A 72,089-nucleotide genomic window follows, 5' to 3' on the forward strand; every position below is an offset into this window, starting at 1 on the left:
TTTCCTCTGAGGTAATTGGGTCTTAGTAAGTAAAGCCGCACAGTTCCAGATGGCTGCTTTCCCCTTTGAGGGGGACAGCTGTTTGATGGTGATTGAACCTGAGAATCACCACTCCTTAGGCGAAGGGCAAGGTTGAGAATAATCTCAGGCGGTTCGGGAATTGAACCCGCGCTGCTCTGCAACATATACCAGCTGTCTAGCCTGGAACAGATCTAGCCTTTTATTTGTTGATTTATTTCGTCACCTCTACGTGAGTTTTCACAACCTCGTCTTTCAATTTTTGATCTGCTCTCCCATGATTTCACTTATTTAGACCATACTGCAGGTAGAATTGCAAGTTTCTCATTTCACTTAGATCTAGGACAAACAGAGTTATTAACTCTGGGTAGTTACCCGTGCCATGTGATAGCGAGATGAGGAATAGGGAGAGAGAGGAGTTGAACACATGGCTACAGGGATGGTGCAGGAGGGAGGGTTTCAGATTTCTGGATAATTGGGGCTCATTCTGGGGTTGGTGGGACTTCTACAAACGGGATGGTCTACACCTGGACCAGAGGGGTACCAATATCCTGGGGGGAAATTTGCTAATGCTCTTCGGGAGGATTTGAACTAGTTCAGCAGGGGCTTGCCTGAATTGTAGCTCCAGTATACAGGAGGTTGAGAGTAGTGAGGTCATGAGTAAGGTTTCAAAATTGCAGGAGTGTACCGGCAGGCAGGAAGGTGGTTTAAAATGTCTTCTTCAATACCAGGAGCATCCGGAATAAGTTGGGTGAACTTGCGGCATGGGTTGGTACCTGGGACTTCGATGTGGCCATTTCGGAGACATGGATAGAGCAGGGACAGGAATGGTTGTTGCAGGTGCCGGGGTTTAGTTATTTCAGAAAGCTCAGGGAATGTGGTAAAAGAGGGGGAGGGGTGGCATTGTTAGTCAAGGACAGTATTACGGTGGCAGAAAGTACGTTTGATGAGGACTCGTCTACTGAGGTAGTATGCGCTGAGGTTAGAAATAGGAAAGGAGAGGTCACCCTGCTCGGGATTTTCTATAGGCCTCCGAAAAGTTCCAGAGATGTAGAGGAAAGGATTGCAAAGATGATTCTGGAGCGGAGCGAAAGCAACAGGGTAGTTTTTATGGGGGACTTTAACTTTCCAAATATTGACTGGAAACACTATAGTTCGAGTACTTTAGATGGGTCTGTTTTTGTCCAATGTGTGCAGGAGGGTTTCCTGACACAATATGTAGATAGGCCAACGAGAGGTGAGGCCATAGTGGATTTGGTACTGGGTAATGAACCAGGACAGGTGTTAGATTTGGAGGTAGGTGAGCACTTTGGTGATAGTGACCACAATTCGATTAAGTTTACTTTCGTGATGGAAAGGGATAAGTATATACCGAAGGGCAAGAGTTATATCTGGGGGAAAGGCAATTATGATGCGATGAGGCAAGACTTAGAATGCATCGGATGGAGAGGAAAACTGCAGGGGATGGGCACAATGGAAATGTGGAGTTTGTTCAAGGAACAGCTACTGCGTGTCCTTGATAAGTATGTACCTGTTAGGCAGGGAGGAATTGGTCGAGCAAGGGAACCGTGGTTTACTAAAGCAGTCGAAACACTTGTCAAGAGGAAGAAGGAGGCTTATGTAAAGATGAGACATGAAGGTTCAGTTAGGGGGTTCAAGAGTTACAAGTTAGCAAGGAAGGACCTAAAGAGAGAGCTAAGAAGAGCCAGGAGGGGACATGAGAAGTCTTTGGCAGGTAGGATCAAGGATAAACCTAAAGCTTTCTTTAGATATGTCAGGAATAAACAAATGACTAGGGTAAGAGTAGGGCCAGTCAAGGACAGTAGTGGGAAGTTGTGCTTGGAGTCCGAGGAGATAGGAGAGGTGCTAAATGCATATTTTTCGTCAGTATTCACACAGGAAAAAGACAATGTTGTCGAGGAGAATACTAAGATTCAGGCTACTAGACTAGAAGGGCTTGAGGTTCATAAGGAGGAGGTGTTAGCAATTCTGGAAAGTATGAAAGTATGAAAAGTCCCCTGGGCCGGATGGGATTTATCCTAGGATTCTCTGGGAAGCTAGGGAGGAGATTGCTGAGCCTTTGGCTTTGATCTTTAAATCATCTTTGTCTACAGGAATAGTGCCAGAAGACTGAAGGATAGCAAATGTTGTCCCCTTGTTCAAGAAGGGGAGTAGAGGCAACCCCGGTAACTATAGACCAGTGAGCCTTACTTCTGTTGTGGGAAAAATCTTGGAAAGGTTCATAAGAGATAGGATGTATAATCATCTGGAAAGGAATAATTTGATTAGAGATAGTCAACACAGTTTTGTGAAGGGTAGGTCGTGCCTCACAAACCTGATTGAGTTCTTTGAGAAGGTGACCAAACAGGTGGATGAGGGTAAAGCAGTTGATGTGGTGTATATCGATTTCAGTAAAGCGTTTGATACGGTTCCCTATGGTAGACTACTGCAGAAAATACGGAGGCATGGGATTCAGGGTGATTTAGCAGTTTGGATCAGAAATTGGCTAGCTGGTAGAAGACAAAGGGTGGTGGTTGATGGGAAATGTTCAGACTGGAGTCCAGTTACTAGTGGTGTTCCACAAGGATCTGTTTTGGGGCCACTGCTGTTTGTCATTTTTATAAATGACCTGGAGGAGGACGTAGAAGGATGGGTGAGTAAATTTGCAGATGACACTAAAGTCGGTGGAGTTGTGGACAGTGCGGAAGGATGTTACAAGTTACAGAGGGACATAGATAAGCTGCAGCGCTGGGCTGAGAGGTGGCAAATGGAGTTTAATGCAGAAAAGTATGAGGTGATTCATTTTGGAAGGAATAACAGGAAGGCAGAGTACTGGGCTAATGGTAAGATTCTTGGCAGTGTGGATGAGCAGAGAGATCTCGGTGTCCATGTATATAGATCCCGGAAAGTTGCCACCCAGGTTGAGAGAGTTGTTAAGAAGGCGTAAGGTGTGTTAGCTTTTATTGGTAGAGGGATTGAGTCTCGGAGCCATGAGGTCATGTTGCAGCTGTACAAAACTCTGGTGCGGCTGCATTTGGAGTATTGCGTGCAATTCTTGTCACCGCATTATAGGAAGGATGTGGAAGCATTGGAAAGGGTGCAGAGGAGATTTACCAGAATGTTGCCTGGTATGGAGGGAAGATCTTGAGGAAAGGCTGAGGGACTTGAGGCTGTTTTCATTGGAGAGAAGAATGTTAAGAGGTGACTTAATTGAGGCAGACAAGATGATCAGAGGATTAGATAGGGTGGACAGTGAGAGCCTTTTTCCTCGGATGGTGATGTCTAGCATGAGGGGACATAGCTTTAAATTGAGGGGAGATAGATATAGGACAGATGTCAGAGCTAGGGTCTTTACTCAGAGAGTAGTAAGGGCGTGGAATGCCCTGCCTGCAACACAAGTGGACTCGCCAACACTAAGGGCATTCAAATGGTCATTGGATAGACATAGGGAATAGTGTAGATGGGCTTTAGAGTGGTTTCACAGGTCGGCGCAACATCGAGGGCTGAAGGGCCTGTACTGCGCTGTAATGTTCTATGTTCTACATCTGCTTATTTGTAAGAGTATGGTTTGTAACTTCACTTCAAACCATAAACCGCTGACACTCAGTCAAATGTATGTCAGCCATGGCTCAGGCAACCTCACCTCTGAGTAAGAAGGGCGTGGGTTCCAGTCCCACTCTAGAATACTGAACTGAAAAATGTCGGCTGATTCTTCCAATCCAGGACTGAGGGAATGCGGCACTGTTGGAGGTCTTTTGCATAAACTGTTGAACCAAAGGCACCTATGTTCTCCCATGTGGATGTAAAAGATCTCATGGCATTCTTTTGAAGAAGACAAGGGGCGTCTTTCTCTGACCCCCCGCCGGGTTGGAGAATCGCCGGGGGCTGCCGTGAATCCCTCCCCCATCGATTGCCGAAGTCTCTGGTACCGGATATTCGGCGGGGGCGGGTATCGGGCCGCGCCGGTTGGCGGGCCCCCCCGCTGGATTCTCCGGCCCGGATGGGCCGAAGCCCCGCCGATAAATTGCCTGTCACGCCGGCGGAAGAGACTCCCTCCACTGCGCATGCGCGGGAAACTTTCAGTGGCCGCTGACGCTCCCGCGCATGGGCCACCCCGACATGTCATTTCCGCGCCAGCTGGCGGGGCAACAAAGGCCGTTTCCGCCAGCTGGCGGGGCGGAAATTCCCCCTCAATGTTGGGGCTCGGCCCCCAAAGATGCGGAGCATTCCGCACCTTTGGGGCGGCGAGATGCCCGTCTGATTGGCGCCGTTTTGGGCGCCAGTCGGTGGACATCGCGCCGTTTCGGGAGAATTTCACCCAAGAGACGTTATCTTCAGTGAACTGGACGCTATTTATCCTTCAATCAACCAAATTCAAACAGATATCTGCTCATTATGGCATTGCTGTTTGTGGGATCTTCTGGTGCACAGGTTGGCTGATGTATTCGCTAAATTGAAACAATGACCACTATACAAAAGTACTTCACTGCAAAGTACTTTGAGACATCCTGAGGGAACTAATAAGATTGCAAGTCCATCTTTGCTTTAAGTCATTTATTATTACTAATTAAAACTCTGATAGGACAACAGAGTTCAGTTTCCTAAAGGAGTCAATCTACATTTTGTTACCTCCTGAGTTCAGTTTGAAAAGTGAACCCATCTGAAGTTGTCAAATGTAGAATTTAAAGTGTTCCTCAATTCTTGTTTCCATGTCAATGATCCACGTTTGAATTTTTCTTAATTATCCAATCAGGCAATAATATTCATAGCGACGTTTATATCGCCTACACAGTCAACTATGCCAAAAAAGTGCTTTAAATCTCAAATTATTTTCAGCAAAAATTAAGAGGGATTTAGATGACAGACTTTACCTTGGTACCGGCAGTAGGTTTTGAATTCCTAAGTTAGGAAATCAAATCAAATAAAGTCAATGGTTCAAACCAGAATAATGAATTTATTTGATGTTTAAAATTATACAGTCGGATCTGGATTTGATTCAGCAGTGTTTTGTCATATTCAGACTTTAAACTTATACTCAAGCTTTAATTTGTGCACGTTTTAGTCCTCCTTCACAGATTAGCTGTCATGGCTGGGAGTCTCCGATCGGAGTTCATCCTGTCACCTCTGCCAGTGAGAACAGAGAATCTGGCGCCCCGCCAAAACTCCACTCACTGCAGCGTGACCGGACAATCCCGCCAGCGGGAACGGACGGAGAATTCCGGCCACACCTCTCTGATCTCTTCCATGATATTCTGCGCACAACTGTTTCATAGTCTGTATTTAAAAATCAAAAAATTAGATTGGAATAGCTCAATTACAAGCACTTAACGATGATTCTAATATCATCCATGTGACCTGCATTGGGTCCTCTTCCGGAAAAAAACTCAATTTTGAAATTTTCATCCGACATTCCATAACCCGCCCTTCCCAATCTCTGTAACCCAATTTACACGATTCAATTTTCAACATTCCAACATTGGCAGACATCTCTTCATCTGCCCAGGCCCTCAGATTTGGAATTCACTCCCTTAACATCTCTGCCTCTTAATCTCTCTTTCCTTCCTCCTTTGAGACCCCACTTAAAACCTTCCTCTTTGACCAAGCTTTTTCTCGCCTGGGCTAACGTCACCTGTGTGCTTGTTATCCAGTTTTGTTTGGTCACGCCCCTGTGTTCAGTTGGGACCTTGGGACATTTTCAAACATTAAAGTTGCCATGTGAGTGAACGTTTTTGTTGTGAAATAATGAAGGGGGCCATATTTTAGCTGATGTATGTCGGTACCTTTCCCTGCTGCATTAACACCCAAAAGAATTGCCTGTTTCTCACCTGTGGTTCAGATGGATTTTTGCCTCTTCAAGGTTTTGGATTCAAGTTCCATCCCGGGGCTTGAGTTTGCTTTTTTTGACATTTTTCTAATTTAGAGTACGCAATTCTTTTTTTTCCAATTAAGTGGCAGTTTAGCGTGGCCAATCCAGCTAGCCCTCATCTTTGGATTGTGGAGGTGAGACTCATGCAGACATGGGGAGAATGTGCAAACTCCACACGGACAGTGACCCGGGGCCAGGATTGAACCCGGTACCTCAGCGCTGTGAGGCAGCAGTGCTAACCACTGCACAACGTGCTGCCCCCATCAACAAACAAAGCTAAGACTCCAAGGCAATATTGAGGAAGTGCTGCATTGTCAGAGGTGCCACCTTTTAGATGAGATGTTAACCGAGGCCCCATCGTCTTAATTCGCTCAACGTCAGAGATCCCATGATACAGTTTTGAAGAAGAGCAGGTGTCCTGACTGTGGTGACATGCATGTGCACATCAATGTATATAGTTATCAGGCAGCACAGTGGCTAACATTGCTGCCTACAGCGCTGAGGACCCCCATTCGAATCCCGGCCCTGGGTCACTGTCCGTGTGGAGTTTGCACGTTCTCCCCGTGTCTGAATGGGTTTCACCCCCACAACGCTAAGATTATCATAGATTATCATAGAATTTACAGTGCTGTGCAGGGTAGGTGGATTGGCTACGCTAAATTGCCCCTTAATTGGAAAAAAATAATTGGGTACTCTAAATTTATAAAAGAAAATGTATATAGTTATCTATCAATGTATATAGTTATCTGTACGACCTCCGACCAGCAAGTGGTGATAGAGAGTCACCATGTGACTGGAGAGATTCAGCATTTGGTCGTAAGTCATACTCGAGAACAGTCACATTAGTAGTAGCTCCAGGAGAATTCATTGAATTAATTTATTAGTTACTGTTTTGTTCTAGTTCGTTAGTTATCTTTCCATGTGTTTGTTAATAAATCACCTTACTAGTTAAAGAACTAGATGTTCTGTATACATCATTACCACGGCCATAACACAGAACATAACACTGGCCAATTGGTCTCCCTGAATCAACATCGCAAAGACAGAAACTCTGGTCATTATCATCTTATTGCTGTTTCGGTAGATTTCAGTGTGCTAATTGGCGACTATGCACAAAAGTGCATATTTTTTATCAATACGCATTTGTTCAGCTGTAAAGTGCTTTGAGATATCCGCTGGTCATGAAAAGCGCTACATAAATGCAAGTCTTTCTTTGCAGAAAGTTTGTCGTCAAACATCTGTGTGAATTGGACATGATATTCAGAGCTGATCTTAATGTTAGTTTGAGCTAACCATCGAGTTGCTGAGTTAAATAAACCAAGAAGGTCCAATAAATCACTATCCTCTTTTGGTGCACCATATGTCCCATTAGCTGCGGTCTCATTGACTTGGAGCATCACACATTTTGTTTTTAAGTATTAGGGAAGAAATCGCAGATTAGCCTTAGCAGGGAGGTGAGATGGTGAAGGCAAAGGAGTGAGCTGATCCCAGCCAGAGTGACGGTTGAGTGTAATCTCTCCAAATGTAATTATATAGTCAATAAAGAAAAGAAAAATGCATATTTGATTAATTTGTGGTCACATACCGAAGGAACCAACTGTATGGGAATATAGTGCTTGGCTGATTTTTATTCGATTCTAAATCTAGCACAACACAAAAGTGCCTTTGTTACATGTACTGAGCAAATATCAGCACAAATTAATTCAGGACTTAGAAAAAAAAAAATTCCAATTAAGGGGCAATTGTAGCATGGCCAATCCACCTGTCCTGCACGTCTTTGGGTCGTGGGGATGACCCATGCAGACACGGGGAGAATGTGCAAATTCCATATGGACTGGATCAAACCTGGGTCCTCTGCACCATGAGGCAGCAATGCTAACCACAGTGCCACCCCTACCACAGGACTTTTAACAGCATATGGAAAGGTTCTGCAGTGAATTGTGGTGACTGTCTCTTTAAGGGCAATACAGCAGAAACAAATCATCTGGCTTGGGGGACTTATTGGCACTGAGATGGGTCATCGCTCCAGGGGCTGGAGGCATCTCTCAGGCGGAAGACATGTTGGGAACCGGGACAGCCGAGAGCGGCCAGCTCTCGGGAAACCGTGTGGGCTGCTGGCCTCTGTATAGTTTTTCTAATCAATAAATATCTTTTGTGTTTCTAATGAAGTCTGTGAATGTGCATCATTACATCTGGCGACGAGGGTAAGATTATGGTGATAGATTCTCTGGCTCGACACCTGTGAGTATCTTGTTTTAACTGGAGTCTAAAGAAAAAAATATTCACCTGAATGCCCCTCTTTGTGTGAGTAAACTCATTTGAGATGTTAAAATATTGCCAAACCCTGAGGGACAGATGCGGAACAAGCTTGTATTGGCCAGCGGAGACAAAAGTTTCGGAATGAAGATTTCATTTGTGAAATGTATATGTCCAATAAGAATGCAATGGAAGAATCACAGAAGTTAAAGGCTTCAAAAGAAACTAGGAACTACTGAACATAAAGAGGGATCAGAAAAAAAGATTAAGTTCCAGAGAAGACATTAAAAAAAAAGATAAAATAACTGAGAGCAAATTTGAACGGAAAGTTGCTAAAATTTACAAAATGAAGTTAAGAAGAAAGAGAAATTAATGAGACAATGGAGAATAAGCTGAACTCCGTGAAATTGCAACTAGAAAATAAGAACAAATCTAATGGAGAATTAAATGAGGAGAATACGAGCTCGAAGAAGGGAAGCTTGACAATGAGAAATGAACTGAAGAGCTAAAAACATTGAAATTGACAGCAGAATCAGCAATTCAGACAGAGAAAGGAAACTGAGATTACGTGCCCGAACAGGATTGCTGTAATGGTCACAGTAATGGAAAAACACAGGAACCAATATGATTAAATGGCCGATGAGAAAGATGCTGAATTGAAATGCAGGAAAGGGAAGAAACTTTATCACATGACCTAAGTATCAGAAACAGAGTACCATGGCCATTCCTTCACACGTGACAGACCAAGATTGTGAAAGAACTGTCAAGACGTAAGGTTTTGCTGCATTGTGATGATATGTGCCTGCATGCATTATATTGTAAGGTGCTCAGCAAAGCAAGGGTCAACACTGGACTGGAGAGTGGCACTGCCGACAGAGTGATGCACATAGTCACATGGTCAGAGAACAGTCTCGAACTGAACTCGGTAAACAGCAAGCCTGCATGGATCAGCTCCACGCAAGACCATATTTGGAACTGTTCACAGTTAAAGCCTCCCAATAAAGATTTTTAATGGTTAAATACACAGGACTCACGATCTCGTTCATGAACCATCATCACTGCACCAATAGAAAACCCAGACTAAATACATAATATGACATGTTGTCAGAAATTGAAACTTCAGTAACGGATCCCCGGAAATATTGGGTGGGATTCTCCGACCCCCCCCCCCCCCCCCACCCCGCCGGGTCGGAGAATCCCTGGGTGGGGGTGGGTGGGGCGTGAATCCCGCCCCGCCGCTCTGCGCTGGCTGCCGTATTCTCCGGCGCCGGTTTTCGGGCTGGGGTGGGAATCACACCCCGCTGGTCGGGGCCCATTGGCAGCGGCCCGCCGGCGATTCTCCGGGCCCCGGTGGGCCGAGCGGCCATCGGTATTTGGCCAGTCCCACCGGCGTGGATGGGGCATGGTCCCACACGGTGGGACCTGGCTGGTAGGCTGGCTGGTGCGGTCCTCGTGGGGGCACGGGGTGATCCAGCCCCGGGGAGGGCCCCCACGGTGGCCTGGCCCCCGATCGGGGCTCACTGACCTGCGGGCGGGCCTGTGCCATGGGGGCACTCTTTCTTTCCATGCCGGCCACTGTAGGGCTCTGTGTAGAGAAGACACCCCCCTGCACATCCGCTAGAATACGCCGGCCGGTCGGCGCATGCGCGGAACCACCCTTGGCGGTTATGTGCATGCGCAAACTCATGCCGGCCCTTCGGCGTCAGTTGGCGTGGCGCCAACCCCTCCAGCGCTAGCCTCGCCCCCGGAAGTGTGGAGGATTCCGCAACTTCCGGTCGGCCCAATGCCGGAGTGCTTCACACCGCTTTTTACGCCAGCATCGGACCATCGCGGGGATTCAGGAGAATCCAACCCATTGTCTTTGAGCCCGGACTTCTTTCATACCCAGTAGATGGGAAGGGACATATCGTTTGTAACCATGTGGATCATCTGAGGAGTAGGGAAATGCTCCAGCAGTCAGTGTTGCCATCATAAAATATTTTTGAACCTGTAAGCACCAAAGTACCTGATCAACCTGTTAAAGACATGGCTGATGTCTCTGTCAAAGCAAGTTGTGATGAACTGCCTGTGCTACAAGGGGTACCTGTTATTGCAGTTTCTGATCATGTCAATCTGGTGGAAGCATCTCCGACAACTGAATTGCGTCACTCTACAAGAAGGAGAAAAAATCCTCAAAGAATCCATTCATAATTGTCCAATTAATTAATGTTTAATTAGAATATGGGACTGAGTAACTTCATTATTAAAGATTGTGTAAAGGAGTTAAAGGGGAATGAAAACGGAGATTTGTGATGATTGTCCCTTTAAGGGCAGCACAACAGAAGCGGGTCACTTGGCTTGTGGGGGCAATTGGGACTGAGAGTGGTTATCACCCCAGGGGGGTGATTCCTCTCTTAGGCAAAAAACATGCAGAGACTGGGGAAGTTGGCTGTGGTCTGCTGTCCTCTGCACTGTCTCTTAATAATAAGTGCCTTTTATGCTTCTAATTGTCACAAAGCATGCTGATATTATCTGCGAGGGTATCCCAACTTGGAACACTGGTTCTCGCATTTTGATTTGTTTTGGTGTGAGAGACAAGTGAAACCTTAGTAAGAATAAATAGCCCAGTTATCGGGTAATGATTGTTAAAGGTTATTTATTAAAGTAAAGACAAATATACACAAACAGGACTACACTACTCTTGGACAATTATGGGAGATGAATCACTAAACACACACACAGTTTTATGTGGAAGTACCCCTTATTCCAAAATATACCTAAAATACCTGAACTCAGTCAGACTTCCCCTGTTCCCCAAACAATATCCGAATTAAATAACCAGATTATAGTTATCGCACAATAAAGGGATGGTTCTCAGGTCTGGGAAAAGTACTTTCTTGGTCCAGCGAAGATATTTAAACTGCCTTTTCAAAGGTTTTCTGCACTGCCTGGACTCTGAGACTTAGAGGCTTGTTTGGTCTAAACATGAACTCTAGGCTGCTCACTGGAAAACTAGCTTGTCTGCTTTGTGAGGCTGCCTGGCTTCTGATCATCCAGCCAATTAGACCTTTGTTCCTCTTTGATTATGCCCTCTATGTATTCTGCTGCCTCCCCTCTCAATTTCTTTGAACAATTTAACATTTGTCTCCCTCACTGATTTTCCCAAATGTCTATAAGCTGGTTCCCCTCATAACCCATTTACATTTAATTCTTACCTAAACTGTCTTCTACACTTGTTACTGGGGAGGGGTGCATATCATTGTGGCCTTTTGAATATTGGCTACTGCTATCTCTAGGCAGATTTCTACCTGTTGCTGGACATCTCACATCCAATTATGCTTTGTTAAATTTGTTTTGCTGCCGTTGCTAGGCAGATTCATGACAGTATGTAAGTCTGTGAATGTGCATTATTACAGCTGCCATGGTGGACACCATAAACCAAACTTAACTGCTTATTCGGTCAAAACAAACTTTGTCTGGTGCAGTGGGTTTGCAGTGAATGCACCAGTCACAATGATTAGGAGCTGTCACATCAATTACAGCCACTAAATCAGCAGACTGCAAACAGGTACCCTTTTATTTGAGTGGTCTCAGTGCCTTAGAGATGGCTACACCAGTTAAAGTGGTGTTTGCTTTCCTTCACCTTCTGCTGGACAATGGGTGTGGACAGATATTCGGAATAGTACGTCACAATTCAATCCCTCACACATGAAAAATAGGCATTTGGATGATGTACGAGGTAATAACTAGTACACTTGGAACTGTAACCCAGCAAGGTGCTGCTGTTGGCAGCAGGGGATCAGGGAGGGGGAGAAATTGATGCAGCAGAGGATGGAAATAAAACATACTTTTTCAAGTATTACAACGTAATTGCTCAATATTTGCAGAGAAAACTAAGCGCATTTTCAGACAGCTTGCTTGTGATGACTTCCCAATGGGACACTTATAAGTCTCATTGTTATAAATGAACAGTCTTAAGTATCCTGATTCTGCATGTGTGTGGTGCATTTGATCGGGCGAAAATGGGGATTTATGTACATTCTCCAACACAAACCATCGTAAAGCATCGATTGCACTCCCCAAATGTAATTATATCGTCAATAAAAAAGAAAAATGTACATTTGATTAATTTGTGGTCACATGCAGAAGGAACCAGCTGTACGGGAACATAGTGCTTGACTGATTTTTATTTAATGTTAAATCCAGCACAACACAAAAAACGCCTTTGTCACATGTTACTGTGCTGAGCAAGTATCAGCACAATTTACCTCAGGACTTTTAACAGCATATGAGAGCTTTCCACGGTGGGCATCGCAAAGCAAATTTAACTGCTCATTCAGTCAAAGCACAACTTGTCTGGTGCAGTGGGTTTGAAGAGAATATAACAGACACAATGATTAAGAGCTGTCACAGCAATTACAGCCACCACGTCGGTAGAGTGCATCCATGTACCCTGTTTTTTTTTCAATATGTTGCTCCTTTGATTGCAGTGTCCTTGTCACTTAGGTCATTTTAGTTCTGTCACAGCCAGTATTTCTTAGTAAGCAAATTGCACATGTGCAGATTCTGTGCTTATTTGTCACCTTATTCTGCGCTGTCACCTTTGAAGGAATTTGTCTCTGTGAAGAATGTCTGACGGCTCGTGGGTCATATCATTTGCATAGAATACTACCAGTTGCTTGCCTGATTTCTTTCAAGCTGATAAACAGTTCACCATTTAATCCTAATTTACCACAAAGGGCATCTAAAGAACTTGTCAATACAAAACTATTGTTTTTTTAAGATCATAGGGGAATGAGTACAAAGAGATTCAATGGAAAATACAATGCTCTTAGTCTGAAATGAGGGAACGTGAACAGATATGTCATACAAGGGAAAGAGTTCATTACAATAGTTGCAACAAGGCAAGGTGTGGAATTTCTTTTTTAAATAAAGGAAGCCTTGCATTTATAGTGCCTTTCAAGAAAATAGGAGTTCCAAAAGTGCTTTATACACAATGACTTACAGTGTAGTTATTGTTGTGATATAGGAAACACTGCAGCCAATTTTCACACAGAAAGATCCCACACACAGCACCATGATAATGACAATGAGTGAAGATCATCCCAGGCAATTTTGCAGACATGGAAGCGATGCACGATGTCATTAAAAATATTAGGTGAGGGAATGGGGGAGACATTGCATAGTGTGAATTTCACAAGACAAGTGATCCTGAGGCTGTGGTTTAGCTCAGTTGGCAGATTAGCTGGTTTTTCATGTGCAAAACGAGGCTAACAATGCGGGTTCAATTCCTGTACCGGCCGAGGTTATTCCCGAAGGCCCCGCCTTCTCAAACTTGCCCCTCGCCTGAGGTATGGTGATCCTCAGGTCAAATCACCACCAGTCAGCTCTCCCCCTCAAAAGGGGAAAGCAGTCTATGCTCATCTGAGTATGTGGTGACTTTATTTACTGTAATCCAGAGGCTCAGTCTGACGGTTGGTGCACAGGTTCAAATGACACGTGGTGGAATTTAAATTTACTTCATGAATGCATCTATAATTGAAAGCTAATCGCCGAAGTGGTGACCATGAAGCCATTGGTGTAAAAACCCATCTTGTTCACTAGTGCTCTTTTAGGGGTGGAAATGGGCTGTCCTTACCTAGTCTGGACTACATGTGACTCCCAATACTCTTAAATGTCCGATCCAACCCACAGGACAGATCCTCCAGAGGTGACGACACAGTGGTGTACAGTATACAATTGGGAAGGAATTACCTGAGGACTCCTCAACATTGACTCTGACCCTATGAATCCTCATGGCATCAGGGAAATCATGGTGACTGTCCCCTACTGCTACCACCTTCCCCCGCCACCTCACTCTGTCCTTTTCTCCCAAAGGACATGCGTGTGTCCGGAACCAGGGGGCAAAGTCTGAGGATACGGGGTAGACCATTTAGGACAGAGGTGAGGAGAAATCTCTTCACCCAGAGAGTGGCGAGCCTGTGGAATTCATTATCACAGGAAGCAGTTGAGTCCGAAACATTGTATGGTTTCAAGAGGCAGTTCGATACAGCACTTGGGGTGAAGGGGATCCAAGGGTATGGGGGGAAAGCGAGATTTGGCTATTGAGTTGGATGGTCAGCCATGATCATAATGAATGGCAGAGTGGTCTTAAAGGGCCGAATGGCCTCCCCCTCCTCCTATTTGTTTCATGTTCCTATGACATAGCTGTTAGGCGTTTCTATGGCAGGTGATACAGGAAACACCAAGAGGGAAAAACCTACCTGACCTCACCCACACTAATCTACCTGTCACAGATGCAGTTGTCCATGCCAGCAGTGATAAGAGTGACCACTGCACAGAGCACGTGAGACAAATCACCACTTTCATATTGGTGATACCCTCCATTGTGTTGGGTGGCACTAATACGGCGATAAATGAGAGATATTTTGAATTGATTTAGCAACTCAAAGCTGAGCATCGATGAGGTGTTGTGGGCCATCAGCAGCAGCAGAATTCTACACAAGCACATAGCCCAGTATATCCCCCACTCTAACATTTAGGGGCAGCACGGTAGCATGGTGGTTAGCACAATTGCTTCACAGCTCCAGGGTCCCTGGTCCGATTCCCGGCTTGGGTCACTGTCTGAGCGGAGTCTGCACGTTCTCCCCGTGTGTGCGTGGGTTTCCTCCGGGTGCTCCGGTTTCCTCCCACAGTCCAAAGATGTGCAGGTTAGGTGGATTGGCCTTAATTAATCCCCATATTAATAACAATGATCCCATCCTCCCACCAAACCCCAGACATTGGCCCGCATGTTACTGTAAACAAATGACAAAAAGGAATCACCCACAGTCACCATTAACACATACAGTCCACCTCCCCCCAACCCTCCCAGCCCCCCTCCCGCAATGTTCGATGTGATCCAATTCTCGGAAGTGCACAATGAATAACGCCCATGAATTGTAGAGCCCCTCCATCCTTCCCCTCAGTTCAAATTTGACCTTTTCAAGCGTCAAGAATGCCAGCAGGTCCCCCCGCCACACCAGGGCACAGGGTGGAGAGGTTGATCTCCACGCTAACAGGATCTCCCTTCAGGCGATCAACGAGGTGAAGGCTACAACATCTGGCTCCGCGCCTGTTTCCAACCCCGGCTGATCCGACACCCCGATTATGGCCTCCCGAGGGCACGGGTCCAGTTTCACGTGCACCACTATAGTGATTACCCTAAACACCTCCTTCCTGTAATCCTCCAGCTTTGGACAGGATCAAAACATATGAACGTGGTTTGTGGCCCCCCCCCCCCACCCCCCCACTCCCCGTAACGTTCACACACATCTTCTACCCCCTTAAAGAGCCGGCTCATTCTCGCCCTTGCAAGGTGCGCTCTTTACACCACCTTCAGCTGTATCAGCCCCAACATTGCACACGAGGTGGAGGCGTTCACCCTCCGGAGCATCTCACACCAGAACCCCTCCTCCATAGCCTCTCCCAACTCTTCCTCCCACTTTGCCTTGATCCCCTCTAGCGGCGCCTTCTCCTCCTCCAAAAAACCCTGTAAACCGCCGATACTACCCCCTTCTCCAGTGCCCAGTCCCCAACACACCTGCCTCTTAACTCACATGTAGGGCTCCATTCTGGTTGAAAATGAAGATATTCATGGGCCCTTCACCTTGTATGTGTTGTATGATTTTCTACCTCTGTTTTAACTTATGTTCAGATTCGTTGGGTATCGAATTACGTAGAACTATCTAAAAAACCACGATGTTTAGTATGCAGATAATTCTGTGATTCAGCTTCACATGCATTACAGGCTAAAGTATGGCCAATCATGTTCCTGAATCTTGAATTGTCAGCCTGGTTTGATGCTGGAGCGAAGGCATTTTATCTTGACCTCTTTGAGGACAGAAGTGGAGTCTCCTGTATGACTTCCATTGTCTCCTGACATTCAACATCCAGTAGTTGTCGCCTTTTCAGGAAATTCAATTTGCGGACCCTGTTGCTGGGAACAGAGAGCATAGAGCTCCCACTGGTAACTCTGTGTTTAAATAATCTCACCAGCATTCAAATGGACTGCCCAATTTTGATCCAGGATTTGCTGCAAGCCACATTCTATATTCCTTTGCTTCATTACTGGTTTCTCCCTCAATGGTGTGAGAAATCATGGTAAGATTACAGACATCTTGGTACCACGGAGCTAATAAGTGCCCTGTCCTTCATTTCAAAATATTATCGTGACTAAATCGTGGTAGTCCTGGCTGTTGTTGCATATAAACCTGTGCCAGCACATAACTCTGGAGAGGTATTTAAATAAGGTTGTTAGATATTTATATATTCCTGTCGCATTGTCCGACCAGCCTCTTTGCTGAGTTTCATAATAAAGAAGGGAATTCCCATATTGTAGCCGAACACTATTGTTGCGGTGTGAGGTAATACGACGAGGCAATGTTAAATCACAATGGTGATTTATTAATGAAGGAAGAACTTTGCATTTACTGATCAACATAACTCCGACACAAGACTCGTCCCCTCGACTCGCGGGCTTACACCGAAGATCCCCCGACTACCTGGGTCCACGCCCTGACACCCAATAGCATCAGGTTCATGAGTTCTGTCCCCTACATGTTCCAGTCATGTGACCTGCGAACAATCGCCCTTTAAAGGGGCCATACCACCACATTCCATCCCATTTACATTCCGTTTCAATTTCACAAAAGAAGGCCCTTATACAACTCTGTACAGGTAAACAGAATTGATAGTGAGGGAGCTAACAGACAAAGTTCATAATGTCAGGCTTTCAGGGGCATTTTGGATTGTTGCCAAGTGCCGCAACTCTGCAACTAGTTTCACCAGACTTTAAACATCAAAAGGTCCACATCAGGGACGAGCAAATTTGCAGATCCCGAAGATGAAGCAGTACCAACACCCTCCTCAGCGCCTTCTGCTGACACTCTTTGGAAGACCTTGGTCATACTGCCGCCGACTCTGTGACTGACGCATTGTTAACTACTACTGGGTCCACACGCCTCACTGAGGGGGTAGCAGCTTCCCGCCTTCTCATGCGATCTGCACACTTCCACACTTTGCGGCCCCGCCTGTAGGTCGACAACATAAAACACTGGGCCAGTCCTTGCAATAATCCATCCGGGTATCCAAGCTGGCCCCCCCTTCGAATATTTGGACGTAAACTAAATCCTCTGCTTCAAATGACGTGTCTCCCTTGGCTAAGTTGTGGCACTCTTTCTGTGAGGCTGGTTTAGACTTCACCCTGCTGATGTGTTGGGTGTTCTGAATCACATACAGGTCACCAACACTTGAAGTAGTGCAGCACTATTTTATTGAAAGGTTAACTATTTAAACATATTTGAACTGTGGGTAAATACGATACCAGCTTTAACTAAAGGCCTTTGCCTTGTCCCAACCAGTTGATGCACTCAGCACATGGTGAATGTCTGTGTTCCAGGCTGTGAGCTCTGTGCTCCAAGCTAGCTGCAACTCGAATGAGCGGGAACTCTGATGCCCCCTGTCTTTATAGTGCGTGTGCTCTCACTGGTGATTGGCTGCGGTGTTGTGTATGTTGATTGGTCCCACTGTGTGTCCATCAGTGTGTGTCTGCACCATGATATACTGGTGTATATTATGACACTTCCTGTTGAATTCGGGAAACCACGGTCAAGGTGGGTTCTCAAGCATCGACCCATCAACAGAGTGAGGAGGATGCAGAGTAACCGGAATCTCCGCATAGTCCAGGTCAGGGTGAACAGGAGGGCGTGGCACTGGCGGAGGATCACGTAGTGAGCGCGGAACGAGACGAAGGGCACGCCGATTACGGCGAAGAATGGAACCATCCGGTAGACGAACCAGGAACGAGCGGGGAGCCACCTGCCGAAGAACCACAGCAGTTGCAGACCAGCCACCCTCTGGAAGACGGATGCGGACGTTGTCATCTGGCGCCAGAGCAGGGAGATCAGCTGCACGGGAGTCATGAGCCACCTTGTGCTGTGCACGAGACAGTTGCATTCGTTGAAGGACCGGAACGTAGTCGGGGTCTGGGACATGAATGGACGGCACCGTCGTCCTCAGAGTGCGACCCATGAGCAGCTGGGCTGGTGACAGGCCAGTGGACAGTGGGGTCGAGCGATAGGCCAGCAGGGCGAGGTAGAAGTCGGATCCCGCATCGGCAGCCTTGCAGAGGAGCCGTTTGACTATGTGGACGCCCTTCTCCGCTTTGCCATTGGATTGGGGGTACAGGGGACTGGATGTCACATGCACAAAGTTGTACCTCCTGGCAAAGTTGGACCATTCCTGGCTTGTGAAGCAGGGGCCATTGTTCAACATCACAGCGAGTGGGATGCCGTGACGAGCAAAGGTGTCCTTCCAGGCACGGATGACTGCAGACAATGTGATGTTGTGCAATTGTACCACCGCCGGGTAGTTTGAAAAATAGACTACAATCAAAACATAGTCCCTGCCCAGCGCGTGGAACAGGTCGATGCCGACCTTGGACCAAGGGGACGTGACCAACTCATGGCTGTAGGGTCTCACGTGGTTGGACTGGCTGGAACCGCTGGCAGGTGGGGCAGTTGAGCACTGTGTTGGCGATGTCGTCATTGATGCCAGGCCAGTACACTGCCTCTCGGGCCCATCGGCGGCACTTCTCCACGCCAAGATGGCCCTCGTGTAGCTGTTACAAGACAAACTGGCGCATGCTGTGCAGGATAACAATGGGGTCCAGCTTCAGGAGGACACCATCGACTACCGCCAGATCGTCTCTGATGTTGTAGAACTGCGGGCATTGGCCCTTGAGCCACCCGTCTGTTAGGTGGCGCATGACACGCTGTAGCAGGGGGTCAGCCGCAGTCTAGCGGCGAATTTGGACAAGGCGTTCATCCGTGGCCGGTAGATTGGAGGCCACAAAGGCCACATGGGCGTCAACCTGGCAGAAGAAGCCCGCTGGGCCACACGGGGTGTTGACTGCCCTGGACAGAGCGTCGGCTATGATCAGGTCTTTGCCCGGGGTGTATACGAGCTGAAAGTCGTATCGCCGGAGTTTGAGCAGAATGTGCTAGAGGCGAGGCGTCATGTCGTTCAAGTCTTTTTGTATTATATTGACCCGCGGGTGATGGTCGGTCTCGACGGTGAATTGGGGAAGGCCGTACAGATCATCATGAAATTTGACGACACCGGTCAACAGGCCCAGGCACTCCATTTCTATCTGCGCATAGCGCTGTTCCTTGGGGGTCATGGCGCATGACGCATATGCAACGGGGGCCCATGATGAGGACTCATCGCGTTGCAAGAGCACTGCCCCAATGCCAGATTGGCTGGCATTGGTCGAAATTTTGTCTCTTTTGCTGGATCAAAAAAGGCCAATACTGGGGCCGTGGTAAGTTTGGTTTTAAGTTCTGTCCATTCGCTCTCGTGGGCAGGAAGCCATTGGAAGTCTGTCGTCTTCCTGACCAGGTTCCTGAGAGCTGTGGTATGAAAGGCGAGGTTAGGGATGAACTTCCCTTGGAAGTTGACCATGCCCAGAAATCGGAGGACCGCCTTCTTGTCCTCTGGCTTTTTCATGGCTGTGATGGCAGCCACCTTGTCCGCATCCGGCCACACACCCAACTGGGAGACATGGTCCCCTAGGAACTTGAGTTCCATCTGGCCGAAGGAGCATTTGGCTCTGTTGAGGCATAGGCCCTGCTCCCATATGCGTTTGAACACGCGCTGGAGGCGACTGATATGCTCCTGCGGGGTGGTGGACCAAATGATTATGTCGTCAACATAGACGCGAACACCTTCAATGCCTTCCATCATTTGTTCCATGATCCTGTGGAATACTTCTGACGCCGATATGATCCCAAACGGCATCCTGTTGTAACAATATCTGCCAAATGGGGTATTAAAGGTACACAGTTTCCTGCTGGATCTGTCATGGTGAATTTGTCAGAATCCTTTCGAGGCGTCAAGTTTGGTGAAGAGCTTGGCCCGAGCCATCTCACACGTGATCTCCTCGCGCTTGGGGATAGGGTAATGCCCCCTCATTATGTTGCGATTCAGATCCTTTGGATCAATGCAGATTCTGAGCTCGCCGGAAGGCTTTTTTACGCACACCATGGAACTGACCCAATCGGTTGGTTCCGTAACTCTGGAGATCACTCCTTGGTCCTGGAGGTCCTGCAGCTGCTGCTTGAGGCAGTCCTTGAGGGGTGCTGGGACTCTGCGAGGTGTTCTGTTTGAGTATGATCTTGTAAGTGTGTGGGAGCGTGCCCATGCCTTCGAATACGTCGCGGTGCTTGTCGATGATGGCGTTGAGTTGCACCCTGAAGTCAGCATCCTGGAAGGCAGACGTGTCATCACGAGAGAGAGAGTGAACTCTTTGAACGAGGTTTAGCAATTTGCACGCCTATGCGCCAAGCAGAGAGTCCTTCGAGGAGCCCACGATCTCGAAAGGAAGGATGGCTTTTCGTGACTTGTGCGTCACTTCGAGTTGGCATGAGCCGGTAGCAGGAATGATGTTGCCATTGTAGTCCAAAAGCTAGCAGGCCGATGGTAGAATGGTTGGTTTGACACAAAGGCTTTGGAAAGCAGACCATGCCATGAGATTGGCGGAGGCACCAGTGTCCAGGCGGAATCGTATTTGGGACTGGTTGACCGTCAGGGTGGCACACCACTCATCGTCTGGATCAATGCTGTATACCGACAGCGGCTGGTGTCTTTGCTTCGGGGACAGCCTGTTTTTCGTTACGACACCGACTCAAAAAAGTGCCTTCAGGTCCTCAGTGTCACTTCTCTGGGGGAGGTCGGAATCGGACTCGGTGACCGTGTGTTGAATTGCCCGAACATTCCTGCAAGGCTGGCTGAAGCGATATGAATTGGAAGGCTGAGCTGCTCGACAGCAGGCAGCATAGTGGCCAAGTCTTCCACATCGTAGGCATTGTTGAGATTTTGCGGGGCATTGCCGCTTTAAATGGGCGGAGCCACAGTTGCCGCACGTTGTGACGTCAGCACGTTCGCTGCGCCACCGCACATGCGCGGTGCGATCCTGCGTGGTGCGCGCCTGCGCATTACATTCCTCCATGTCGCCGTCCCCTCGTTTGGTGCGTACAAGCGCGGGAGTCCGCGAAAAGTGCGCAAAATGGTCGTCCTCATCCAGGCTGAGGCCCTGGATGTGTTCAATCACTTGGACCCGTTCCGCCTCGTGGGGACCTTGCCGTGCCGTTTCAGCCGCTTGTATATGGGAGTACCGACTGGTGGCATTTTCATGTAGGACATAGGTCTCGATGGCGGTCACTAGGGTGAGTTGCTTTACTTTGAGGAGCTGCTGACGTAGGGGGTCCGACTGAACACTGAAAACGATGGAGTCGGAGGTGGGCCCGTAGCTGCAAGATTGCGCAAGGATGTGGAGGTGCATTAAAAAGGATTGGAAAGGTTCGTCCTTACCCTGCAAACGCTGCTGGAACACATAGCGTTCAAAACTTTCATTCACCTCTATGCTGCAGTGAGTGTCAAATTTGAGGAGAACCGTCTTGAACTTCGTCTTGTCTTTGTCATCTGCAAAGCTGAGAGAGTTGAAAATATGGTTGGCATGGTCCCCGGCCGTGGAGGGCAGAAGAGCAATCTTTCTGGTGTCCGAGGTGGCCTCCCTGTCCGTGGCTTTGAGGTAGAGCTGGAAGCGCTGTTTGAAAATCTTCCAGTTGGCCCCGAGGTTGCCAGCGATGCGGAGCGGCGGCGGCGGGCTGATGTTGTCCATGTTGCAGAATGACGGAATGCTGGCGGAAGGCAGATCACTTGTAGGTAGGTCTATGAAGTGCTAGTATGCAACCACTCCTGGTATCATGATGTGTTGGGTGTTCTGGATCACATACAGATCACCAACACTTGAAGTAGTGCAACACTATTTTATTAAAAGGTTAACTATTTAAACATACTTGAACTGTGGGTAAATACGATACCAGCTTTAACTAAAGACCTTTGCCTTGTCCTAACCAGTTGATGCACTCAGCACATGGTGAATGTCTGTACTGCAGGCTGTGAGCTCTGTGCTCCGAGCTAGCTGCAACTCGAATGAGCGGGAACTCTGATGCCCCCTGTCTTTATAGTGCGTGTGCTCTCACTGGTGATTGGCTGCGGTGTTGTGTATGTTGATTGGTCCCACTGTGTGTCCATCAGTGTGTGTCTGCACCATGATATACTGGTGTATATTATGACACTTCCTGTTGAATTCGGGAAACCACGGTCAAGGTGGGTTCTCAAGCATCGACCCATCAACAACTCGACTGGAGTAATCACAGTGGTGGTGTGTTGGGTCGTCTTGTTTGAATGTAACTAACTGACCATGAGGAACAGCCGTCGCCTGTTGGACTGCTTCCTCATCCATACTTTAAAGATTTGGACTGCTCGTTCCGCCAGCCCGTTGGAAGCGGGGGTGGTAGGGGCCTTACGTATGTGCTGGATCCCATTAGGTTTGAAGAGTTGAAACCCCTCGGCTGTGGGGAAAGATCACATCAGGGCTGCCGTGTATTGCGCGCATACATTCGGGCCTCTTACAGTGAAATAAATCCCAGCAATTCACATTTCATTTCAAGTATCAGCAGTTCTAAGTTGCTGATGTTTTATTAATAGCACACCTTCAATTGGCAGATCTCAGAAGTAATGAACTTTAAGAATGATTCTCCTGACAATTCTGTGGGCGGTTTCTCACATTGTAATATTGGCGAAAGATCAGCAGGTGATTGCGGACAAATGACCATGGGAAAGAAATATGACGCAGATCTAATTTTTATGCCGTAATATGTAGATTTGAAAAACAAAATAGCCATTTATGATGTTTCCCGGGGTTAACAGCATCGTGGCATAAAATCCATATTTTATTGTCAAACATATTCAGCAGGATGATGTTTAGGAGCTAGTCAGCTGTGGCTTGTTTGGTAGCAGACCTGTCCCCGTGTTAGAAGGTTGTGAATTGAAACGCCATTCCAGGGACAAGCACACCATCTATGCTGGCACTCCAGTGCAGTACTGAGGGAGTGTTGCCCTCTCAGATGAGTGCAAAACGATTCCAAGGCATACTTTGAAGATAAACAAGGAAGCTCTCCTTGGCACCTTGCCCAATGTTTGTCCCTCAATCAACATCGTGGAAAGGTATGGTCTGGTCATTCTTGCATCGCTTTTTGTGGGAACTTGCTATGTGCCAATTGACTTTCACGTTTCCCACGTTACACCAGGAACCACAAGTATTTCATTATCTGTAAAAATACTTTCAGACACACAAAGATCATGAAAGGCTCAACGCAAATATAAGGCTTCCTTTTCTTTATCTATCCCACATTCTGACCTTCTCAAATAAATCTGAGACGACGTAGGAGCAGAAGTAGGCCAATCGGTCCATCGAGTCTGCTCAACCAATCATGAGATCCTGACTAATCTGATACAACCCTGAATTCCACTTTCCCCCTTAGCCCTGTAACCCTTGTTTCCATTGCTGATTAGAAATCTATCTATCTTAGCCTTGAACAAACATAATGGGCGGGATTCTCCGACCGCCCTCCGGGTCGGAGACTCACCGGGGGTCGGTGTGTATCCTGCCCCTGCCAGCTGCCGAATTCTCCGGCGCCGGGGATTTGGCGGGGGTGGGAATCGCTCCGCGCTGGTCGACGGCCCACCCGCCGATTCTCCGGCCCGCGATGGGCCGAGTGGCTGCCAGTTTTTTTGCCGGTCCCGCCGGCGTAAATTGGAGTAGGTCCTTACCGGCAGGACCTGGCGGCGCGGGCGGCCTCCGGGGCTCTTCTGGGGGCGCGGGGGGATCTGGCTCCAGGAGGTGCCCCCACGGTGGCCTGGCCTGCAATCGGGGCCCACCAATCCGCACGCGGGCCTGTGCTGTGGGAGCACTCTATTCTTCCACACCGGCGGCTGTACCGGTCCGCCATTGCTGGTACGGAAACGAAGCCCTCTGCGCATGCGCGGAGATAATGCCAGCACACGCTGGCGCTCCCGCACATGCGCCAACTCACGCTGGCCAGCGGAGGCGCTTTTGCGCCAAGCCCCTTCCCCGCCGGCCGGCGGGTCGCAAACCACTCCGGGGCGGGCCTAGCCCCTGAAGGTGCGGAGGATTCCGCACCTTTGGGGTGTCCCGACGCCGGAGTGGATCACGCCACTCCTCGGCGCCGGGACCCCCCACCCCGCCTTGCAGGGGAGAATCCCGCCCAATGACCGGTACAGCTCTTTGCGGTAAAGAATTCCACAGATTCACTCCCCTTTGAGAGAAGGAATACCTCCTCCTCTCTGTTTTAAAGGAATGGCCCCTTACGCCAAGATTATGCCCTTTGGTCCTCTCAACATCTGCCCTGCCAAATTCCCTGAGAATCCTCTATGTCTCAATAAGGTTGCCTCTCATTCTTCTTAACTTTGGTCTAACTTTACAAAAATTCTGCAAAAGCTCGCAACTTTTCATAACCATAAATCTCCATTAGATTGTTGTGGAGGTTGGATAACATTCAGTTACGGGAAATGGGAAGTAAGAATGATGCACCTACTTTTGATATTTTCTGAGTTACTTTAAACGAAGAAATGTAATCGGAATTTATTGCGCTCTCAGCTATCGCTTCATTTTCGGAATAATATGGTACCATAAATAGCTAATGCCTTCGAAACACCCTACGCAATACAGAAATAAGACTAACAAAACATCACAGCTAAATTATTGAACTGAAACTGGGCTGCAACTGCCAGCGGGAAACATTTTAGCAATGGTGATAAAAGATAACAAAATAAATTCAAACTATCAACATTGTTTGTTGTTATTGTCTATCTGTTGGCTATGGATCATTGCTATCTTGCCAGATGGGAGTCAGGCAGCATTTCAAACCGGCAGCTGCAAGCAATCATCGAGTACTGAAGGAGCTTAGAAGGGACATTAACTGCAAAAGAGGTTTAAAATATATCTATCGCATTCATCTACAGAGGAGAGAGAGACACAAGAAGGGAGTTAACCATATGATAGTGATCAATTTACAACAAATGTAAAACTGACTGGAGAAGTGAGGAACATGAGAGAGAGAAAAATAATTACTTTCTGTGGGAATGTAAGACATAAGGTGGTGGTGGTGTGCGGGGGAGCAAAGGGCCTTATTTTCAAGTGTTCTTTTTTTTGCAAAAAAACCCAGTGTGCTTAAACTCTGGCATGAAGTGCTGAGGGAGTGTTTTGCCTGTCCTTTTGCCCCTTGTTCCTCTTCAAACATGCGCTCAGAGGGATTAGCGGAAAGGAAAATACCTTGCATTAATCATGAGGAAGTCAACCAGAATTATGTAGGGCAATAGAGGAACATGTTGTCGAACCATAACTTACAGCTGACATTATCAGGTACAAGAGGGCAGGGGTGATGGAAATGGCAGACGTAATACAGGCGAGGATAACTTGTTTTGGATTGCTTGAAATGGGTGAGGAGAGCGTAATCTGGTGGCAATGTTACTGGGTTAGTAACCGATGCTTTGAAGATATGAGTTTGAATCCCACCATGGCAGCTGGAGAACTTAATTTCAATTAATTATATAAACCTGGAATAAAACACTAGTTTCATCATTAATAATCATGAATTGCAAAACATAAGTCAGTCAAGTCTGCATTTGGCTCCTGATCCGCAGTAATGTCGTTAACAAGCTGCCCTTTCAATTGGCTTTCGGTTCAAGGGCAATTAGGATGGATGATAAATGTTGGCCTTGTCACCAACACGCACATTGCAAGAACAGACCTTCAAAAGGAAAACTGAGTGGGGTTAGAGGATGGGAGGCAAGGCTGGAGGACGCGTGAATTGTGGAATGGGTTAATCCTGGTTGTGTTGAATCAGGGACAAGGCCTTCAGCAGGAGGGGAAAGGAGGTAGGGATGGAGGAAGGCAAGGTCATTGAGAAATTAGGTATCTTTGTGAGGGATAGGACACAAAGTTGAAAACTCAGCTCAAAGAGCAATGGATGGTAGCGAACTGTTTGGATCAATCTGGAAAATGGCTGAGAAGGGGACGGATGAAAAGGTGCTGAGGGTGTGGGAGCGGCAGTATACAACAAATTCATGCCTTGAGTTAGATCATTTCTGTGACTCCAGTGCAGAATATATCCTGATAGTGGGCAAATAGAAATATCGAACCCTATATTCTCATTCAGTGTCTTTGTGGAAAATTGACAGCTTTGTAAGAGAAGCCTATTATGGTGAAGGCTAAAGGTTTTAAGGCCCAAGTCATGGTCAGCCTAAGGTTGTTTTGAGTTCTAAATTATTGATGTTGTGGCAAACCATGACACGGTTATCCTCAGGAAATTTGGACTGCTTTATAAATGTCATGTTCCGATAAGATTTTAGCATTTTTCTTTCAAATTAAGCCTTCTTCCAACAAATATATATGAATGCAGAAGACATAAAACTTGCCTCCTTCATTTGGGTATTATTTTTATGTAGCAAACAGGATTGCTGACAATTGTAGTCGTACTGGCCCCATTGTCACTGTCTTTGACAGTGACAGTGTAAGAATAGATATGGTCCAGTGAATGACAGATTAATCAGTTGCTCCACAAATTGTCTCTTCCGTGAAGGATGAAGCAGCAGGAAGACCTGTTCATTCTGAGGAAGATTATAATATTATTAGATCATAATTTTCTGTCAAATAATGGTGCTCGCTATTATTTATATGAAAATGATACAGAACTTGATGCGAAAAAGTGATGCACTGTTAAACACAAAGATGCGATCCGAATGCAAAATGTTCTGCAATTAGCTTATGGAAATCTCACTTTCTCTCACCATTGAAATATATTAAACAACCTGAAGTTGTTGAACAGGGATATAAACTCAACTCAGCACAGAAAGTTAAGCTTTGCCCATTTCAGTCGAACTAACTTTTAATATTAATTTTTTATTATTTTAGTATGGAGGCAGGCCCAGGTACTACCTCAGTCATTGTAGGGATTGAATCCGAGGCTGTTGGTGTTATTCTGCACCACAATCTAACCATCTAACCAACTGGGCTCTGACTCTGATACTGAAATGAACTGTTAAAAGTGTGGAGTCTCAGCCCTTCATGCTTTTGCTGCTGCAGATTTTAAAAGTAGAAAATTAAAAAGAAAAATAAGCTGCGAGGTTCTTTATCGGCGAACCCTCCACTTCGCCGGCAGCGCACACACGCCCATGGGTTTCCCGACGGCGTGGGGTGGCCACAATAGGAAACCCCATTGGCCGGCTGCGGGAACAGAGAATCCCGCTGCCGGCGGGGGCGCACCGCGTCAGAAAACAGGGCTGGCGGGTCGGAGAATCCCGCCCAAGTTTTTAAATCTTTTCCATTCTATTTTTCTCTCTCATAATCCAAACCTCCTTTCCCTCACTTTATTTCTCCTTCTTCACCGGTTGCACCATTGAACTCGCCCACACTAATTTACACTTCCTTCTCAATATTTGCATTGCAATTTCACCGTTCTTTAATCTGATTGGTTGAGAAGTTACACAGCTGTCCGTCCTTCTCACCCAGGTCCCAGGTGCCTGGTGTATCTTTGTTGAGACCTTGTCAGGTCAATTCAGGAACACTAGCCTCACTAATGGCAGATGTTGTTCGGCTCAGTCTTACAGTGAGTTAGTTTGTCCATGCTTGTACCTATTGGAGACATGGCCCAGGCATGCCGCAGACAGGAGGCATTTCTCGACTTCTTCCGCTGGCCCAGTGTTATGAGAATGCAGTTAGATTTCAGGTACAATTCACATTTCCAAAGTAACTGGGATCGGAAATGCTGCAGAAAAATGGGAGCAGAGCAGCCTATCGATGGTGATTCCCAATCCAAGGAATATTCGGGACATGATTCAGTTTGTTATAGAAATCAGACAAGCAAAATAAAGATGCACATTGTTAACACAGAATTATTTCAAATGGCTGTTCTGTGGATGGAATTGTTCAGAACACTGATCTGTGAACATGTGGCTTTGGGTTTGGGTTCAATCCAAAATAATGTGATAAAATTATTTCTCTGCTGGATGCGCCAGTGGAAAGTGTTTGGTATGTCTTATTCCGATACAAAACCGGCATTGCTGAAAATATAATAATGAACAGAATGTCTGTAATGGCATAAGTAAAGCCCATCGCTCGAGAAAGCTTCAAATTCCTTCTCCTATTGTGTGTAATATGCAGCAAGTTATGAACTAATTCGGGAAAACATTTTAGAATATAAAAATGTACCCAAATGGCTCCTTAAAGCTTTATGCTGCAATGTGATGTCTATTGGGAACAATTTGTGAAAATTAGTCGAATGTTTGACCTGAACAGACAGCAGGAAATGGAGAAGAATTTTGCCCATTCAAATATTTTGCAAGCCAGAAGTGCAGATGAGCTGTGAGTACAGGCCAATTGCATTACAACCCTGCCGAGAGAGAGCGGGCAGATGGATAGTATATGAGTCGTCTCTATGCGTTAACACATCTCTCCTTAACCATCACACCTTCACCTGTCCAGAATGCAGACAAGGTGGGGCACGCCTCTGGCTCAATAGTTCAGAGCCGAGAAGACGCATGTCAGGATCCTACTAGACATGGAAACGAGGTTCCTTCCGCAAGCACACTTAACATCATGGTGCAGGCATTACTGATGTGGAGCATTAAGTCGAAATGGATCACTCACTCTGGTGAGATGGTAGAACACTCCACAGAAGATAGACCCAGGACACATAAAATTGCCACAAGTGGGTACAGACACCAAGGTCTGATGGATATTGTAGTGTAGGATCCTCACTTTGATGTGCGCTGTCAAATTTTACTATCAGCACAGGAACGGTTTACGTCCATGTGCCTAGCTCTATGGCTCTGTTCTCAAAGTCTATGAGAACCTGAATCTTGGGAACTCTGTTATGGGAACTCTCCTTATTGCGAACAAGCGTGTCCTTTATGAAGGCAGATGCAGAGAACGTGAGAAAGGCACATGCAACGGCAGATGATAAGGATGCCTGGCATGTGTGGGGGGCGAGTGGTGTAGCCACCTAAATTAGTCAACTCCCGATTTAAAATGGCGAACGGCAAAGTTTGATGGGAAAGTCAGCCAACATAGACAGAAACCAGCAGCTGCAGGTTTGCTGTGTATTTACCTCTGAAAAGGCCAGACAACATTGATACCAGTGATCATCAGCATAACAAAGTAGCAGCCATCTGCATACTGATGAGCAATCCCCGGGAACAATAAGTAACATTTTGGACATACAAAGCAAAGCCAGACTCCTCGGCGCCAGCAGGAGCCAACATAAAGGAGGTGAACGAGCACCTCAAGACCGCCCATCAATCAGGGAACCGCTCCAGTATTGGAGAAAATCGAACCAAGCGATTCGGACAAAGTCCAATCATTTGGGACCAGGTACAGGGTCCGCCCCGAAAGGCGGGAAGCCCCTGGGGACTGTAAGAGTTGAGCCCCAAGTTCAAATCGCTCTCTCTTCACCTCTCTTCACCTCTGTGTCCTGCCCGGGTCACCCAGCAACACGAACCAACATTGACCGTGACCGGTGCAGTGACTTCCGAACAACGTAAGCCTTAATTCAACGCTCGCTACGAGATAGGGGCTCCTAGCTACCAATCCGTACCAACTTCAAATCCCGCAGACTCAGAACCCGAACGAAAGGCCATTTGTTCCCCTTGACGAATGTGATATAAAATAGTTACTTTAGAGATATTAGTTACTGTAATGTAGAGGTAGGCCAGTCTCATTCTGGTGAGTTCACAGACAAAGGATTTCAGACCGCATGGCAAAGCAAGGAAGAGGTGTGTCCACCAAAGGAGGAGAAAAGGATGCTGGGTAATAGGGGCCAGAGGAAGGGATTGGAAGTGAGCCAATCAGAATGTCTGACTAGGTCAGGAGGGGTATAGGATGACCTATGGGAATCGTGTATGTGAAACTTGATACCATTTGAATTGATTTGCAGAGATCTCTTTGTCTCTTTGTTCATTCGCTTTCCGGGGTGTAGGAGACTGGATGTGTCTTATGCCTCTGTGAAATGAATCAAGCTTGCAAGCTAAATAAAATAACTAATGCTGTACCTGCAAATCCATCTCGACTTTTATTGAGGCCAGACTGACGGGTAAAGAAATTTGGGATTTGACAATTGGTGCCGAAACCCGGGATTTCTCAAGATGGTTCTGACCAACTGCGAAATCAGAATTAGACTGATTATGAACAGGAGGATGGGGAAAAAGGGCCCACAATGTACAGCTGGAAAATGACCGCGCATTGATTTTTCCCCTCTTCTTATCGTCTGATTAGTCTGGTCACTCGCGGTTGGTACGGAAAGATCGTCTCGACGAAATCAAAGGTCAGTCTGGGGATTAGAAATTTAATTGATGGGATTTCATATTGTTCGTTCGGCTTGGGTTAGGTTTTGGGTTGATGGGACATCTAAAATGATGATTCAATTCCAAGTATAAGTGTTTTTAGGGCTGATGGGACTTCAGTAGTGAAGGTTCAGTCCAGTATAAGTGTTTTTATGGCTGATGGGACTTCAGTAGTGAAGGTTCAGTCCAGTATAAGTGTTTTTAAATCTGAAGATGATTCAATTCCATGTGTGAGTGTTTTAAATCTATAGTTGATTAAGCTAAAAAAAAAATTGTACCCTTGGACTGTAGTGGCGAATAACACAGTTCTGAGGACTAGTTGAGATTGTGGGGAATTGCTTGGATAAATTTCAAGACAAGAACATCCTGTCTTGAAAGCTGGATGCTGCATATTGGTTGAAGCAGAAGTCTCTCAAAGGGTTAACAGCAGCAGCCAAAGTTAAAGACGACAGACAGTGCTTCTCACTCAGGCCTTGAGATAACAGCAGCAGCCTGTAGTGTAATCGGATACCTTTCCTTTGAGTCATTGAACTCCAGCAAAGTTACGTTTTGAATTAATTAAAGGAAACCAGTGGGTTTCTCCACCTCTTTGATAAAAGTTATTATTTTCGAAAGCAATTGATTGAAATTGCCAGAATCTTAAGTTTTACTTACTTGAAATAATGTTTATCTCATTTTATTTGTGAATTAATAGAAACTTAAAGAAGATCACTGACACCATTTTAAAAAGTGTAAATCTGGAGATGATAGTTGACTTTGCCAACATTTTTGTGAATGTAAGAAAAACTTGTTGAAAGAAAAATTGTTAAGATAAAGAATTAATTAAGTTGTAAATGTTATACAAGTTGTGTTAAGCAAATCATAAATTTAGTTCTGAGTTGAGATCAGAGCTAAGCTTGCAAGTTGCAATAATTCAATTTGAATTTTCAAACATTTTTAAGTTTTAAAAGAACACTGTTAGAACCTTTTCAATCGTTTTACCAAAAAAAAAAATGTAGAGACAGGAAAATCTCGGGTCAAACAAAAGATGAGCTACGTAGTTCAATGGCTGGCCTTGAATTGACAGAAAATGATTAATTCAATAATTTAAAAATGTCAGTAAAAGTTTTGACTGCACCTATAGCATTGTCTGCACTGATTCCAGAACCACCAGAGTATAATAATTTATATCCAGTCACTGCTCCCCAGATTCCAATCATGCCAGTAACTCCAGCCCTTTTGGATGATAGTGCGTGTTCCGATTTACCATCTTCACGATCAGTAGAGAAAGAGGAGCTCTGTTCCGCAAGCCCAGTTACCTCTAGGACCAGATCTCGGACAGCAAGAGAAGGGCTTGATCCTAACCAGAAACAATTAAGCATACCACCTAAATCCTTCCAAACCAAGGGGAAACCGCAAATTTCAGAACAAAGGGAGCTGCAACAGATGATTTTGAAGAGAAAGAACTCCCTCTAGTGACAGGGAGGGACGCCGAAGTCTTGAAAGAACCAGAGGAAATAGCTAGAGTGCCCCCTGGTGAGACTCGGAGACAGTTGCCGATTAGGAAGATACCAATCACCTGAATTATGCTAGCCACGCCGCACTTCCGCAAGCCCATGCGTTAGACGACGATAGACGGACACAGATCCTGAATGCGTTGAATAGCACATTTCAAAAGCACATAAATATTTCTGCTATCTTAGACCTAAAACCTAAGAAGACTGAAGAGCCAGAGGAATTTCTGGAGCGTTTTAATGAAATCTACCGTGGGCAGTCAGGCGACTTGCCATATCAAAATGGTCAGAATTCCCCTCAATATTGTGCTATGTTAATGCATTGCCTACCACCTTCTGTGGCTACTGCTGTGAAATGTAATAACATGAATTGGACAGAGAACGACCCTTCCCAGATGGCAAGGGCAGTCAGATTTTATTGGAAGGAGGGTGTAGGCCAGGAAGGAGGCTCAGTTACAAAGGTTAAGACTGAGTATGTAATGAAAAAGGATGATCTGCGACCCCAACAAGCGGCAGAAATGGTAGTTTACCAGCAGGAGCCCCAATATTGTGACTTTGGGTGGGTGGATCAGCGAGGGGGAGGATAGCAAACCCACCCAAAGGGACCCTCAGCTCCTTTTTATGGCCCACCGTATGCACCAACAGCTTTACAACCGCCGCCCTCTCTGAGGGGTCATTGGTCTACTGGGAGAAGAGGACGGGGCAGATATAGAGGGAACAATGCATGTTTTAATTGCGGCCGTGCAGATCACTGGCAACAGGAATGCCCCTTTAAAAGACAGGCAGCAGAAGGAGACTACCAGACCCAAAGGAGGGGGTACCCACCAAGGGGAGGACAGACGAGATACACTGACTTCTCCCAGGCAAACCCTTTCCCAACACAGGATTAACTAGCTAATTTAGTCATAAGGACTCTCCAATCGGACAGGGAACCTATTATCTCTCTGCAGATAGGAGATTGCCATCACTCATTTGTAAACGACACTGGAGCAGCCATGTCTTCTGTGCAATCAGAACTTCGACTACCATTATCCGACCACACGCAGCAATTGTCGGGGTTCTAAGGACAGATGTGTGAGTATCCTATTTCTGAACCTGTGACAGTCACTTACGAGAATAAGTCTGCAGATCATCAGTTTGTAGTGACTACTGGATTGGACTGCAATTTGTTGGCCCGAGATTTACTGTGTATCTTCCAGCTACAGCTAGAGTACGGAGACGAAGGGGTAACGGTCCAATCATGGAGGATGAGACAACAGTGCTATATTTCTATCACCCCCAGTGGTGGACGTTAGACATTGAACATTCACTGCATCACGTTACCCTGGCCTATGACAGAACCGGACAAAACAGGGAGTTGGAGGACAAATACCGGCCATTAATTGGGACCGAATGGCCAGTCAAGGTTACAGCCACAGTCACAGGAAAAGAAGGTACAGCCGATTTTGTTACAATATCACCACATTTATGGCCACAGTCAGCTTCGGTAAGCCCTCATATTACACGTCAGGTCCACGACCAGTACCATGCCAGGGATCTGGGGCAAATGGTAAGGAGGGCAGTGGATCATTCGGATCCAACAGAGTACGCACTTCATGTCATGCCGGACGGCACTGCCATAAAATATTTTGAGGTCCCTGAAACAATTAACACTCGACTGCAACATCACTGGGGACATGATGTTTTGGAATATGTCAATCCACAGGTCTGGGCGAAGTACCCATCACAGGTGGGAAAGACAAATGTTACACCTATAAAGGTAACGATTAAGGATCATGTAAAGCTACCTTCCATTCGGCAATACCCCCTGAAATCTCAAGCTGCTCCGTCTATAGACAAATTAATTCAAGAGCTGTTGCAACAGGGTATTTTGGTCCCTTGCCAATCAGAATGTAACACCCCCATACTTGCTGTGCCTAAACCAGCCAAACCAGACCAGTACCGATTAGTACAGGATTTACGTTCAATCAATGCCATCGCATAGCCGTTACATGCTCTCACCCTCCAACAGGATATTACGGTGTATAGCTCCCACTCGGTCATCGCACTACTGAGGCAACTGCAGACTCAGCATCTTACCGCAGCTCGTCAGAATAGGTATGAGGTATACCTTTTGAACAATCCACGTCTGACATTTAAACACTGTACCACTATCAATCCAGCCTGTTTTCTTAGTGGTCCCCCTGTCCATGAAGACGCACCTGGCCACGACTGTTTAGCCTTGATTCAGGAAACTACCACAATAAGGGACGATTTAAGTGACATTTCGTCAGAACAACTTGACATGATTATGTGTGGTCAAATATCCCACCGGGGTTTAGTTAATGATCTACTGCAGGCCCTTCTTATGCCCGCGCAGATTTCCGTTATTAAATGCGCTGCCCACACAAATGGTAAGACCCCAGTTGATGTTGGTAATGAACGAGCAGATTGTGCAGCGCGGACAGCCGCGCAAATTCAGCAAGTGATGGTGCCTAAAATGTTAAGTCAGACTAAACGATCTACTATAAATATGTCTGCTTCTGACAAGTCAATGCCAACCATCCAAGACATCATAAGGTTACAGGAGGACGCTCCTGAGAGTGATAAACAAATGTGGAAACGGTTAGGTTGTACATATGATTCTGTTTCCTCTTTATGGACCACGCCAGCACATCAGACTTGTATGTCTGATGTACTGGCTTTATGGGTCATCGAATGTGTACACTTTGCAACTCATTGTGGGGCTCGGGGGACTAGTGATATGTTGCTGGACACTTGGTGGCACCCTAAAATGCAGGGGTTGGCCCAGAGTATCGTTAATCGGTGTTTGATTTGTCAGCAATATAACACCGGCAAAGGTATCCCTTGTGGGATGGGGCAAACCCCGTTGCCCAGTGGTCCCTTTGAGACACTCCAAATGGATTACATTGAGTTGGAAAGGTGTCAATGTTATAAATATGTTTTGGTCATTGTGGATGGGTTCAGCAGATGGGTTGAGGCGTATCCGACTACCGATAATAAAGCTGCTACTGTGGTTAAAGTTCTGATGCGGGAAATCATTCCCCGGTACAGTAGACCAGCTCAGTTGAGTTCTGATAACGGGCCTCATTTTCTTGGACAGATTAACCTGCCTCCCTTCTCCAGTGCTATTTTACAGGTGTGGAGCATGGTGGGGTGGCTACGCACCGCCTGTGTGATATTTGGCCTCACCTCGCTTGGAGTGTTATTGGCGACGGACATAGAAAAGGGGAATATTATCTACATTTGTAACCCCAACCAAGCTACAAGGACAGTTCAGTTATGCAATGGTGATGTTCTTCGCTGCCCCCATATACGAAGACATGGTATCGACTCATGGAAGGTCGTCAAAGTTAAGGAGAATGCAGGAGTCATGAAGCAATTGCACCAGTCCCGGCGATGGGAAGGGAACATCATATGGACATTGCCTTGTTTTTGGAGTACATGTAAATTTGATTTTGGATGTGTTAAGATTGGTGCGATAAAGGTAACATCAGACCGTCAGGAGAGCGTAGGAAGAGATTGTGAGAGAGAGAGAGGGACGAGAGAAAGGACGGGGCGTGTGAGAAGGGAAGTACAGCTAGAACGTAGGTTATCGGGAGATACACTTAATTTAGTTAAAGTCCAAACTGAGGAAAATCTGGGTAGTATGAATCACTTCTACCAGATTTACCACTGCTTGTATGGCCACGGACGGGTTGTCTGCTACCCGAACCCCGCAGTGGTGTCTAGGTTATTTTCTGTTTCACCGCTTTGGGGCACTCCCCAAACGGTGGTTCATTGTCAGCATTCCGAGCCACTGCCCGAGCAAGTCACTCTTCCTTACGATCCGGGTTCAGCACCACCGGCTATTTGCCTTCCCCTTCCTCGGGATAATTCCCATTCACAGTACGATAGGCTGCGACGGTGGAGGGCGTACATACCTAGCCACTTCACTCCCAATAGGGATTCCCGGTCGTACGAGAATTGCTTCAGCAGTGAAGGATATGGCTGTTTGCTGGTAGAGGTGGAAACGAATATAACATGTCTGTTCCCCACCTGTACGGACAGGAGGTGCCATATCACCCAGGCGTCTGGCCAATGCGTTTGTTACAACACCACTTGCGTTCCATTGAACGCCGGTCTCCAGCTCCTTTGTGGCTGGGCGAATGTCTCTCATATCACTGTTGGGACGAGTGCTTTCCGCATTGCTAGGCGGCCCGAATGGGCGTTTCGAAGCTAGATAAACTGGGAGGTGTGGGGGGTTCCTTGGCTGTCAGCAATAGGAATTATTTTATTTGTGGCCTTACCATCTTGGGAAATGAAACCTTGGGAGCCCTCGGGGCAATAACCAAGGAATTGTCTCAGCTACGGTTGTTTGCAATGCAGAACCGGTATGCTCTTGACTATCTTCTGGCCCGTGAGGGTGGGGTATGCGCCATAGTGCAGGGCAAGTGTATCATGGGAGTTCAGGACTTGACCGCTAACATCACTAAATTTATGGATCACATACGGGATCACCTGTACGGAATGCAGGATCCTGGCGCTTGGGGTAACTGGGAATTTGGAGGTTGGAAGGACTGGTTGATAAATATGGTCATGTATTTAGTGGTGGCTATCGGCTGCATCTTTGTGGGCTCAGCCATCCTTAAATGTGTGATGGGTAGAATGCGGGTTACACTGGAACAGATCAACGCCCCTAAAATCTTAGCTGTCAAAATCCATGAGGTTACAGCAGATGAAGGGGGGCTACGCCAGGAATTGGAAATGCAGTGACAGATCTTTTTAGATGAGGAACCGTAGCTATGGATTGGATAGTTCGGTTATCATGAAATGATAAAAGGAGGGAATGATGAATGTGATATAAAATAGTTACTTTAGAGATATTAGTTACTGTAATGTAGATATAGGCCAGTCTCATTCTGGTGAGTTCACAGACAAAGGGTTTCAGACCGCATGGCAAAGCAAGGAAGAGGTGTGTCCACCAAAGGAGGAGAAAAGGATGCTGGGTAATAGGGGCCAGAGGAAGGGATTGGAAGTGAGCCAATCAGAATGTCTGACTAGGTCAGGAGGGGCATAGGATGACCTATGGGAATCGTGTATGTGAAACTTGATACCATTTGAATTGATTTGCAGAGATCCCTTTGTCTCTTTGTTCATTCGCTTTCCGGGGTGTAGGAGACTGGATGTGTCTTATGCCTCTGTGAAATGAATCAAGCTTGCAAGCTAAATAAAATAACTAATGCTGTACCTGCAAATCCATCTCGACTTTTATTGAGGCCAGACTGACGGGTAAAGAAATTTGGGATTTGACACCCTGACCTGGTGGGCCAGTCCGAAGTTAAGTATAGGCCTGTTAGTTGTAGAAGTAGCTTAGACATAGAATTTGTGCATGAGTAGCGATTGCTGTGTATAATAAATCTGCTTTGATTTAAATCTTACTAATCGGTGTATTGGGTTATTGATCATTACTCGGACTAGAACCTCGTAGCGGTATCATAAAGATACCTGGTGACTCGAGAGCAAAGGTAATAAAACAGAGCACGGATTAGGATGCAAAGTCCAGAGGAGATGAGGACAGATAAGATGCGAGGGTATGCAAAACGGAGTGGTGATGACCCTTGAAGTGGCAGCGAGTGAGATCGGGTGATGGGCTTGTGAGTGCGTGAGGTGAGAGTGATGAGATGGCTAACCTACCCTGGTGGACCGGCTGAGGTCATTCATCCTCTCCCTGCTCTGAGGGTCTGACCTCCTCTGCAGGGTGTTTGCACTGACCACCGCTGCACCCACCTCCCAAATGGAATTGCCGCCCCGGTGGAAGGCCTGTCGCCGGAATGGGGCTGGAGGACATCGTGGTGAACCTTGACTGCATCCAACAGCTGTTCCAGTGAGGCATTACTGAATTTAGGCCCAGTGTGCTTTCTGCATTTGGGAACCAGGTCTTCACTGGAGCTGTTGCAGAGTGTCCAAACACTGTGCAGGGGCACCATTTAAATATAGTTCCCAGGGTGAGGGAGCGCTGAGGGTAGAGCGGGGTGGGCGAATCAGAATCGGCTCACCAGTGGATCGGCGTGTTCCCGTGAATCAGCGGCGATGTGGACGATTTGGCTCAAAAAGCCGCCATCGTGGCCTATGGGTGGAAAGGCTTTTTTCCCACCTGCTGACCGATTTGCACATTTCAGTGGATTATACTTTCAAATTAATAAAATATATCGAAAGCAATCTGCAATGCATTGACAAATTCAAAGTGAAGTCCTTGATTTCCTCTCTATTATTTGATCTGCGCTTCTGTCAAATGTGGGAACAGAAGTTACACCTCACAACCCTTAATAAAATACATCAATCATAACGGATATTGTCGTGTTGGGTGTTCTGCTGCACAAATGACCCAACACGGCTGTAGATGGTACAACTCTGTTTTATTATCTTAACAACGGTTACAACTAACTGCTGGCTTGGGTACGTGCTTCACCAGCTAACCTGTGGACCCAGCCCTATTACTATCTTAGTGAAGCACTCAGCACATGGTCTATGCCTGAGTGGTGTGCTGTGAGCTCTGTGCTCTGAGCTATCTCCTGGTAGAATGAGCGGGAACTGTATTGTTCCCTGTTTTATAGTGCGTGTGCTCTCACTGGTGATTGGCTGCGATGTTATGTGTGTGCTGGTTGGTCCAACTGCCTGTCCATCAGTGTGTGTGTGATTGCACCATGATATGCTGATGTGGATATCATGACAGATATCTGAATATGTAAAGATTTGTCCATGGTGACTGGGTGGTGTCAGTTCCAACAATATTGTAATCATTGGGGGCAGCACGGTAGCACAAGTGGCTAGCACTGTGGTTTCGCAGTGCCAGGGTCCCGGGTTCGATTCCCGGCTTGGGTCACTGTCTGTGGGGAGTCTGCACGTTCTCCCCGTGTGTGCGTGGGTTTCCTCCAGGTGCTCCGGTTTCCTCCCACAGTCCAAAGACGTGCAGGTTCGGTGGACTGGCCGTGCTAAATTGCCCTTAGTGTCCAAAACGGTTTGGAGGGGTTATTGGGTTATGGGGATAGGGTGGATGTGAGGGCTTAATGTGGGTCGGTGCAGACTCGATGGGCTGAATGGCCTCCTTCTGCACTGTGTATTCTATGTTCTATTGCAGAGGAACCTTCTTCCTTTGACGGTCTTCACCACAGATCCAAAGGCTGATGCCCATTGTCTATCACTGGTTTGACATCCCCACCCTGCAGGGAAGGGATGGCTTAGCTGAGTTGACTAGCTGTCCAATGTGTGGTTCGGAATCTCACCCAATAATCTCAGGTTCAATTCCTATTCCATTTGGGGTGGTCTTGGGAGCTGCTTGCTTGCTCTGCCTCTGAGCGGAAGCTGACGGCAGACCAGCGCTGACAGAACCAGCTGAGGATGGAGCATCAGGTGACAGTGAAACAAGAATCTGCCTTTGGGATGAACACACACGACTGAATGATTTGCAGGCAATGATAGATAATTGTGTGGCATTGTTCTGCAGTACTGAATGTGTTTGTACATTTTATGTTATCTTGTAACTGAGACAAAAGGTGGTACACTGCAATTATCTATTGTATTCCTTTGAGGATGCCTCAGTATAATTCATATCAATTCAATGACACAATAATTCCAGCTGGACTCTCTGCTAAGAGATCATTCATTTCCAATGAGGCGAAGAAATAACTTCAAAAGGCGTTTATTGTAATAATATTTTAAGGTGCATGTATGAAAATGTGTGTGTGTTTTGCATTTTGGGAATTGCTTGCATTTTGCATTGCCCTTGATATATTTCTGATCTTTTTCAATGGACCAATCTCAATGGCCCCACACTTTCCAGCCAATGTCAAACTGAATGCATTGCCACTGCACGTGAAGTTTTCAAAGCTGGATATTACGTTAATTCAGGCAGGACTTCCGATTCCCTGGCTGAAGCAGTGATGGGTCAGCAAAGTCACTCATAACCCTGCTCGCCCCCCCCCCCCCCCCCCCGCAGTCACTCATAATCCCGCTCCACCCCCTCCCCACAGTCACTCATAACCCCGTTTTCCCTCCTTCCCCCCCCACAGTCACTCATAACCCCTTTCCCCCCACACCGCTTCATGGCATTAACTGCTGTACTCAGGAAAGATTTTAAAGATCTCAAGTCTTTCAGTGGGTGCGTGAGCGAGTGAGTGGGTGGATGAATACATGGCTGAGTGAGTGAATGGATGAGTGAGTGGGTGAGTGGGTGAGAGAGTGGGTAGGTGAGTGACTGAGTGACTGAGTGAGTGGGTGAGTGAGTGAGTGGGTGAGTGAGTGAGTGAGTGAGGGACTGACTGAGTGAGCAGTCGTATTTGGGAGTCTAGTGGTAGGAGCAAGAGATGGTACAGGTCGAGTCGGAAAGTTAGCTGGGAAGCAGGAGAGAGAGGCAGGTCAGGTTTTGGAGTAGTCGGGTGGTGGTGGAGTTATTTTGGGTCAGAGGTGATCGGCGTAGTCATTGTGGTGCTCAATTTAGTTACACTGGATAATCTTTGGGTTAGACTAGGTATTAACCAATTTAACATTTCCTTGGTAAGTATTCAGGGTAGGTAGGAGTAAGTAGGAGGGTGAGTGAATGAATGTGGGTGAGTGAGTGAGTGAGTGAATGGTTGAACGAGTGAGTGAACAATCATGTCAGGTCAGGGAGATTTTTGTGTTGGGGAGAGGTGTAATACGTGAGATAGATTTAGCTCAGGTTGTGGTTAGTTGTGTTGAGGGATTGTCGGGTAGGGGGGATAGTCGTACTGGATCTGCGGCTGTGATTGGGGTATTCACGTGCGGTCCTCTGTTCACTTACACTGAAGAAACTCTGAGTTAGACTAGATATTGACCAATGTAACATTTTCTGGTTCAGTATCCAGGAAAGTGCCACATATCTGGCCCGAGTCTCTTGCCTACGCTTAGTGTCAGAGACTTTCGCAGAGGACCTAGAGAAGCACCAGTCAGCCCATCAGAAGTTTAAAATTACTGGGCAATTTCAGTGTACATGTGTGTATCAGAACCTTTGTGGGATCTGACATCCACCACCCAACTCACGTTCTGATTATGAAGATACGAATACCAGAAGGTTTGGGCCAAGATGTTTACAAAAGCAATAATATATACACAATGGGAGGTTTAAACCCACAGATCGGATGGGTTTAGTTCAAGTGAGAAATAAAAATTTGATTTGATTTATTGTCACATTTACCGAAGTACAGTGAAAAGTATTTTTCTGCGGCCGATGGAACGTACAAAGTATGTACATAGTAGACAAAAAGAATAATCAACAGAGAACAAATGGTACATCGACAAACAGTGATTGGTTACAGTGCGGAACAAGGGGCCAAACAAAGCAAATACATGGGCAAAAGCAGGATCGGGCGTCGGAAACAGTTTTTTTACAGGGAACAGATCAGTCCGAGAGAGAGTCGTTGAGGAGTCTTGTAGCCGTGGGGAAGAAGCTGTTCCTATGTCTGGATGTGCGGGTCTTTAGACTTCTGTACCTTCTGCCTGATGGAAGGGTCTGGAAGAAGGCAAAGACTGGGTGGGTGGAGTCTCTGATAATACTGTCTGCCTTCCTGAGGCAGCGGGAGGTGTATACAGAATCAATGTGAGGAATCTCAAAATCTACCCATCCTGCTTCTACCCAACCCCTTTCAGCCTCACTGGAGGCCGGACAGCAAGGAAAGGGAGAGTACGGGTTACCGATCTATTTGGGGAATGGTTGGTCATTGAAATGACTGAGACTTTGGTCTGCATTCTCCGTCCCGGGACACATGGAATGTGTTCTTTGATGGAATGGTTAATTGGGTGTCGGGGGAAACTAGGGATCGGTGCTGGGCACCAACCCAATCACGATACTCCGCCCCCCCCGATGGCAGCGGGAATAAGGTCCACACCACATGCCAGCGGGAGCATGTAAATAAACGCAAATGGATCTTAACGACCCATTTACAGCTACTTAGCGGGCCTGGGGCCATATGCTCTGGCCTTGTGGCTGGGAATCACATGAATGCAGATTGCTTGTGGTCTATGCCAGCATGGCCCTGGCGTGGTGGACTTCGCGGTGGCCCACCCTGATGTGCACCACATCAGGGCCACACTGGTAGACACCACCCAAGCCCATCCGAGGGGCACCCATCCCTCCCCCAACAATGCACTGTCTGCCCACACCTCCCCAACCAGACCCTCCCCCTCCACGCTTTCCCCAGAGACATCCCTGTAATAGGTGGACCTCCCCAGGGACTCCAATAATAGGTGGACCTCCCCAGGACCCATGTCATAGAGGGGCCCCTTCCATCAGGGAGAAGCTACAGAAGTCTGAAGACCCGCACATCCAGATATAGGAACGGCTTCTTCCCCACAGCTACAAGACTCCTCAACGACTCCCCCTGAAATAGGGGGACCCCCCACAGGGAACTTTGAAATAGGGCCCCTCCCACAGGGCCCCTGTAATTGGGGCTCCCACAGAAACTCCAGTAATAGTAGGATCCCCCACAGAGGCCCATGTAATAAAGGGACCCCCCCAGGGACCACATTAATAGGCGAACCCCCAAAAGAACCCCTGTATTAAGGGGATCCCCCTCAGGGATCCGTGTGATAGGGGATTCCCACAGGGACCCGTGTAATATGGGGGCACCCACAGCGACTCCTGTAATATGGGAACTCCAAGGGACACCTGAGATAGGGAGATCCCCCTCACAGGGACCCCTGTTATAAGGGTGTCCTAAGGCACCTCCTGTTTAAAGGGACTCCCCCACAGACCCCACCACCACCATGCACACAGACCCCGCCCTCCCAAGAAATAAGGCCCCTGCCTGGAAACTACAGAGCAGTCCAGACAGGGGCAGTGAGAAGGATTACAGCTGGAATGGTTATCTTGCAGCTTCATGTCTCTATTCCTGAAAGGAGAGCAGTTTGACCTGTGCCTGGTTCCCACAGATCCATCAGCTGCAAGTCATTCATAACTTTCTGGTGGTGGGCTGTGATTGACTTCTTCTACAAATCACCTGCAGCTTTGATTCATTCATCTCCCTTCACTAATCAGTGGCCGAATTGTCGAAACCCCAATATTTGTCAACATTGACCACATCAAAGAGAGAAAAGTGCACTGTAAACACTAAGTACATTCCAATCGCTCAAGCATGTGATTTCACTTTAGGCTTAGCTTGGGCTGACTGTGTTTCTTGGGCCTTGGGATGCCCTGTAGATAAAGGGAGAACAGGACTTCCAAATTGAGTACTTTCCAGCACTGCCTGAGGATCAAGAGGAACAAAGAGCTAAACCCCAGACTTCCAAGCTCACCTGTTGACCCCCGCAAAACTATAATGCTTTCCCTGTGATCACTGAACTGCTCAGTGATCCCTCTGGTTCTCACTCTGATTTATTTCCAAAGCTTGCATTTATATTCCAATTCCTCCCCTGCTCCCTCACCCAAATTGTGTTGCGCATCTTTCACCATCACCCTCTCCACTGTAAAACTCTACCCCAAACAGCACAGACTTAACTGTTCCTGAGTCACGGCCTCTTCTGCAGCATTCCCCACCAAACTAGGAGCCAAGACTGGCCAATCAGGCAGGCCTCCAGGTGACAGACTGTTCAAAGAGATCATGCACACTTTGGAGTGAAAGTCTCATGGGGTTTGAGACCAAAATCCTCCCCGCCCTGCTTTCAAATCCCACCCCAGCAAATATTGGAACCCAATTTGACCGACAAAGGAGGCAAAGGTTATGATGATGATGGGGAGGGTGGGGGTTGTAGGCAGAAGAGTGGAACTAAGGCCACAATCAAATCAGCCACAATCCTACAACAGACTAGGAGGAACTTCTTCACCCAAAGGGTTGTGAATCTATGGAATTCCTTGCCCAGTGAAGCAGTAGAGGCTCCTTCATTAAATATTTTTAAGATAAAAATAGATAGTTTTTTGAAAAATAAAGGGATTATGGGTTATGGTGTTCAGGCCGGAAAGTGGAGCTGAGTCCACAAAAGATCAGCCATGATCTCATTGAATGGCGGAGCAGGCTCGAGGGGCCAGATGGCCTACTCCTGCTCTTAGTTCTTATGTTCTTATGTAACAGACAGAGCAGGCTCGAGGGGCTGAATGGCCTACTCTTGCTCCTATTTATTAGGCATCTCCTTGGGGCTTGTAGCTTATATTCAATGTGATGCAGCATAGTTAAGTACATGCTTTGCCTCGTTTTGTGTGAAACACATATATTAGTTTTTGTGCATTACCCATAGATATTCTGTGACAGATGCAGTCAGCTAGGTAATTGAGACAGGAAAGATGTAAACAGTTAGTTGCTGAAGATAAGAGCGTGCAGCTAGAACAAAGTCATTTACAGTGTAGACCATGAGGGTAATTTTCAATTTCACTGTTTAACTTGCCCACCCAATTTAGAATCCATTCAATTTTCATCCGACTGTAAGTCAGGGAATGCAAATTTGGTTGAATTTTACAATGAGCATTACATTTGCCGCAGCAGGTTACCACCCCAGGCAGAAATGTTCCTTCCCCTTCCCAAAATCAAACTGTTTTCTTAATAATCGCTTATTGTCACAAGTAGGCTTCAATGAAGTTACTGTGCAAAGCCCCTAGTCGCCACATTCCGGCACCTGTTCGGAGAGGCTGTTACGGTAATTGAACCTGCGCTGCTGGTATTGTTCTGCATTGCAAGCCAGCTGTTTAGCCCACTGTGCTAAACCAGCCCCTGGTTTTAAATAGCAGTGTGTCCCTGTATTTCTAATGGGAGGAGCACTAAATTCAATAGAGTAGGAACGTCCCATTTGGAGCAGCGGTGATTAGAGTTCTGTGCCTCGTGGTCTCATTCCTGGTCGCTGCCCGGCGATTTGTACGGAAGCGCATGCGCGAACGTTAGTCGGGAATAGGATCACTTGCATCTTTGATGGCTCCAGCTGTCAAATGGTCACATGAGCGAGGTACTGGAGGACCCCTGTCATCAATAAAACAGGAAAGGGAGTCACGGCTTTCACAAAACAGGGAAAAGAAAATGGTTCGGCATTTCTCCAGCCAGTGCAATAAATCCATAATGTCCTTTATGCTTCTGTTAGAAAAATTGTTCAATGAAGCCCAACTGGGCTTTTTGGTGGTGAGCTGAGTGGTAACCATAGCTGAACACCACATCTGGCCCTGAAAAATAAGTAAATGTCTATTTGTGGAATTTTGTTAGATTTTTCTATTGTGAATAATGGTAAGACTTTTTGCATTCATTTTTTTTCAATGTGTGTTCATATCTCAGCGTCCGTCTTAAACCTATGTGTGCCTCCCAATCCTTATTTTGCCCTTTGAAAATCTTTTAGACAGAGATATGGATGATTTTTAATGTGTTTTGTTTGCTGAGGTTCGCTGTCTAAAATGTGAGTGGTTGCTTGGACAGCTTGATGGCTTAACATCAGCTCCACACTGGGAATCCCCATTTAACTATGTTACAATCAATTGCAGGGCGAGGAAGTTAAAGTCGACAGCGGCACATAAATTGATAAATCTTTCAGTACAGCTTCCCTTGCTGCTGACGGCAATATCCAGGCCAATGTTACAAATAAAATAGATAAAATATAACCAAGACATGTGAAATCCAAATCACATATTAATTCAATCCGATGCAATCAATATGTAATAAAGGAATAGGACATCGACTGTTGGTGTGAGGTCGGCATTAATCTTTGGAATTGGAGTTAATTGTTGTTTTAGTGCAACTGATGTTTCTGAATTGTTAATGTGTTTTGCAATATTGGAGTGACAGTGGCAGAGCGTTCATGCCACTGGTATGGCAATCCAGAGATCCTAATGCTCTTGGAACACAGTGCAGAAGGGGGCCATTCGGCCCATCGAGTCTGCACCGACCCTCTGAAGGAGTGCCCTCCCAAAGGCCCACTCCTCCACCCCATCCCCATGACCCCAGGTGACAGGGGTTCGAATCCCATCGTGACAGCTGATGGGACTTGAAATTCAATGAATAAATCTGGAACTGCACGTTAGTCTCAGTCATGGGAACCATTCCATTTATTGTTGCTTCAGCCCCATCTGTTGAAAAAGGAGGTCTGCCATCCTTACCTGGTCTGGTTTACATTTTGTGCCTGCACGTATTATAATGTACAAGTGTTCAGCAGAGCAAGGATTAGCACAGGGACTGGAGAGTGGCACAGCCCATAGTGTGATGTATGCAGTCACATGGCAAGAGACTCTCAGGGAACAGTCTAAAGAACGCTCTGGCTGGGATTGTCTGGATGACAAAGGACAATGTAGGGTGGGAAAAATGTCATTGAAACCACAGACAGCGATGGCAGCTTTCTCCATCGTATAGTGCAGCACTTAGAAAAAGTCACGGGTTCCACAACATATCGCTGGTGGGGGCGGTCTCTGATTTCTCCCACCCCACCAGCAATTTAGAAGTACATGAATATTATTATGGGCCAGGGTTTAGAGAACACCAAAGTATATCATGGAGTTCACCTGATCCACAACTTTCAATAGATTTTAAAGGTTATGGGGAGCACACGGGCCCCCTTTACAGGTCTGATGCAACAGAGAGCTAAAGAATGTTTAAACAAAAACAATGTTTATTCTATGAATCCAGTAAACATTTTATAAACACACAGTAAACATTTTATCAACTACCAACACTGATAATCCCCACAGATACAATATTCTCTACGGAGCACAGGGAGATCATAGAATCTACAGTGCTGAAGGAGGCCATTCGGCCCATCGAGTCTGCACCGGCTCTTTGAAAGAGCACCCTACCCAAGCCCACACCTCCAACCTATCCCCATAACCCAGTAACACCACCCAACACTAAGGGCAATTTTGGACACTATGGGCAATTTATCATGGCCAATCCACCTAACCTGCACATCTTTGGACTGTGGGAGGAAACCGGAGCACCCAGAGGAAACCCACGCACACACGGGGAGAACGTGCAGACTCCGCACAGACAGTGACCCAAGCCAGGCATCGAACCTGGGACCCTGGAGCTGTGAAGCAATTGTGCTAACCACCATGTTACCGAGCTATTCTAATATGTGACAGCGATCTAGGTAACCCTTAGCTACTTTCCTAACAACGTCCATAAATCTGAATGTCGGGGAGTGAGCTTCATCACTGATGGGGGGGGGAGGGGACAATATTGTCACGTGTTTACGCTGAGTAAAACATAAAGTTGCATTTCTCGTGATATTTTACGCTCCTGTCATCGAACTTGCCCTATGTGAATGGGAGTGGAAGATCCCGGCCTCTATAAGGAGCGAGCCTGAGTGGTGGAGCAGCACCATGCATGTCCACACCTTGGAACTGTAAATAGTTACTGCCTACCAATCAAAGTGTTCAATTTAAGGACACAAGTCTTAAGGTCTCATCAATGAGTCACGGCCGCTAAATTAGGAAGAAACCACATTCTGCGCATATTATGACATATCTGCCACATGTGACTCCAGACCCACAGCAATGTCCTCAGAAATGGCCCTTGCAAGTCATGCATTTTAAGATCTATTATGAATTGACAACAAATTCTGGTCGAGATAGTAACGTCCTCATCCTCTGAAAGAATGAAAAAACATTGAAAATATGAGCTTCCAGTTGCCTTTTTCAATACGATTCGTCAGGAACGGAGAGTCCAGGGGCGCGATTCTCCGCTCCCGCGACTAAGTGCCCATGCCGTCGAGGTTCACGATGGCGCGAAACGGCCCCGTTCTTGACCGATTCAGGGCCTGAAAATGGGCTAGGATCGGGGCCGCGAGAAACTCGGGGGGCGTGTCGCTAAAGCAGCGTCGTCAGCGCGCACCGGGCATTGGCGCTGCATAAAAGCGGCGCCGCGTCATCCGCCGCCTAACTGGCGTCACCCGCGCATGCGTGGGCTGGCCAGTGCCAGCCGGCGCCAACCCGCGCATGCGTGGTTGCCATCCTCCCCGAGGCCGCCCCGCAAGAAGATGTCGGATGGATCTTGCGGGGCGGCGGAGGAAAGGAGGTCCTCCTTCAGAGAGGCCGGCCCGCCGATTGGTGGGCACCGATCGCGGGCCAAATCCCTTTTGAGTGCAACCCTGGCGAAAGAAACCCCCTCGCCCGCCCACAGGCCGCTCCCCCAGCGTTTCCGCCGGCAGCGACCCGGTGTGGATGGTGCCGGCGGGAAACCGTCGCTTTGGGCAGGCTGCTCGGCCCATCCGGGCCGGAGAATAGCGGGTGTAGCGGAGAATCGCCATTTCGGGTGTCCCGGGCGATTCTCCGGCCTGCGCCGCGCAGAACTCGACGGGGCCGTTCTTGGGTGCATCGCAGGAGGGCGTCGGACCGGCGTCGCGGGGAAAAATGGCGCGCCAGGCGATTCCTCCAACCGGCGCGGGAGGGGAGACTCGTGCCCAAGTTGCTTCCAATTACTGAGGTTTTTTTATGGTTATATCTTATCATAGATCATAGAATTTACAGTGCAGAAGGAGGCCATTCGGCCCATCGAGTCTGCACCAGCTCTTCGAAAGAGCATCTGACCCAAGCCCACACCCCCACCCTATCCCCATTACCCAGTAACCCCACCCAACACTAAGGGCAATTTTGGACACTCAGGGCAATTTAGCATGCCCAATCCACCTAACCTGCACATCTTTGGACTGTGGAAGGAAACCGGAGCACCCGGAGGAAACCCACGCACACACGGGGAGAACATGCAGACTCCCCACAGACAGTGACCTAAGCCGTGAATCGAACCTGGGACCCGTGAAGCAATTGTGCTAACCACTATGCTACCGTGCTGCCCACGGTATATTATGCTGATATTATGATTACTGGGTCTGTAGTGTTCTTTGATTGGGCTAATGTGGAATCTCGATATTGCCGTGTGAAAAAAGAACATTAAACGTTGTTTCATAAACAAAGTTGTTTATTACTGACACTACACTGATAAATAACTAAAATGTCTAAGATGAATACAGTTGGAAATAAATGTCTAACGCTAACTCAAATTCAGATATTACAGAGCTACTCTAATATGCGACTGCGATCAACTCCTTACAAACACCTTCTGCTGGAACACGGTGCATCTGGGTCCCGGGGCTGCATTCTCACTCCACCTTCTGGCCGGATGCTAGAACTACAACAGTAAAACATATAACACATAATAATACACATGCAGGTGATGATGATGAACTACTCATATTATATACAGATGATAGTCTACCGATCATCATAGGGTTATGGGTCAAAATGTGCTTGTCTTCTGTAAGTTCTATCTGTCCTCGTACGCTTAGATGTTACAAATCTTACAATGGCAGGTTGCTGAATGTGTGAGTTGATATTGTCACGGCAACTGAGCAGGGGATCTGGGGCCTAAGCGAAATGGGTGTGGGCAGCACGGTAGCACAGTGGTTATCACAGTTCCATCACAGCTCCAGGGTCCCAGGTTCGATTCCCGGCTTGGCTCACTGTCTGTGTGGAGTCTGCATGTTCTCCCAGTGTCTGCGTGGATCTCCTCGGGGTCCAAAGATGTGCAGGTTAGTGGATTTGCCATGAAGAAATTGCCTTAGTGTCCAAAAAAGGTTAGGTGGGGTTACTGGGTTATGGGGATAGGGTGGAGGCGGGCTTAAGTAGGGTGCTCTTTCCAAGGGCCGGTGCAGGCTCGATGGGCCGAATGGCCTCCTTCTGCACTGTAAATTCTATGATGATTCTATGTCAGCGAGGGTGAAACTCCTCAACCCATCCGATCGTAAAAACGTGAAATTAACAATGCAAAGACTGTGAAGGATGTATCAGTAAGAAGGGGTGAATTTGATGTCAAATCAGGCCCAGAAAGGGGCAAATCAAAAATAAATCGTCAAAGAAAAAAATTAGCATTTTAAAAATCTCCAGCAACAACAATAACCTGCGACTCTATTTAATCGAGAGAATTAGTTCCAAACTCTGTCAAAGTTGCTGGCAGCCCAAACGATAAAACTAAAGCTGGAGCCCAGGCTTATTCCTTGGTTGCAAAACTAATGTTAAGTTTAAAAATATTTCATGCTGTGCTTGTTTGATACCCGCTGAGGCAGTTGGCAGTTTGGTTGAAATTTTCTTTTGGACAAAGGTGGAATCCAATCCTCATCCTCAGCATGGAAGAACGTTTTCATGGTCTAATCACTCAGAGTGGGCAAAAGAAACATTTCCTTTGTCGAAACGAGTCCATATCTCGGCACTCAACAAGACTCTCCTTAAATTGCTTTTTCTTAGTACCGTTAATGCAGCAAAATGTTCCAGCCATGCTTCGCAAGAGCATTATCACACAACGGTTGACACCAAGCTGCTTAAGGTGATGTACGGGCAGATGAACAAGAGTTTGGTCAAAGTGGTACTCTCTGAGGAATGTTTTTAAAGAAGCCAGCAAAGGTTTTGGGAGGTATTTCTAGAACGCAGGACCTCGGCTGTTGAAAATAAGGGGCAAAATTCTCCGGTATCGGCGCGATGTCCGCCGACCAGCGCCCAAAACGGCGCAAATCAGTCGGGCATCGCGCCGCCCCAAAGGTGCGGAATCCTCCGCAGCTTTGGGGGCCGAGCCCCAACCTTAAGGGGCTAGGCCCGCGCCGAACTAATTTCCGCCCCGCCAGCTGGCGGAAAAGGCCTTTGGTGCCCCACCAGCTGGCGCGGAAATGACATCTCCGGGCGGCACATGCGCGGGAGCGTTAGCGGCCGCTCACGCCATCCCCGCACATGTGCTGTGGAGGGAGTCTCTTCCGCCTCCGCCATGGTGGAGACCGTGGCGAAGGCGGAAGGAAAAGAGTGCCCCCACGGCACAGGCCCGCCCACGGATCGGTGTGCCCCGATCGCGGGCCAGGCAACCGTGGGGGCACCCCCCGGGGCCAGATCGCCCCACGCCCCCCCCCCCCCAGGACCCCGGAGCCCGCCTGCGTCGCCTTTTCCCGCCGGTAAGGTAGGTGGTTTAATCTACGCCAGCGGGACAGGCATCCTAGCAGCGGGACCTCGGCCCATTCGGGCCGGAGAATCGCAGTGGGGGGCACGCCAACCGGCGCGGCGCGATTCCCGCCCCCGCCGAACATCCGGTGCCGGAGAATTCAGCAACCGACAGGGGCGGGATTCACGCCAGTCCCCAGCGATTCTCTGACCCAGCGGGGGGTCGGAGAATCTCGCCCAAGATTACCGGTGGTAAACACGCGGATGCAAAGGGAGGGAGAATTTGTGGAGTGCTAGAGATTTAACGGGTAGTAGGACTAAAGAATGTTACAATGATAGAAAAGAGGTGACATTTTAAAATAAGGATGTGAATTAAGACACTGCATATACAGGAATCAATGCAGGCCAGAGAACACAGGGGCAATGGGTGAATGGGACATGGTGCTGATAATTTCCAAATTTCCCATCCAAACACTGTCAGAATGCTTTTTTTTCAATGTCCTTGCCAACCAGTTACTGTCAATTTTTGAAAAAAAAGGTCTTTGTGGTAAGTGAGCAAAGCTACCTGGAAAATCAATTGGTTCCCTGATTATAGAGGCCAGTACTTCATGGGGTGACATTGTCCCCAGCCACCAATCAGAATGTTGATAGCAACCTCGCCTCAACCAGCCCTGGAAGGCCTCACTGTTTTCAAGCAATTAAACACCAACAGATGTGGATTGGGCACTCAAAGGGCTGCTGGCCAATCAGAGGGCCAATCGGTGTTCAGTCCCAGAAGTCCCACTACGACCACTGGCCTCTAACTGGGGCCACAGCAGGCCCGGAGCAGCAGTCACTGAGAAGGCCCGGACTACAGGTGAGCAGGGCCAATCAGACAGGACCCGACAAGGATGGTGGAGATTGACTGTTAAAGTGGCAAGGTGGGGAAAGGGTGTGGATCCTGAAGTGGGGTTGTTATTTGACACTGGGAGGGGCCTCGATGGGCCACAGTCTGCCCAATCAGGAGGACCCAACGCACTCCTCCAAGGCCGTAGCGAGGACACCAAGATATATCGCAGTCTCCCCTCATGGGAGGGGATTGCTAAAATCTGCCATTGCCAAAATATCAGTGGCACTGATGATTCATTGGCAACTTAAGGGGTTCAATGGGCTTAACAGTGGGTTAGCCCCCCACCACTTACCCTGCTGCTGGTGAAATCCTAAAGGCAGTAGGGGGCAATAGGTTTGGCACACCCTGCCGGCCCATCGGATTTGATGCCCCCCCCCCCCCCCCCCCCCCCCGCCGCCTCTCAACTCGTTACCGGGTGGGGCTTAAAATCCGAGCAACAGTTTCTACAACTGAATATTCTGCAAGTTTAAAAGCACAGTTTTCTTTAAGGTGCTGCGATGAGTTATATTATTTATGCTGTGAGATTGCTCCGAGCTGTCATTGTGTGTATAATATTTATTCAGTGCAGAATTTATTTTGGACACTTTACATAAAACATAGAACTGTACAGCACTTCAACAAAGGTTGAATTATATCCAACACAGTTGAGGAGTGAGATGCGACATGTCATTACTATCAGGATTTGCACAGTCTGTAGGTGGGAAACCATTGCACAAGTAACAAGAACACTTCCACCTGTTAAACGTTCAGCAATGTGTCCTTCCAACTCATTCATGTTTAATTGATCGGAGAGATCTACATTCAGCATTCCTTTTTGCTTCAGCTGGCATCATCATCATTTCTGTTTTGTCTTCAAGCTGTTTGGCTATGTGTTCAACCAATCACTTCCAGCAAGGTTTGGATAATGGCTATCCAATTCTAATTGCAATTGATTGAGCATTCTACATTCATTACTATTATTTATTCAGCAAGAGATACAAATGTTTTAAATAATGATTTCAAGTTCCACGCAGTTGTAAATTACACAGTGAAATTGCCCTCCTTGAAACATAGATCCTTTTCTGTTATTGAAGCGCTTTCATTAAGTACATCGGCAAAGACGTTTTTAGCATGATTATCTTTGCTGATAATTATAATTGTTATAATTATAATGGAGAAATCAAAGTAAATGAGCCCATAGCACAGGACATAACTGAAGATGAAGATGAGATGTTAGGAGGGGTGAATCAGGAAATAATATTAAGGCTAACTTACTTTTAAAAACTTTGCTCAATTTGCAGAAGGGGGCAAGGCTAGTTTGAAGATTGTGAGGGGCAATTTTAATCTGAGCTGCTCAACGTGGGACTGCCTGCATCAGGTACAGAGCTGCCTGTGCCTTGATTTCCTTCACCTCCTTAAAATAATTCATTGCTCATCTTCTTTTTGGGTCGACCTCTGCGCACTGATAGCCTTTACCCATCAGCACCTCCCCTCTGGCTGCAGCAGGCTTTTTGTGCATGCCAGCCGTAGCAATGCAGTCTCGATTTACTCAAGATTTGGGCAGCGTGGTAGCATAGTGGTTAACACACTTGCTTCACAGCTCCAGAGTCCCAGGTTCGATTCCGGCTCAGATCACTGTCTGTGCGGAGTCTGCATGTTCTCCCCGTGTCCGGTTTCCTCCCACATTCCAAAGATGTGCAGGTTAGGCGGATTGGCCATTAGTGTCCAAAAGGGTTAGGTGGAGTTACTGAGTTATAGGAATAGGGTGGAGATGTGGGCTAAAGTGTGGTGCTATTTCCAAGGGCCGGTGCAGGCTCGATAGGCTGAATGGCCTCCTCCTGCATTGTAAAGTCTTTTTTAATTTTTCCAATTAAGGGGCAATTTAGCGTGGCCAATCCACCTACCCTGCACATCTTGGGTTGTAGGGGTGAGACCCACACAGACACGGGGAGAATATGCAAACTCCACACGGACAGTGACCCAAAGCCGGGATAGAACCTGGGACCTCGGCGCCGTGAGGCAACTGTGCTAACCACTACGCCAACATGCTTCCCTTTGCATTGTAAATTCTATGAATTCTATGAAGTTATTGGGATGAGTATAAAATTAGCATTATCGCCTATCTTGGACGTTTTCTGTCCAGCGTGCTGGAACAAAGTTGCCTCTTGATGAGTCTATATGGGCCATTGTGTCTTGTGTCCATTTCAACACAGTGATGGCGCAGGTCAGTGAAAGAATGCATAAGATAGCATGTTCCGAGCATCAAACAAAAGTAAAGGAAAGTTCAAAGCATATTGGTTCATCCCTTCTTTTGCTTTATAAAAAAGATTCGTACAATTACACCCAAAATAAGTGTGACAATTCTCTACCTTTAATACCAACATTTTTGGGGAAATTCATTCCAGGGATGTGGGCTTCGCTTGTTTATTGTCCATCCCCAATTGTCCTTGAGAAGGTGACGAGCTCCCTTCTTGAACCGCTGCAATCCAGCTGGTGTAGGAGCACCCACAGTGCTAGGTCATTAATTTTAAACACCCCAACCAACAAAATATTAATGTAAAAGCAAAATGCTGTGAATGCTGGAGATCTGAAGACCCCCTCAGTTCTGACGACGTCACACTGGACATGAAATATTAACCCTGTTTCTCCCACCATCGAAACTGCCAGATATGCGGTATTGTCTCAGTGCGTACGGTTTTAAAACATTAATGTGAAACCCAATGAAAAGTATCCCAAGAATTTTTTTTTTTTTAATTTAGAGTACCCAATTAATTTTTTCCAATTAAGGGGCAATTTAGCGTGTTCAATCCACCTACCTTGCACATCTTTGGGTTGTGGGGGCAAAACTCATGCAAACACAGGGAGAATGTGCAAACTCCACACGGACAGTGACCCAGAGCCGGGATCGAACCTGGTACCTCGGCGCCGTGAGATTGCAGTGCTACCACTGCGCCACCATGCTGCCCTCAGTGTCCCAAGAATAACCACCCATAACAAAACTTAGCATGTGTCTAGTTGATAAGAGACCATGAAGATAGCTTCACTAATACTCCTCGATTTTTCTTGATTCCTTCCTTCTCTTCTCTCAGTTAAAAATGACATATGTCTTATACACTTTTGTTTTTTGGTTTCCTTCCTGCTGAATGCAACCCTTACCTCATGTTTTATAAATACCCATTTGTTTCAAGGTAGTTTGCCAGAGATGAGAGACTTCATTTGTAAACTTTTCACACAAAGTGTTACCCCTTATTTATGGCTCCCCCCAGGTCTTATTCTGTAAACAATCTTTTGATATATGTGCTCACGGCACCCCCAGCAGTGAGAAAGCCTGTGTTTCAAAGGCTTCTCCTGTCAGCAATTCCAAGAAGAGCCTTTTGAGAAAATGACCGAGGAAAGCAGGCTATTCCGAGAACAGGATTCACCCAAACACATTCCAAATTACAGCTTTGTCTCAATTAATACAAAAGCAAATGAAAATATGTGCCGATATTCTTATACCGAGGGGTGCTTTTCGTTATGATATTGATAGAATAAAGATACACAATGGAGTAAGGATGACACGGTCGCACAGAGGTTAAAGCTGCTGCTTCACAGCGCGAGAGACGGGTTCAATCCCAGCCTCGGGTGACTGTCTATGTGGATTTTGCACTTTATCCCCGTGTGTGCGTGGGTTTCCTCCGGGTGCTCCGGTTTCCTCCCACTGTTCAAAGATGTGCAGGTTTGGCCATGATAAAATTGCCACTTAGTGTCCAGGGATGTGCAGGTTAGGTGGGGTTATGGGGTAGGTCATGGTTGGGCCTAGTTAGAGGGCTCTTTCGGAAGGTCATTGCAGACTCGGTGGGCTGAATGGCCTCCTTCTGCACTGTAGGGATTCTAATCTGTGCAACAACAAAAAAAGCCCTTCCTTTCAGCTTTTTCCATGTTTCAGGGCATGGTCGCAACATTGCCTGGTCGTTCTTGTCAACCATCCACCATCTTTTTTGGGGGGGAGTTAGCAGGTGTCTCTACAGCCAGATGCCCTTCCTGCCCCATTGATCTGGACTGGCGAGTGGCACTGCTAAACATTGGCTTAACTGCATCAATGGCTAGATTAGGACAATCTTCAGGTGAAAAATATTAAAATTACCCTCATACCTGTGATGGGTTGGAAGATATGATGCTGAATGTTTGAGGGGCCTGGCTCTCACACAATAAATTTGCATTCTCTATTCACTTCAGCAAAGGAAAATTTAGGGGTTGCTCACTCACGCTTCTGCAAGGTGCTCGGCATGCCAATGCAATGTCCCATTGAAGCACTGAACCATGGAATTACCACAGACCTTGCCATCATAGATCAGGCCAAAATGCCCATGCTGATGGGCAGCTAATATCTAACATTCATCTTTATTTAATGATTAATCTTTATGCTTGCCAAAGCTTTTTCTCATCAGCATAAGCACAGGAATGCCAAATTTAAAATGATCACAACAATTTATTGTACAGGAGGAAAGGGTACAGATTGGGTGGCAAGTCAACTCTGATTGGCCAAGGTGTTGCCATGGAGAAAGCAACAACCAGCTTCCCAAGCTCCTCATAATTCCAAAAAGGTGCACATCTTGAACGTATTCCTCTTGTTTGCAGAGAGTTGTGTGTCAAATCTTCCACCCTGTCCATGACATTTATGGATATATAAATTATTTACATAATTAAAAACAGTTTCAACAAGTGGGAAGCGTCAGCTAAAGTTCAATCCAACTCTGATTCACTCACACACTCATACCAAGTGAAATCAAGACATTAAGAACTTGAGAAACATCAACCACCACTAACACTGAACTGGTCATATAAAACAAAATTCTCAATATGTTCGATTTGAATGATAACTATTCAGAAAAGTTCATTAAATATATGTAAGAATAAACAGAGTCATGGGAGCTGTTCTGTGAACATTTATTGCTGTGGAATTACCAAATATTTTATTCCTAAAGTCATATCTTGTAAAAGAAACAGTGATTTGAGAACAATTCCATGATCCTGAATTCCCAGTGTGAAGGCATGTTCCCAGTTGCTATTGGTCAGAGAACTGGGACATACTATATTGAGTAACCCTGGCTGAGATTTTCCAGCCCGCAAAGTCAGCCGACCTTTGGCTGATCTGTCAAATTTTCCAAACCCGCCCACGATGATTCTTGCAGCTGGGAAAATCCTGGTCCCTGTCACTGACCCATTATCCCATGTAAGAGTAGATTCCCATTGGCTGAACCAGATCACAGAATTACCCGTCAAATTGAGCTTTAATCATCATACCATGGAGCACCGGAAGAGAGAATTTGCTTTTTTGGCGTGCCTCATCACATCTTAAGAGTGTCCCAAACAATAATGATAACATTCACTTTCATTTAATAACTGATCTTTAATATTGCTGAAACGAGCGGCACGTTGCTGAAGCTTTTAACCCTCCACTCATCAGGACAAACACATGGAGCGGGATTCTCCGCAAACTGGCGCGATGTCCGCTACCCGGCGCCAAAAATGGCGCGGATCATTCCGGCGTCGGGCCGTCCCAAAGGTGTGGAATTCTCTGCACCTTTAGGGGCCAAGCCCTCACCTTGAGGGGCTAGGCCCGCGCTGGAGTGGTTTCCGCTCCGCCGGCTGGCGGGTAAGGCCTTTGGCGCCACACCAGCCGGCGCTGAATGGTCTTCGCCGGGCGACGCATGCGCGGGAGCGTCAGCGGCCGCTCACGGCATCCCGGCGCATGTGCAGGGGAGGGGGTCTCTTCCGCCTCCGCCATAGTGAAGACCATGGCGAAGGCAGAAGAAAAAGAGTGCCCCCACGGCACAGGCCCGCCCACGGATCGGTGGGCCCCGATCGCGGGCCAGGCCACCGTGGGGGCACCCCCCGGGGCCAGATCGCCCCGCGCTCCCCCCCCAGGACCCCGGAGCCTGCTCGCGCCGCCTTGTCCCACCGTTCAAAAGGAGGTTTAATCCACGCCGGAGGGCGAGGGTTGAGAGCGGCAGGACTTCAGCCCATCGCGGGCCGGGGGTGTGCCCGCCGACTGGCGAGATTCCCGCCGACCGGCGCGGCGCGATTCCCGCCCCCGCCGAATCTCTGGTGGTGGAGAATTCGGGACACGGCGGGGGCAGGATTCACGCCAGCCCCCGGCGATTCTCCGACCCGGTGGGGGGTCAGAGAATCGCGCCCAAGAATACCAAATTTCAAACAATCAAAACAATTTATACTGAACATATTTAACGAACATAGTCACAAGACGTTTGTTCTCATAGCTTCTTTCATCTCCTAAAATAGCCCAACACATGAGCATTTATCAAATATAATTTGTCATGGAGTCATATAAGGAGGTATTAGTGCAGGTTTATCATGTGTTCAATGGAGGAGAGGTAGAGAGGAGGAAAGGATTAAGGAAGGAATTCTAGAGCCTAGGGCCTGGGTTGCTGAAGACACGGCCATTAATGGTGGAGTGCTAAAAATTTGGACTTTGCATGAGGCCAGATTTGGAAGTGCAAAGATCTCAGAGGGTTGCAGAGCAGGAGAAGGTTGCAAAGATAGCTAGGAGCGAGCCAATGGAGAAATTTGAAAACAAGCGCAAGATTTTTAAAATTGAAACATCACTTGACACGGTGTCAATATAGGTAATCTATGTAACTGAGGAAGATACTCATCCTGATCCCAACACTGTGATTTTGATCTCACACATGTAAGTAACTACACATGTTGGATGCTGTCAAGAGAAGGTTGGCCAATTTCCTCCTGAGAAATCATGGGAATTGCAATGTTAGTTATCTTGAGTCAGTGAAATGCACTCCTTTGTGGCCAGGCTCTCGGCTCATTTATGGAACCTCTGAAGAAGGCCTCCAACTCATCCTTTAAGGCAGAAATGGTGCTTGAGGTTTGAAGATTCCAAAAACAAAAGGGGGCAATGTTTTTTTTGTGACAAATACAAATATTCACTTTTGGGACTGTGGACATGACGAGGTTGAACACTTAAAGAAAAGTGGAATTTCTACCACAGGTTAGGGTGAGGGATCATTATTAAAACAAGTCCAGCTCTTACGTTTTCCAAAATTCATATTGAAAGACCAATTGATTTATTAGCAATAGTATTGCATTATTAGCAATTTTAAAAATGTATTTATGTTTCATTTATTCAAGGGCTGTGGCTAGGTCAACGTCATTGCCCACCCCTAATTGCCCTTGAAAAGATGGTGGTGAGTGTCTTCTTGATTTGCTGCAGTCCGTGTGGTGTAGGTACATCCACAGTGCATTTCGGGGGGGTGGGGGGGGGGGGGGGATGGAATTCCAGGAATTTGACCCAACAACAATGAATGAATGGCAATATCCAAGTCATGATGGTGTGTGGCTTGGAGGGGAACATCCAGTTGATGGTGTTATTCCCATGTCTCTGCTGCCCTGTCCTTCTAGATGGTAGTGGTCATGGATTTGGGAGGTGTTGTCTACGGAGCCTCAGTGAGTTCATGCAGCACATCTTGTAGATGATGCTCCCTACAGCTACTGTGCATCGTTGGTGGAGGGGATGAATGTTTGGGGAAGGGGTACCAATCAAGCGGGCTATTTGTCTTGGATGGTGTCAAGCTTCTTGTGTGTTGTTGGAGCAGATTTAATCTAGGCAAGGGGAGAGTATTCCATCATATTGCTGACATCTGCCTTATCGGTGGTGGACAGGCTTTAGGGAGTCAGGAGGTGAGTTACCATTGCAGGATTCCTAGCCTCTGACCTGATCTTGTAGCCACAGTAGGTTTATGGCTAGTCCATTTCAGTTTCTGGTCAATAATAATCCCCAGATTGTTAATAGAGAAGCAAAACCAGAAAATGCTGGACCATCTCAGCTGGTCTGACAGCATCTGTGGAGAGAAAAAGGAGCTAACATTTTGTGTCTGGGTGACTCTTTGTCAAAGCTTTTATCTTATGTTGGTAGTGGGGATACAGCAATAGTAATGCCTTTGAATGTCAATGGTTAGATTCTCTCTTATTGGAGATGGTCATTTCCTGGCACTCACGTAGCGCGAATGTTACTTGTCACTTGTCAGCCCTAGCCTGGATATAGCGTTGGTCTTGCTGCATTTGGACATGGACTGCTTCACTACATGAGGAGGAGCGAATGGTGCTGAATATTGTGCAATCATCACAAAACATCTCCTGAACTTATGATAAAGAGAAGGGCATTGATGAAGCAGCTGAAGATGGTTGGGATTTGGACACTACCCTGAGGAACTCCTGCAGTGATATCCTGGAGCTGAGATGATTGACCTCCAACAAACGCAACCATCTTCTTTTGTGCCAAGTATGACACCAACAAGCAGAGACTTTTCCACTTGATTCCCATTGACACTAGCTTTGCTACGGCTTCTTGATGCCATGCTCCCATGAAAGGCAGCTCACTTTCACCTCACCTCTGAAGCTCAGTTCATTTGCCCATATTGAACCAAGACTGTAACAAGGTCAGGTGCTGCGTGGCTCTGTTGGAACCCAAGCTGAGCGTCAGTGAACAGGTTATTGCTAAGCAAGTGCTGCTTGATAGCACTGTTGATGGTCCCTTCCATCACTTTACTTGTGATCGAGAGTAGATTGATGGGATGGTAATTGGTTTTGTCAACATATTCATAAAAAATGTTTCTTGGGACGCTATCCATTTGAAATAAATGGGCATTTAATTTAAGGCATTCAGGTGTTCATCACTGATATCCAGGCTGTTTCAATCCACTTAATAAAGCATTACCAAGAATCGGTTTATTAAAGCAATGTTATATGTGCTATGTATATTTTGAACATGCAGTCAATGTTTTTAAGCCACTGTAACTCCTGAAACCAATTGAAAGAGTCCATTGCGCACGTGCAGATTTTGAGCATTTACAACGCTAATGGATGACCTCATCAAAATGCACCCGTAATCTCCCTCTTTTCGGGCACCACATGTGTGGAGTGACATCATCACATACAGGTGGTTGTATGGTGATGTCATCACGCTAAACAATCTTAGGCTCCTGAGCCCTCTATGAAAGGCTCAAATGCCACCAGTGAGGAATCCGCAGCCCCTTCCCAGTCCAACTTCTTGTTTTGTTATTTGTTCACGGGATATGGACATCGCCGCAAGACCAACATTTGGTGCTCATCCCTAATTGCCCTTGAACTGATTGGCTTGCTCGGACATTTCAGAGGTGCAGTTACGAGTTAACCACATTGCTGTGGGGCTGGAGCCACAGGATCGGCCAGGCCATGTAAGGGCGGCAGACTCCCTTCTCCAAAGAAGTACGAGTGAACCAGATGACCTTTTACGCCACAGAATTCACGCTCAGAAAGGACAGTATAATATTTTAACATATACTTACCGGGCGTGCTGCCTTAACGTCCGGTCACACCTTATCCTCCTAATCAGTCAGCATGACTTCAGGTTGGTGTGAGTCATAACTGGTTTACAAAACCAACGGCCAGTTCTGATGACAATGCCGGGGGTGAACATAGTCCCCGCATGGTGAGGCATGCATTGCCCTGGCACTGCCCCTGGAAACCTGGCACTGCCAATCTAGCACTTCCAGGGTGCCAGGGGGTACTGCCAGGTTAACACTGAAGTGGGCACTGACGTGAGCTCTCACGGCAGTAACCCATGCCCATTACGGGAAGGTGATACCCTTGTGTGTGGTGGGGAGGGGAGACCCCCAATAACAGCGTGGGGGTGGGGGGTGGGGGAGGGAGGGGGGGTGCGGTGACAGGAAAGAGCATGGGGTTGGGTGAGAGGGGAGGGCCCGGATGACAGTGTCGGTGGGGGGGGCAGGGGGAGGGGTGATGGAGAGGAGAGAACCCCAATGACACCACAATGGGGAAAAGAGGGGGAATTGTGACCCCCCCCGATACCTCTTTATTGGGGGTTCTCCCCAAAGCTTGCGGGGGTGGTATCTGTTTCTGTGGTGGAGGTCAGGGGAACTTACTTTAAAAACGGATTGGGAAGCCCTTTAAAGATGGTGCCTCGATCTCTGTTAGAACATAGAACTTACAGTGCAGAAGGAGGCCATTCGGCCCATCGAGTCTGCACCAAACCCACTTAAGCCCTCACTTCCACCCCATCCTCGTAACCCAATAACCCCTCCTAACCTTTTTGGACACTAAGGGGCAATTTATCACGGCCAATCCACATAACCTGCACATCTTTGGACTGTGGGAGGAAACCAGATCACCCGGAGGAAACCCACGCACACACGGGGAGAACGTGCAGACTCCGCACAGACAGTGACCCAGTGGGAGCTGTGAAGCCACAGTGCTAACCACTATGCTACCGTACTGCCAGGCTTCATCAGACTCCGCCCCTCCAGAATGACGGTGCAAAATATTCCCAAAATATTATGTGCAATGAGTGCCAGAAAATCTGGTCTGAAACCTGGCTGTGTTTCTGGGGAGAAACACGCTGGTTTTCAGTCAGACCATGATGCTTCACCATTTTTTGGGAAAATTCCACCCACTGACTCTACACTTGACAGCTGCCTACAGAATCCTCACTGGTGTTCGAGTATCGCCATCTTGCCATTGGACATCTGATCCAGCAGAATGTAAACCAGGAGTATAAATTTAATTCATATACTGAAAGCAAAATAAAGAGTTGGAAGGAAAGATGTAATGAAGCGGAAGGTAAAAAGTCAGAAAGAAACTGAACGAATAATTATTTTAATTTTAATTTTAATTTCTTTATGAATCTCAAACAGTAATAATATTCTGAAGAAATTAGACTTTGCATCAATAATTTATTGCCAGAGAGGTTCGGCCGTAATTATGACTTAGCTTGCCATTTGGGAAAATGACTTACACCTGATAGTACCAGCCTTAACTTTTCCCACTGTGTTGGTGGAGAAGTGATGGGAGGTACAACAGTTCCATGTCCTTGTGTGGATTGCAACACTGACTCCTTTAGCAAGAATCGGTATAGTTTTGTTGTGGAAGAGTGCAATAACCCATGCAGCAAGCTTCAGATTGTCACCTCTTACTGTGCACATATGGAAGCTTCTGTCTGATTCACTCCACAATAACAATAACAGTTTGATTCAATACAAAATCTGTACCATAGCATAGTACAGTATAGCAGAACGAGATCAGTTGGCTGCACCGTTGGTCCGTGATGACGAGCGACACCAACACTGCAAGGTCAATGCCCGTACCGGCTGAGGTTACCGTCCCCACCTTCTCAAACTTGTCCCTCGCCTGAGGTGTGGTGACCCTCAGGTTAATTCACCACCTGTCAGCCCTCTCTCTCTCTCTCTCAAAGATGAATGCAGCTCATGGTCCTCTGGTATGGTGACTTTCACATTAATGCCATACCCCATAATACAATCTTTGTTTTAGCATACCTGACACACACTATTTTCCCCTTCGGGGAATAGTGGTGGAATGATTCCCAGCTGATTCCGAGCCTGCTAAACTATATCATGAATGCTCCTTCCCTGCCTGACAAGTCCCAGTGTGGGACTTGAATCCAGAGCTTCAGGCTCCGAGATGGAGACTCTACGACTGCACTACAAGATATCGAAAAAGGATATTTACAGCAATAATTTAAATGAATCAAAAGAAAGAGGAAAAATGTATTTCTAAGCTTCTCTTCTTGCAACTCAGGACAGAGGCTGGAATACCAAATTTCAAAGGGAATAACAATATATGCTGTGTATTGAAAAGGCTGCTGATTTATTGGCAAGTCAGCTTTGATTGGTTGAGGAATTGCCACGGTGAATGCACCAGGTGTTATCGTTTCCCAGGCTTCTGTTTATTCAGAAAAGATGCAATGTATATACAAATTCCTCCTGCTTGGAAAGTACAGGTCCCTGAATATCAATATATTGGATAAGTTAACCCATGAGCATGACTGTTAATTTTAAAGTTGTTGGTGGAATTCTGAGCACACTTGCGATTGGTCAGCAGGTATTGCCCAATTGCGGAATCACATCCCATGTTGGGATTTGGCCCGTAACTTCTGCAGAGTGGCAATCTCTGGCAGATCATCTCTCAGGCTGGGTGAGGCAGGAGCTGCGAAGTGCGCCCATGCTGTGTCGGCAAGGAGTAATTGGAGTGCAGGGAAGAAAGGACTGCCCCTTTTTACAGCACGAGCTGCCGGAATGGAAATGTTTAAAGGTACAGTTGAAAGGGAGCAGGTAAGTTTCAAAGGTAAGTGGTTCAGGTAATTGAGGGGTCACTGGGAGAGAGGGGGGGGGGGGGGTGCGGGTGGCAGGAAGAGGCAGGGGGCAGAAGACCGGATGGGTGTGGCGGATCAGAAGGGTGGATTCGGCACCAGAGTGGAAGGGCCAAGAACTACCGGATGGGAGGTGACAGGGTGGACCGGAGGGGGCGGAGCGGGGCAGACTGAAGGGGAGGAATTGAGGTGGACCGGAGAGGGGGGAGCGGGGCCGGGTGGGGGAGGAGGTGGGGATGACTGGAGGGGAGGGAACGAGTTTGATCGGTCAGGAGGGGGCAAGGTGGACCGGCGGGGAATGGGCAGAGTTGACCGGGCAGGAGGGAAAGGTGCAGACTGGACAGGAGGGGGGTAGGTTGGGGAGGGGGCGGGGCAGACTGGGGGGCTTGGGGGGGTTTAGAGTAATAAACAGGGTAAAAAGACAGAACCATCCAAAGTTAGAGATTTAAATTACTCTTTTCAAATAGTGGTGCAGGCTTGAGTGGCAAAATGGCTGACTTCTGGCTCTTGTTCGTATTCATATGAAATTCATTTAGGACATTACTCATTTGCGTGGTAGACGGTGCATCATTTTGGCTTGATGTCAGCATCCTTTAATGGAAAACATCACTCGTATTATCAGTGCACAGAACAGCATGAAATGATTAGCTTCACCTGTTACTCAAATGTTTGAGTCATCTTTCCCTTCCAGGAGACTGGCCACTATTCAGGTCTAAAAGTTATTCTGTCCCTACGTTAGTATGTGCGATCCAGAGTGAGTAATGATCTGATCGGGTTGCTATTGCGTGTTCTAACATTTTCAAACAAAATCTATATAATTAGAGTCTCAGTGGATGAAAACCACATTCAGCATCTCAGACTGACAACTACCAGTCTTATTTTCGGACAAATATGCATTTTGGGTCTATTGGTGTACTGAGCAATTGTTTGGTGCTCACTATCACAGAAGGATTTATGTTTGAAGAAGTGGATCGTACCTCAACATTAGAAGATTCGAAAAAATAAATAAATTTAGAGTACCCAATTCTTTTTTTTCCAATTGAGGGGCAATTTAGCGTGGCCAATCCACCTACCCTACACATCTTTGGGTTGTGGGGGTGAGACCCACGCAGACATGGGGATAATGTGCAAACTCCACACAGACAGTGACCCGGTGCCGGGTCCAACCTGGGTCCTCGGCGCCGTGAGGCCGCAGTGCTAACCACTGCGCCACCGTGCCATTCTCAATATTAAGATGCATTCCAAATGTGAACTTTTTGTCTCCAAATGATTGTGCATATTTTTTGTAATTTTATAATGTTATTTTGTATCTTTATAGTGCTTAATTTTCTGCTTAGCGAAGCAGCATAGAGATATAATTCATAGCATCCTCGCAACATTTCACCTCTTTTCCAAATGCACATTCATTCACTTGTTTAATCAGTGCACTCTGCATCGCTGCCATGCCATTGCTGCTTTCCCCTGTTGACCCATGATGTGTGGCAAGAGGTAAACCTCAAACATCCCTGAACAATCCATGCGACCTGTCCAATGCACATTCCTGCCTGAGAAACAAAGGTGTCTAATGACTGACATTTTGTGGTTAAACTTGCTCCATGCTTGGCAGCGTGTCTTGTATTTGTATGTTTGTTTCAAGTTTAAATCTTAGACCAGACAAGAGCACATTGGGTGCAATTTTCCATTCTGGGGACAAGTCCGATGTTGTGGTGGCAACATTGGCATGATTCCCGGTGGTCAGCTGAATATGTGCGGCCTTCTGCTTTTCAGCTCATTAATTATGCATCAGCGAGGGGCTCTAAGAATCACGTTACTGGATGGGCAGACATTCCTCCATCGCGCCATTACCTCATGTGGTTGAAGATTCTGCTGCCTTATTTGAACCACACCCAGACAGTCATTCACTCACTGCAGCCCAGGTGTTATGTCCCACATGGAATCCCTGGCGTCGAGAAGCTCAGAACTATCGGCACCACGTTTCAGCGAAGCCTCCCTGCGAATTCCCCTCCAGGCTGACCTGGATAGAGATGGAGTCATCTTTCCTTGAGATGGGAGCAGGACGTCAACCTGCCTGACGTTGCTTCTCAGAGCCAGGGTCCCAAGTTCAATTCCCGGCTTGGGTCACTGTCTATGCGGAGTCTGCACGTTCTCCCTGTGTCTGCGTGGGTTTCCTCCGGGTGCTCCGGTTTCCTCCCACACTCCCAAGATGTGCAGGTTAAGTGGATTGGCCATTCTAAATTGCCCTTCATGTCCAAAATGGATAGCTGGGTTTACTAGGTTACGGGGCTAGGGTGTAGGCGTGGGCTTAAGTAGGGTGCTCTTTCCAAGGGCCGGTGCAGACTCGATGGGCCGAATGGCCTCCTCTGCACTGTAAGTTCTATGTAACAGGTATGCATGCTTCTGAAATGTTCTTTGATCCATAGTGCTCACAGTAAATCCACCTGTCTTCACTTAGTAAGGACATGAGGAGTCCACACAGAGTAAGAATATCAAACTTTTGTTTATTTACAATAATGTGACAGAAATCACCCGGTAGATTCCCCACTGGGTCGGTGCCTTGCTGACCGACCTTTAATACTCACTGAATGGAGCCCGCCCCCCCGCCCCCCCCCCCCGCCCCTCAGCGAGTGAGATCGGACTCCGTGAGAACCATGGGGAAGATAGTCATTCCCACCCCGTGAGTCCCGTGCGGAATATTACACTTTATGCAGGATAGGATTTCCCATAATAAACATGAGAGAGTCAAGACCGGACTGGGGGTGGACCCCACAGTTGAGGACACTTCTCCCATGTGAGGAACAGAGCTGTCTGTCAGGAGGATGGGGATTGTTCCTGTCTGGAAGGCGAGATCAGCCCCAGAAAATCGGCAAGGGCGTATTCAGGATAAACTACCATGCAAGACACTAATTGTGCTTGGTCATTCAATGTTACATTTCTGCTGAGAACTTCAGCTGATGATTTCAGTTCTCGCTGTGTACTTTGAAAAAAGATCAGGAGGTTTATTCTTGAGCTGCCCATGCTTAGTCTTCAGATGGCTTTGCAGTTTTGAAGGTTTTTTTCAAACTCTCATTCGCCACTACTTCCCATCGAAAAATACATGTGGACTTTGCATCCTGTTTTGCATTGGCACAACTAACAAAACCAGACCTCAAGAAATCATCTTTATACAGATTTGTTCCCGATTAAAGTTTCATCTTTGTAGGCTGTTCACCAGAGTCCCAGTACACTAACACTAGCACTGTTCTACCCAGTCGTGGACTCTCCAGTGCAGCTCTCTCCAGCAGATTCCGATCTGAGATTCTGGAGAGCAGGTACACTGCCTATTTATCACTCTGATTGTCTCTTTCTTGTAACAAAATGATCCATGTCCACAGTCCTCTTGCCCTGCTCGGAAGTGGAAGACACTCTCCTCCAAGTGATTTTGCGCCAAAAACATGTAGGTACAGGGAACTTCATGCCAAGTACACCTGCGCTGGCCTGCTCACTGTTGCCTCTTGTGGTCTGGACAATGTCAAGGACTGTCATGCTCTGACATCTATTCTTTTGCACATCTCCAAAGTCCTCAACTGGTCTGTGGAGTGGATGGGTTGTCATTGATGCCATGTTAATACCAGCTAGATCATGTATCGGGGAGTGTCCCTTCAAGAAATGTTTTTGTCTTATCACATGGCTTCAGTGATGTCATTGTGTGGGTGGAGCTGGGCTGTGGCTCTGAGTTTAACTTTCGCTTTGAGTTTGAACTGGTTTTGTACTGCAGAGGTTGACAAAGAAGTGTTTCTCTATCTTCAGTTTAAAAGCTGTTTCCAGATTACTTGATAACTTAAAAGTGATAACTGTTTTCAGGAAGGATATCAAACCAGCTGTTTTGAAAAGGAAACAGGTGTATCCATGCCAAGTCTTAAAGACAGTAAGAGTGCCGTGTGTTGGACCACACCTTTGAAAAGGGGTTTCTGGTTTATGGGATCTTGTTATTATATTGGAACAGTTAAAGGGGAAAATTTATCAAGGGTGAAACATAGATTACTGGAGCTGTGTGCGGTATTTATTTTTGTCGTTGATAAAAATGGAGGATCCCACCGATGGAGAATAAAGCCCATGATCTTTCCTGTTATGCTCATGCTGAGACTAAAGTTGTTGTGTCCCTTGCTTCAAAGGCTGACGAGAACTTTAACCATGGACACTTGACTTCATCTTATTTCTCCTGGAAGCGAGTGGCTATGAGGTTGTCACAGGCGTGTCGGCCACATCATAACTGAGTAATGGCACCCTCGTGTAATTGGCCGAATCTTTGCTTCTTCAAACTCATCCCCCTCCAAGTCCTCTTTGGCTGAGGGGACGTCGAGCTCCTCAGCATCTACCTCTGGCAACACAACATTGTTTGCAGCGCAAGGGCACAGCAAACAATGATGATGCGGGACACTCTCTGTGGTGAGTATTGGAGAGCCCCGCCTAACTGACCCAAACATCAAAAATGCATCTTTAGGAAGCCAATAGTTTGCTCTATTAAGGACCTTGTGGTGAAATGTGCCACATTTTATCTCTCCTCAGATGCCCCCTGTGCCAAAAAGCTTGCCTCATTAGCCCTGTCTTCTGGAGCAACCATTTGTCAGGTAAGAGCCAACCCTCATTGGGCGGCATGGTGGCACAGTGGTTAGCACTGCTGCCTCAGAGCGCCAGGGACCCGAGTTCGATTCCGACCTGGGGAAACTTTCTGTGTGGCGTTTGCACTTTCTCCCTGTGTCTGCGTGGATTTAATCCGGGTGCTCCGGTTTCCTCCCACAGTCCAAAGTTGTGCAGGTGAGCTAGATTGGCCATGCAACATTTACCCCTTATGGTGTGGTTGCAGGAATAGTTCGAGGGATTGGGCCTCGGATGTGTGGTCGTTCAAAGGATTGTGGCAGACTCGATGAGCCAAATGGCCTCATTATTCACTACGATTCTAAGAATAACAGCAGTTAATTCTTATGCCTACATCAAAGAGACACTGACAAACAAAATGACCACTGAAAAACAAGAACCAATATGGCTGAACCATTACCTATTCATTTGGTTAAATTTTATATTGTTGCATCGCTGTTGAAACCCAGTTTCCTAGCCTGTCTGCTGCACATTTTTATTTTGTTGAGCAGAGCAAGTATGAAGCTGACCGTAGGATTCAACATTGGATAATGTGGGACACCAGTACCCTGTGCTATATGTACTGGTCAATGCATGATTGACATCTCTGTTTCTCCCGTTGCCTCTTGGGAGGAAATAATCAACAGAAAGGAAAATGTCTTCAGTTGGCCAAAATTGTACCTTCAAACTCTTCACTGGCCAGTCACTGTATTTGGCATTTTCTGCATTACAATGCTGCACTTCATAAATGTTTCATAGTCTTGTGAAACCATACTGATGAAAAGATGACTTTCTGAATTTACAGCCTAGAAACGACTAATGATTTTTTTTTCAGAAAGACCGAAGCCACATTCCAATGAGTTGAAATCACAGTCCAAGATGGCTGCAGATTTGCATCACTATTCCTTCGACATTTCCAGACCCTGCCTCTCTGAAATGATCTGTCAAAGACAATTACCTTCAGGAAATGTGGAAAAAAAAACACATCTCCTCTCCCCAATTTTAGGGCATCCAGACTTAAGTGGAGAACCAGAATTATAACTTACCATTTTAGTAAAATTCTTTGGGTGAGAGGAATTTGAGTCCTAATCTAATCAAGTTACAACTGGCATACACTAGCTACAACCATATTTGGGTCACTGGGCAGCTGGAAAAAGAGGACCATGTAGCAAGCTAGCTAAGCCTTTCTGTGGTTACACACCAATTTTCTCTACAGGTGGAAGCTAAAGTACATGATATGCTGAAGAAGCAATAATGTGTGTGTCCCTCTTACTCTCTCTCACCAGATTTCAGGTTTTGTTCCCTGTTTGATGTTTTGTTTTCTGACTGCCCAGTGCTGCAGCTAGATATTTTAAAAATAGCTCAACTCCACAGCTGCTATCCTTAGAAAGACAGATAAATCGTCCATCCGCAACTTTGAATTGCCTCAACAAAGACTCAGTCGGCCCATTGGGTTCAACCTAAAGCCAGCCAAGTCACCAAAATTCAAGAACGGTTTACCCTTTTAACCTTATTGGACTTTGAATTCTTAATATAGCCTCCCATTCTGTAATCTATTTGTGTGCTTGTGAACTATAAGTGTGTGTGTGTGTGTGCAAACATTGTGTACAATCTAAATGTTGCACTCAAGGAACTCACCAAGGTTCCTTGGACAGCACCTTCCAAAACTACAACCGCCTAGAAGGGCAAGAGCAGCAGATTCATTGGAACTCCACCAGCTTGAAGTTTCCCCTCCAAGCCACTCACCATCCTGGCTTGCAAATGTATCACCATTGCTTCACTGTCGCTGGGTCAAAATCCTGGAACTGCCTCGCTAACAACACCATGGGTGTTCCTATACCACAGGGACTGCCGTGGTTCAAGTAGGCACCTTCGAAAGGACAGTTAGCGATTGGCAAGAAATGTTGGCCTTGCCAGCGATGCCAACTTGATTCAATAAAAATAAAGTCACACTAACTTTATTGTTTTCCTTAAACCGGGTTAAGTATAGTGATAAACTCTCATTTCTCTTCTCTAAAAGCTGCAGAAAATCTGTGTGTGTGTGACTTTTATGGTAACAGCATGTAAGCATTGAAGCACTCACTGAATTTCCAACATTATCTGCTTTAAAAAAAGATTTGTGATCAAACGAGGAATGGGAAAGAGGGGAGTCATTCGACTACTCCTCGCCCAATCATTTTTTTTTTTAAAGAGTATCCAATTCATTTTTTCCAATTAAGGGGCAATTTAGTGTGTTCAATCCATCTACTTTGCACATCTTTGGGTTGCGGGGGCAAAACCCACGCAAACACAGGGAGAATGTGCAAACTCCACACGGACAGTGACCCAGAGCCGGGATCGAACCTGGGACCTCGGCGCCGTGAGACTGCAGGGCTAACCCACTGCGCCACCGTGCTGCCCTTCCTTGCCCAATCATAACAGTAGCTTGTCAAGTTTAGTGATGTCCTCGGGCCATGAAAGGAGTTATATGAATGCAAGTCTTTTTTTTCCCTCTTATTTTGGAACTAGGTGGGAAAAGCACTTTCCCTCAGCTTTTCTGTAGAATAAGCCTTTTAGGTTCAAAGCGATTTTTGTCAGCAGTTTATGTAACTGTCACAATAAACCTACATGGGAAGCTGCTCGTTGCTGGAGCTACCTTATGCTGATGGGATCAACACATGGAAATTATTGGTTGACTGTTCCTGCCTATTTTGGAAAGTGTGGGAGGCTTAAGGAAATACTGAAATCTACTGATGTACAGGAACAAAGGGAGGTTCAAGTTGGCATGACGTTTTAAGCTACATCAGCTACATAAAAATTATAGAATGTTAAAACTCTTCTTGGAGAAGATCTGGACTTGCTCAGGTGACAGCAAGAAAACACAAGTTTGATTGTCCCTGGGATATTATTAATGTTTGGAATGCTGTACCTCAATGTTTTGTTTTCTGTGTTACTTGTATTATCTTTGTATTTTAATTTTTCTTTTACTTATGTTGGCTTCCTTAATAACTGTAATAAACAGTTTTTTTTATTACAAAGCTCCCTTCGGTTTTTGCATATCAAAGACCAAATCTAATATAAATCACTTTCGTACTGTCAGTAACATTACAGACTCAAGACAGGAGCTGGCAGCAGAGCAGATGGTCCATCATTTGCAGCTCATCACCACAGTCACACATCACAGAATTACTGTCATTGTGATCCCCTTCCAGCAGCATTGCCTTTTGGATCACCGGTACCAGTCCATAAGCAGACGGCGGACTGCAGGTTTGCCCCTAGCTCAGTGGCTGCAGCTGGGAAATGGTCGGCGGGTGCAGTCTCCAGATTGACGTGGCCTACACCGCAGCCACATTGTCCAGGCAGTAACTCTCCGCTGCTCCGTGCTGGAGTCGGGAAGGTTTACAGAGTGCCTCAAATTCTGTCAGCAATACCAACAATAACCTGCACCCTTTAACATAGGAAAATCAAGCTGCTTCTCTGAGCATTATGAAACACAATGTGACACCAACGCACGCTCTGGGATGTGAGGGCAGAGGGCCAAAACCTTGATCAAAGAGGAATTTTTCGGGAGGCGGAGGTGTAGTGGTAGTGCTACTGGACTAGTGATCCAGGGGCCCAAGGCAAATCCAATTAATTAGTTCTGGAATTGAAAACTATTCTCA

The sequence above is a fragment of the Scyliorhinus torazame genome, chromosome 15 (assembly GCF_047496885.1).
Source record: "Scyliorhinus torazame isolate Kashiwa2021f chromosome 15, sScyTor2.1, whole genome shotgun sequence".
Lineage (NCBI taxonomy): Eukaryota > Metazoa > Chordata > Chondrichthyes > Carcharhiniformes > Scyliorhinidae > Scyliorhinus > Scyliorhinus torazame.